The sequence below is a fragment of the Miniopterus natalensis genome, chromosome 19, assembly GCF_054644295.1.
Source record: "Miniopterus natalensis isolate mMinNat1 chromosome 19, mMinNat1.hap1, whole genome shotgun sequence".
NCBI classification, from domain to species: Eukaryota; Metazoa; Chordata; class Mammalia; order Chiroptera; family Miniopteridae; genus Miniopterus; species Miniopterus natalensis.
Window position 1 is genome coordinate 1986003 of NC_142099.1, and position 65354 is coordinate 2051356.

The following is a 65354-nucleotide window of genomic DNA, read 5'->3' on the forward strand; positions in this document are numbered from 1 at the left end:
TTTTCTTTTCTAAGATAGCAAAGAACAAAAGAAAATAACTAAATTACAATAAAAGGTAGATGTGATTATGTGCACAGCGATTCGGAAGAAGATGACTGAGTGGATCCCAGACTAAACCTAAATGAAAAGCAGCTCCATCCCCAGAAACAAAAAAACGAAGGCAGGGTAGGGGGGCTTCTGTTGTCTTATTTCCAAAGTTTTGCCATTTCCCAGTTACCGCCTTCTTACATTTGTATAGGAAAGAGATCTCTTTTAAAATAGAATTTTTCAAAAGCTCATCTTTTTTTTTCTCCCAAGAAGCATAAAATGTCATTCATTTTGAGTATTAAATTTCTGTTTTAGCAAAGCCACTTATCTTTCATTTCTCACCAAATAATTAAATCCTGGGAGATACATAATGGACATTGGAACATATTCTATAATTTTGCCGATTCCCTGAATTTTTTATTGATAAATGTGGAAAAACTACATTTGCTTAAAAAGATACAAAAGTTAAGCTCTTCAGCATCTCATCAAAATAAATATGGGCAATGTGAATTTGAATATTAGTTAAGCAGCTGTTAGCCTCTCCAGGCTCAAGCTCTTGCCCTTGTGTTTTGAACTACTCAAAGGTTGGATGTTGTCTTAAAGCTTCAGAGAAAGAAAGAAAAAGAAAAGAAAAAAAACAGGCACATTAGGCTATTGATAAGAATACAGTTTCTGTTTTCTAAGTCTCTGGTTCTAGTTTCATATTCCAGTGCCTCTAAATGAATTTTTTAAATATGTTTTTATCAATTTTAGAAAGAGACGGATGGAGAGGGAGAGAGAAACATCAATGAAAGAGAAACATCGATCGTCTGCCTCCTGCACGCCCCCTACTGGGGACTGAGCCCACAACCTGGGCAGGTGCCCTGACTGGGAATCCAACTGGTGCAGGGGCGACATCCAACCAACTGAGCCACACAGGCCAGGGCTAACTGAATTTTTCTGCCAGTTTAATATCTTTAATAGTGTTGTATCATTTGGTTTGAAAATGTTAAAGTGATGCTATCAAAACAAATGCTGCTAAATTTCTCACCCTTTGTCTGGACACAGTGTATCTTTTCCTCTCTGTTGAAGATGTTGAAAGTGTTGCTGGATGAAACACCTAACGTGGTATTGACACATGAACTATGACACCAGGCTGTATTGATATGTTAGACTGGAACCTCTTGCCCTAATGTTCTGCCACATCATTAAGGAAAAATTTCACTGTTAAAGTCATCTGCCAAATCAAAGTCATGCAAAGCTTTAGCGCCTTCGACCATTTATTTGACACTTTCTTTTATCACTGAAAAGATAATAATCAGCTCTACCCTGATACTGTGTGATTTTGCCTTTACCTTTTACCCCTGTGATACAAACAAATTAAGTAAAAATTTCATCTGCTTTCTGGATGTAACTTTTACTGAAGAGTAATTCAAATGAGAAGGTTTGGGTGTTTCGAGTAGAACATTTGCACTGATTGGTTTACAGGCCACAGCTGGAATTCATTCATTCTCTGTAGAACAAAACCTGCCGCAAGTAGGAGTGGCCACTTTAAAAGATATCTGCAGGGTGTGTTTATTTGAAATACTGAGATTTTTAAATTATAATACTCGTCAATTAATGGAGCAGAAGTGTGCAGATTATCTGGGCCTTTCAAGGAGAAAGGAAATCCAGAATTTTGATGTCACCAGAAGAAGATCGATTCTTTCTAATATGCACAGTGTTTCAATTTGCAGAATAAGTGAGCACTTTGCACTCACTCAGAATTAAATTTGCAAGTCATGGAATTGAACTGGCAGCTGAGAGGCAAGACCCAGGCGAGGTGTTTTCCTTCCCATAAATCTTATCTGATCCATCAATATCCATTGAGTACCTCCCAGAGACTCAGAGAGGCACTGTGCTGGGACAGGACATGGGACACATGGTGACCTCCCCGAACCTCACAGTTCAGTGGAAGAGATAGAACATGCGTAAGTGAGAAATTAAACAGCAATGCAAGATTTAAATTCCAATTCAATGCAGTAATAGACGTGTCACAGGGAGGTTCATGCTCATTTATTGTAGGAACAGTCCAGAAGCTGAGAGAGCCCCCACCCTGGGAAGAGGGGCATTTGTGATACATTCCCGAGAGCAGATTCCTAATACAGGTCTCTGTAGGGCAGATGTGCAATGAAGAGACAGTAAGTGGTGCCTGTGACTTCACTGTCCTCCCCCCTTTTGTTTCCCATGGGCGTTTTAGTAACCAGTAAAGGCCAACACTGTAGAAACCAATTTTTCACTGGCGGTGAATGGAGTTTACCTGCCTGATATGAAAACATCAACTTTCTCCGGGATAATCACTTGCAGTATCTGCCCCTCTGGTCAATGCCACTTGGCAAATAAGTAGCATGGCATGCTGCTGCGAACTCAAAAGAGGCAAAGTACATTCCCGATACCGAAACAGGCCCCTGGCTGCTGAAGTCCCCGGAATCTGAGGGGCTTGACGGCCGGCAGTCACCCGGGTGTATTTCTGAGTCAGACTCCTTGGAAAATCTAATGAGTACTGGGAACACTTTCTAATTACAGATGAGTTTAAGAATAAAATCTGTGTTGATATATCTAACAGTCCAGAAAGAAGGATCACAGGTTATGTTTTCTTTTATTTCTTCTCTTTATAGTATTTCTTCTCTTGATATTTCAATAAAGCAAAAAAATACGTCCCAGGTACCGTACAGAAGGCTCACGGTTGTGTGGTGTTGGTTAGTATTTTAATGATGACGTTTTTTTCAAAAGAACATGGAAACTCTAGTGGGCAGCTGGATAAGGAGTGTATTTGGTAAATTTTATAATGAAATTAAATGCTTATTTAATTATGTAATCAAATTTCACTCAGATGCTCTCCTGAGTGACTAACTTATTGCCCCGGATGAAGACCGTGTTCAACTAGTTGTAGTTATAGATATGTAGGTACGTGTCTATACGTGTGTGCACACATGTAACTTCAGACTACGATCATAATTATTATCAATGGAATTAATAATTATATCTGGGTGAAATGTTGGCTCCTATTACTTAGTCAATAGGTCAAGAAAATTTTAACGATATATTTTAATCTGACCCCCCTTAGAGGAGATATTCCTTCAGTTCTTCAACAAATACTTATTACCCCGTGATAGAGACGGAGATAAGAAAAGTGGGGGCGCCTCCCCAAGAACCCACAGTCGACTATCGAACCCACATTGGGTTTTGACAAATTAAACATGTCTGAGGGCCACCTCAGCCATCCGGCCGCTAAGTCAACACCTCTGTCTTACAGCAAAATGTGCTCCCTACTCAACAGGCAGTCCTTTCCTCGCCTTGCTCACTGCTCTCTCAGTACCTGGCAAATTCTTCTGGGGCAACAGCAGGTGTCTGGGGAGTCTGTCTGTCCTTAGAGGAAAAGCTAAGAGCTCGATAGATGATTATTGTTGAATTAAAACTGCCAAATGGCTTCTTTTTAAGGCACGAGATTCTCCGATGCATCACCTCCCCAGTCTTACCTGATGGGTTGTGTTTTGTAATGTGGAAAAGATGTTTCACGGTAACGTCAGAACCGCCTGTTTCCCTGCCTGTTGGTGGTTGCTTTGGAAACCCTCCCATCAGATGTTGGCACAGTTCTGTTTATTGACTCGGTAGGAGTGGTTCTGGGCTTAACGTCCGGTTTCCCTCTTTCTGTGCGATTACCCCAGCCCCGGTACGTTTCCTCTCTGAGTCTCCCTTTCTTCAAGCACACGTGGAGTCGATCATAGTCAACCCCCAGAGGGGGTTTGAGAAGAGTTTAGTGACATTACTCAGGAAAAATGCTGGACCTGATGCCCGTGGCTCGGTTCTAATTGAGGCTGTTATTGTAAACAGCTGGGCTGATGATAACCCCTGAAAGGAAGGTCTGTCTGTGAAGAAATGACACCAGGTGAATTAACTTAAAGGCATTTAGATCTGGGATTCATTTGCTTTTGATGCCTAGATTTAAATGAAATGTTAACAGCCCGTCAGGTGTGGCTCGGTGGATTGAGTGTCGTCCGGGGCACCAAGAGGTCACGGGTTCGATTCCCGGTCAGGGCACCTGCCTGGGTTTCTGGCTCAATCCCCAGGAGGGGGCGTGCAGGAGGCAGCTGATCGATGATTCTCTCTCTCTCCCCCTCTCCTTTCCCCTCTCTCTAAAAAATCAATAAAAAACATATTTTAAAATAAAAAAACAACAAGCAAAACAGTACAACCAGCCCCACCACAGCAACACAAGCCTTTGTTTTTTCAGGGCCCCAGACCTCACCCTCTGTCAGATGAGTCTAAGACCCTCCTTCACATTGTGATTTCGCTCACAGCCCTGGAACTGCCGATTTTCCACTTAAACCAAAAGGAAATACACGCCAGGGTTTCCAGGAGGTCTCAGCACGACACCCCCTCAGCCAGCCCGTCTGCGTCGGGTGACATTACTGACAGATGACGACACGCTCTCTTTCGGGGGAGACATGAGAAAGTCCCCTCTCCCCGGCCCTGTTCGCCGGCCGCGCCCCTTTCATGTGATCCTCTCGAGTGGAGTGGCAGAGCCAAGCCTGCGAGGAGCGTGCCAGCGGGCGGCATCGCCATGGCAACGCCCTGCATTCCCGTCAAGTTGGGTCTTGTGTGGATCTCACACGGAGCTTGTGTTTCAGCCCCGTGGAAGCCTCGGCTGCAGCCTTTGGTGTGAAAATCTCCTCGGCCCGTCGGGAAGTTAAAAATAGAAGATTAATGTGAATTATTTCACAGACAGAAGAATCTGGAATCTCAGCTCCTCCACTAATGGGATGGACTCGCAGAGCGCTGGCTCTCGGGCCTCCTGCTCTCCCCTCCGTCTCGGGGGGACTCGCCACTTGTCACTGTGACGTTATTTGGGGTGTGTTGACCACAATTCCTCAATCCTGAGCAAAAGTAAGGGCTCGGTACTCACCTCCTTCTGCACAGAGCATCGAATGTTACAGCAAGAGCTTAGTACCCAACAGGATCTGGGCAAAGTCTGCGTGTGCACGCGTGTGCGCCTGTGTGTGCATGTGCATGTGTGCATGTGTGCACACGTGTGCTTTATCTGTTCAACAGCTAGAAAATCAGTCTATCTTAGGTCCCCCCTAACCCACAAAGCATTATATTTTAAAAAGCCTCGTATTTGAGAGTTTTGCTTTCTGGTGAATGAATTCACTTTTTTTTTTTTTTTTTAATTAAAAAAAACAAAAAGGCAAGAATTCTCAGACAGGTAACACTACACATTAAATGGTTTTTAAAAATATTCTTCCAGGGTTGCAAACTAGTCTCTGTTTGGAAGCCTGCTTTTTAAATTTTCAAATGCTTAACAATAAGCAGGACTTAGGAAACATAGAAAATACAAATATTGAGAGTTGCCATTCAAAGTGTCCCCTACAGAAGCCAGCATAGAAGTCAAGTGTATTCTTAGTACAAATGAATCATATGTTCTTTTATCCCGATAAGTTGTCTGTTGTGTGAACATTTTGCCTGTTGCAGTTTAAGGTTATACACAGTTATTAGTCACAAAAAACTTAAACCTATAAATAAATAATACTGAAAATAAGCTTTGCCATTTGTTCCTAGCAACAAGATATTATAAATTTATCATCATTATCAAGGAATATAAACTTGAACTACAAATATTAATTCAAGGACTAATTACTCTATAGTCATAGAATTGTTGCCTAGAATTTACAGAATTGCGGGGTGGGGGGGAGATGAACCTGTAGAGATGCAACCTTAGGTTGGTTGACATCGTTTTTAAATTTAAAAAAGATTGAAAAACTACTTACTGCTTAGTACATAAAAATAAATGTATAAATAAAATTAATTATTTTCCAAAACAGGTGTCCACAGGATTCATTGATTGTTAGCAAGACTTTGGAGTGAGGACTTTGTTTCATTCAAGGAAACAGAGGGATTCTTATTTAATTTTCAGTGTTTCTTTTCTGGCTCTGAAACAGATGCAGTCATGCAGTCGACACATTGTCACAACCGTTGGCCACGGTACTTTAATCGTGGATATTATTTCTCTTCTTTAACCCACTGGCCCACCCCTTTCGCTCCTCTATGACTTCACCCTGGTGTTTATTTCACACGCATGGAAATGAAACTGTAGATATTCATTATTTCTGCGCTTTGCCTCCGCGCATAGCATCTTCAGTTGTGTGTAGTTACGAGGGAAAAAGTCCATCAGGGGCCCACCACCTACCACCGTGTGGCCGCGGCCTGGCGGCGATGAGGTGTCGTCAGGGTTTCGCATAAAGAGATCAAGGGGCCGGGCCGGGCCGCAGGACCCGGTGACGGGGGTGTCTGTGTGACTGACAGCTACGAAATAACCTGTGATCTTCAGGAAAAGTCAGCGCGCTACACGGCAACCCAGCCGTCACTTGGAAAACCAAGGATCCACAGTGAAAAGACCAGAAATTCAATTGTTTTCAAGTGACATATCGGGTTATAATATTTTTGTCCACAATTTGTCATAAAATCGTTCCCCCCCGCCCCCGCCCGTGGAGTTTGATGGGGTTGCTGACTTTTCCCAAAATAACCTTTAATTACAGTTTCTGATCTTGATGCTCCTGCAAACCACCCTCCTGGCTGGTCTGCCATAGGCACCACCTGCGGGTCCTGAACAGAAGCTCGCGGGTCCTGGAACCCGCCCGTCGAAAAGCGTTCACGTCGCTGTGGGAAAAGTCGGGCACGGGCCGTCCTCACGGCCTCGGAACTTGAAATGACCCCTTTCAGCTTTCAGGGGGGAGAAAAAGGACTTTCTGGCATGAATCCCGTGTTGGAATTTTCAAACAAAAATAGAGGGGAGAGATGGAATATAGAAAAAACAGGAAAAAAGATGCAGCAGAAATCTGAACATACTAGAAACCTCGTTTGTCAAGAAAATGAGAAAATTTGCAATTTTATTTTCAGTTACACCTAATTGTTTACAGCTAAAATATGATGCACGTGTGTTTCCGAAGAAGGCATCTGGGAGTGGAAATAAGGGAAATGCGTGTTGTGTCGGCGCGATGGAGGAAGCGCTGTGTCGCTTCTGTGAACCAGCAGGTCCCTTGAGCGACGGCTGAGAGGATCTCATCCTGGGGGCTCTGCGCGGACTCACTCGCGACACTAACCTGCGCAACCCAGCCCTCCCTTCACGCTCTCGGAAACGGTGGCACCCAACGCCTTTTGCCTTAATAGCGGAACATTTAAGACATTTACTTCTTTAAACAACCTCAGTAACGAACGAAGATCTTTGAGGGATGTGAGGCCTCTGTCATACGTGGTATTTGCAGGTAAACTGCCGCTTCCTTTCCCGTTAGTGTAAACCGTGGATTCCGTGAGGCGTGGAATCTGATGGGAAGGGTTCTTTAAAGGAGCAAAACTTCCCCTCTCCTTTGATAGTTTATGAAAACACATCCTCCCCCCCCCCCCCCCAAGAAGCCTGGGCTTTGATATTCGTGCCGACTCAGAGGACAACCCATATTCGTACTTCTCTGGAGGGTCAAGAATCCCTCCCTCCTCAAGGTTTCCCTGGCGTATCCTCGAGTCATCAAATTAGGACGGCCCGACCCTTGGTAAGAATCCAAGCTCCTATTTACCAGAAAACCTGAGTCAACGTTCGTAATAAAACTACTTTTAAGAGAAGTAGCTCACGGGTCACATCAGCCCCTGGTCTCAGTTTCCTCATGACACCGAGATGGTCTTTCTGGAAACGGACCCAGCGCTGCTGATAGGAGCGTTATCGCGAGTGCCGGCAAGCTTGCTAATGTGCAGATACGAGAAACGCGTCTGTGTTCGTTCATGGTCACACTCACGTTTATCTTTTTCTTTGTATGACTATATGTCGACACAAAATCCTTTGCTTAATGTTTAAATAATACTGTGCTGTGCTCATGCTGATAGTTAGGGGCTGGGGTGTGGTTAAACCTCAGAGCCTGCAACCCATCAGCTGCTGGGCTGTCCCCCCCTTTACAGACTCCCGGCCCTGGGACCTCAGCTTTTTAAAACCTGAATATGTGTCCCTCCTCCCTGTTTCGTGGGTGCCTTTTGATACACAATTAAAATATTGGACTAAAAGATCCACAGCTGCTCAGAAACTAGAAGCGCTGTATAAATACGGTAACAGTCTCTCCTGGGGGCCCCACCTAGAGCGGTTCCGCTGCAACATGGACGTGATACTTTGTACCCAGGCTACATTCAAAGACACCTGAAGCATTTTCACTCTATGGAAACGGTGTATCCATTTTGTTTAAGTAACCACAGTAACACTGGGTTCTTAAAAGAAAAAACCCTTCTCGAAAATTCATTATTTAATTTTGTTAATTTAATTTAACCGACTGTAGAGCAGAGCTGGGGATATAATTAGATAAAGCAGAACAAAATGCCATTTTGGCCTTCTCTGTTTAAAAAAAAAAAAATCAGTTGAAAATCCAATAATGCCCCTGGCCTATCTGAATTCTGTGTTGTCTCGGTGAATGTATAATCCATTAGACGTAGGAGACGTACTTCTAGAGGAAACAGTCGCATCGATTTGCTTGGCGTGGCAGCATCCTGCGCCGTCTGAGACGCCGGGACACCGGCCAGGAGACGCCGCGTGTTCTAGAAGAGACCAAGAGGTAGTCAGGGGCTATAAATAAATAAATATAAAAAATTAACACATTTTCTATTCTAAGGGTGGCTCCCACCCCACCCCCCCTTCGTCTGGCCCCCGAGGGAAACGTTGTAACTGCTGATAATGAAATTCTCACCCACGGTGCGAAGTCCTGGCGTTACTGTACCCCAGGGACTCGTTTTTATATTGCTTCGATAACTCTAAACCTTTAAACTGCCCTTTCCAGGGCAAACGCTGCCCTCCAGGCTTAATTGGGCAGCTTCCCACTTTGACTCAGAATAAAACGGGCTCCGAGTAAACCACTCAGCTGTTCACTCCTCCGAGGCGTCGGGGCATCGCCGAGTACCTGGGGCAGGTGACTGGCCACGCGGCGCTAACAGGAGCCCTGGCCGGGCCGCTGGCCCCGGGTCCCTGGAGCACCAGCCTCCTTTCCCACCAGGACGCTCGGCCTCCCGCACCCCCTCCCTGGGGGCCGCGGTCGCAGCCGGGCCGCGTTTATGAGCAGCCTGCTGGGGGAGAGCGGTGAGGCTCACAGCTTGGAAACCAGGGAGCAGGCCTATCCTTGGGCGTCGTATTCGTTCATTCTTATTTTATCCATAATGCAGCGCATTTTCTCCAGGGAGCTGGAGGCATTTCATAAACTTTCAATAACGAGCGGGCCTGAATCTCCGCCACCGTCTGCACCTTGCAGTTACTTTAATAATAATAATAATAATAATAATAATAATAAAAACAATTTGAGTGTGGAGCTGGTATTACCTATTTATAGCTCACCCGTGAGGAGGAAGAGGCCTTTCAATAGCCGTAGAAAAATGCTAACGTGAATTTCGGTTCTTGTTTTATTTTTTCCTGTGGAATGAACTAAGTGCGTGAGGTCGAGACATTCGCCGACTCCAGTATCACAGCCCGTTGCGAAGGCCAGTTAATCGATGTGGCCGGCCGACCGCTGACACTATTTGACTCGTGTAGGAGAGCAGGAGGCGTCTTTAACCTGGGGGTCCTCGGCCTGCTTATTTCTGAGTTTCCAGCGCAGGAGAACACGCTCTTCTTGACCGTTTCCGTGGACTTGCTGGGGTTGATCTCACTGGTGGGAGCCGTCCCCACGCACCGCGGACGGCACCTCGATCCCCACGGGCCTTACACCCTTGGGCCGCACCCTCTCCAACGCCTCGCTTCTAGCAAATTCTCCATTTCCACTAGGACTGACTTCTCGGGCCTAGTGAATTATTTTCACGTGGCTTTGGTTTCATCCCGCACTTCGAACAGTCCTAAACTATAGCCAAAGAGCATTCTAGATTTGTCACCCTGTCACCAAAGCTAAACACCCAGGGCGGCGCGGGCTCTCGGGTTTCCTTTGGACACGGTGTTAGGGACTTTTGTTGTTTCATTTCTAAGTTTTTCCTCGCCGGGTTTCAGAACATCTCTGAGGGGGAATGAATCGTGTCTTTGGAGATAACATATTTTGTTTAAAAAATACGGAAGGAAGTGTTCTTAGGCAGCAATAGGTTGAAACCTAGTTTAGAATCCCCATCGTACAAAGCTTATTTATTTTTCTCTCTATTTTTCAACTGAAAGTAAAAAGCACATTTCTCAAGCGATAAAATGCTTTCGTTGGGTTTCCAGGGAAGAGATGTCAGATTAGTCGGAGTCCAACGTCGTATGGCCGTAAACGTCCGTGAAGCAGATGGGTGGCGTCGGTAACCCAAGGGGAGCGCGAGAAGCTTCGGGAAGGGCTCTCGTTGGCCAACCGGCTCTTGAATAAGAAATTCACAGGCTGGCTCCCTCTTCTGCGCCTTGTGGGCCGGTGCCCGGGCGCCCGCCTCAAACACTCCCGCCCCCTCGTCTGCGCGGGGCCTCCGCTGGGGGTCTCCCCAGTGAGCGCGTCCTGACCCAGGGGAGCGGGTGTGGGCACCCCGAGCGTTCACACCGACAGGCCGTGCCCCCGCGTGAGGACTGCGCTGGTTCTAAAGCAGGCTGGCGAGCCAAGGGGGCTCCGTTCCAATGCGGTTGGCACCAAGCTTGTTTAAAAACTTTTATCAACATTTTCTGCCTGTCAATACATATCCATCCACGTGCAGATGTACAGGTAACCATTTTCATTCATTCAACAAATGCATTTCGAGTGTTTACTCTGTGCCAAGCAGTGTCCTAGGCATTAAGAACGCAACAAAGAATAAATCGGGTAAATCTGTCCAAAGAACGTGCATTGTACTTGAAGAAGACAGTCAGCGTAATAAATAAATTATAAGTGTGCTGGAGAGTGTTAAGGGCTATAGGGAAAAAAAGAAGCCAGGAGAGGAGCCCGGGGAGCCAGGGCCGGGGTTGCAGTGTGAGCCCCTCAGTGAGGAGGTCACGTCGGGCCGAGACTCAACCGAGTGGGCGGGTGATTCTCTTGGTCACCTGGCGGAAGAGCATTGCAGTCAGAGGGAGCAGCCAAGGCGAAAGCGCCCGCGCCAGACTGTTCCCAGACTTGGGGAAACAGCCGGGATAGAAAAGCAAGAAGGGTCTGAAGGAATCTGGGCTTGTCGGCCGCGGAAGGGACGTGGGCCTTGTATTCTGACCGGGGGCGTCCTTAGCAGGTTCTGAGCGGGGCAGAGCCTGGAGGCGGCTGCTTTTCCGGGTCCCCCCACCTGCTCTGCGGCTGCACAGCGACTCGGCAAGGAGCCCAGGCTCGAACCCCAGTCGGTTTGATTCCGAAAGGCCGTGCACGTGAGAATCACCAGCAGCCTGGGGAACCCGGGGACTCTGACACCCCAGAAATCTCCTGAGAACAAGGGGAGGGCGCCCACCATGGAGACCCCCGTCGGAGCCCCGAACACCCCTGCGTGGGGGGCTCCCGTCCTGTAGGGGCTCCCCCAGCTTTGAAATGCTCCACTGAACCCCGTCGTCGCTGCAGCCGGGGGCGCTCACCTGCCCTTCCCATTGCTTCTCGAAACACCCCACCTTCCTGGGCCGCTCCCCGCCCCCCCCACCGATCCCCCCCACGGATTCTCCCGCCCGTGGATTTGTTGCCAGCGCTCAGCATTCACCGAGCGTCCACCAGGCGCTCCTCTGCTACCTTCCGCTGGCCTCTCACTAAAGCCACACGCAAGCCAAGGCTGGGCGGCCTGTGGGTGATCCGCGCCAGCCGCCGAGGGGAAGCGGAGTTTAAAATCTTGCCCAGCAGATCACCACGAGGGTTTAAAATAGAAGCTTCCCTTCCGTCACTCTGCTTGGTGACCTTGGTGAAAACTCCCCTTCGCTGGTTCCGGGCCGGTTGTTCTGGGCTCTTTGCTGAGGCTGGGTATCGATCCCGCCTGCAGCGCTGGCCCACCTCCCGGCCCGGCCGTGCCCACGGGAGGGCGGCCTGTGCTGTGCGAAGTCGCTCGCTGCCCTGGAGACGCTCCTGAGTTACTCAGACATCACATAGCATCCGGTTACACGTCCGCTCTCGTCCGTCAGGAAAGTCCCTCATTCGTCCCACTATCCCACCATACTCTGCACGGTCCCCTCCTTGTGGGAAAGAAACAAAAATGTTTCCCCATTTAATCTTTCCATTAAAAAAGCGAACCTTTCATAATTTAAAACAGTGCAGGTGAAAATCAAACCCCTTGACAGCGCTGATGAAAATCCATTCTTGGCATAATGCCGGCTTCCCATCCACCCGCGGACCTACCTGGGCCGTCCAGCGTTAAGAAGACACGAGGGTTCATGTCTGCTGCCTGTTGAAAAAATGTCAAAGCCCCGCCTTTACAGCCGTGGCGGCGAAATCCCGCACTGAGAAAACCAATCTTGTCCGGAGGGATCAGGCAAGCTGGTCGGTGGTCCCAGCGGCACCCACACGCTGGGCTCTATGACTCGACGTGGGTGCGCGTCCACACGCGGGCAGAAACGATGGCACCAGCGGGAACAGCGCCGACTCCGAGGGCCCGAATTATTACGCATCTAACTTTCCCAGTCGGTAAAGCTCAGGGAGGAACGGACATCATGCTACTTTTTTCTGATCCCCATTTAAGGTGTTTCGGGGAAAATAGGGAGATGATTTTTCGTGTGTTAAGAAATCCTTTCGGAGGCGCAGAAATTAAGACAGCAGACGGCAGATATGGACCCGAGTGCTTGTCGGGCTCTCGTGTGGAGTGGGAGGCTGTCTGGCCTCTCCGGCAGATCCTAGCCCACCCGCTGTTCACCTCTCCGGTGAAAGGCAGGGCCCTCTGAAGCTCGTGACCCCAGCTCTCTATCCGAGCACCGCCGCTGTGGACACTCTCGGGCCGTGACACCTGGCGGCATAAACGCGGTCAGAGCATCCTCTCGGGCAGAAGAACTTCCAGAGGCCGCCGCACAAACGCCGACTGATAGTGACAGAGCAACAGGCCCGGCCGGGCGGCTCAGCCGGTTAGAGCGCCGGCCCCAGGCGCCGAGGCGGAAGGTTCGGTCCCGGCCAGGGTCAGGGCACACGCAGGGCGCCACCAGGAGTGACGGGTGAGCGGAACAGCAAGCAGGCCCCTCGGCTTCCCCGGCTGGACCGCCCCTCCGCGGCCGGCACCCGGAGCAAGCTGTCCTTGGAGTCACAAAGGATCGGGTAGCTTTTTAAAAAATCAATGAGTATTGGCGAGGAGCCCAGCTCTACGGGCAAAGCCATGGCAGGGGGGTGGGTGTCGAAACGGACGGAGGGGCACCTCGTCCGGGGAACTAGAGAGAACAGAGAGCGAACAGATCCCGTCCCACCCCCACCGGGCCTGAGACCAGAGTTAGGGCAAATCCAGAGAAGAGTCCCCTCGTCTGTCACCTTCCACACCATGCAGCTTAGCTTGTTGGGGAAACCCCGGTGGCTCTGCGACCAACGGTCTAGGTGACTGGAACCCTGGCCCAGTGGACCCCCGCCTCCTCACTCTCGGGATGCTTTTATTATTTTTCATAAGGATGGAATGGAAACGCTGAATAGACGGCCCCTGCAGCCTTGCAACCCCTGACTCCTGGAGAGGCTCTGCACAAAGTGGAAAAACAGCGGGACCTGTCCACCCCAATCTGGGGAGAGACCCCACCAGGCCTCATGGACATAAAGTACGTTCATTATGTAGAATAAAGCTCGAAATTCTGTTTCAAAATCCTGTGCCGTAACTTATAACAACTTATCAATTATTAACATCCAATCGCCTCTCTGCTTCCCAGCATGGAGGCCAACTTACGCTTTCCTCAGGAGAATATATAGACTCTTAAATATTACAGCATCCTCGTGGCCATTCGGAGAGGAGTCATTACTTGGAAACAAGAAGCGGCTCCTTCCACGGAGGAGCGGATGCTGGATTTCAGCGATGGGCTCCATTTGAGAAAAGTGTACCCATTAAAAAAATCAATACTTCTAGCTCTAGGGGAGTCACAGCAAATGTGTTTAGATCCTGACCAGGAAAAAAAATTAAGGACTCGATAGCATGTCACCTGGTAAACATTTTAGGCTTAAGAATTGCCAGCTGACTTTGAAACTTGAGAAGATGTAAAAAAAAAAAAATAATCATAATAATCCTCTAAGTATTGATTGACAAAGGATTTATAGAATCACAATATTATAAACATGGTAACTATAGAAACGAGCTGCCTAGTCGTAGCTCTGGTAGAATTGCCCAGGCCAGAGACGAGATGCATATATTGTTTACTAATGTGTTTTTTCTTCCTACACTGAAGACTAAGTGAGAAAATAAGTGAACTTGGTGTCCCCAACAATGCATGTGGAATGAGTTTGCGACCCTGATTGGCACTCACTTTGTGTTCGGGTGGTTTTTTTAAATATGATTTTTGTTGATTTTTAGAGAGCAAGGAAGGGAGATTAGAGAGAAACATCCATGAGCGAGACGCTGAGGCTGCCTCCTGCCTCCTACGGGGGTCGGGCCTGCGCCCTCACCGGGAACCCAACGCGGGAACACTCAGCCACTGAGCCACACCGGCCGGGCTGTTTGGGGTTTTCTTGAGGGGCTTTGGAGAAATGTTAAAGTCTCACCGTTTTTGAGGTAACACAACTGCTAGAGGTGTATGTACCGTCTCAGTGGTATCATTGATAATTCAGTTCACAATCAATGGCAGTTCCCCGCTCCCCATGGGGCTTCAATGGTTCTACCTGAAATCTATAGAAAGCTGAGCCAAGTCCAAACAGCGAATCTTCCTTTGGATCCCCAGCTAGGATAATTGTGTGGTTAGCTGAGAAATGGAAAATCCTGTTCTTCTAAGGCTTGGTCAACATGTCCCGACTGTAGAGCCAGAGACTTACCAATGGAAATAACCTGGGTGGAATCAGGTCATTGTGTCCAGTTTTCCCCTCAGCTCACTCACATCAACAGGCCTGTCCTTCAGTAAAATAGAGGGGAACCGCCTGGCCCGCGTGGCTCAGTGAGGTCGCACGGTTGGATCCCGGGTCAGGGCATGTGCCCGGGTTTCAGGCCCGATCCCCAGTCGGGGGCGTGCAGCAGGCGGCGGATCAGTGACTCTCTCACCGTTGATGCTTCCCTCTCCCCCTCTCTTCCTCTCTCTGAAATCAATAAAAACATATTTAAAAATAAAAAAGTCAAAGGGAAGCTTCCACATTCTCCCATCTCACTATGTTATGAGTTACAAGAAATAAAAACCAAACGCCGATGTGCACTGTGTTTAGAAGGTTGAGTCACAGACACAGGTCGTGAGGGAATTGCTCCGAAAGCCCCCCGGGTGCGGGACCTGATTGGACACCTGCACCGTTTATTTGTTCGTGAAACATGAAAGGAATTATTAGCAACACTAATGATAATCGTTCTCAAGGAAGTTTAAAAAAACAACAAACTGAAAGCAACTTGGATGTTTTCATTACATGGAACAACTAGACTGGCTCAGGGGAGAAGGGAAGCGCGTGGTCGGTGTGGGCGGCTGTGGCCAGATGCCCAGCGCCCCCTCGGTCTGTGCGTGTCCTCTCTGCTCTAAAACAGCCCCAGCTTTAGGGCTTTCTCTTTTTTTAATTTTTCTATATCCCTTCCTAAATGCTTATAGGCATCTCACCAGTTTATAGCCTTTCATTGCTTGCTTCTTGCAGGGGAATCTTTTTCTAACCAACTCATAAATATCAGCTCGAGTCCTAACGTCGGTTTGATTCCCGACCTGGGTCCGTTTTATAAGTCACCTTTGTATTTCTCCTTGACTTTGCTTGTCTTTCCTGGAGCTCCTCTGTCTAAATCACTCCTCTTGGATTACTTTCCAATAAACAGGACCCAGGCCCGTCCTGCTGATATAAAGGGCTGCATTTTGGAGACAGCAAATGGCAGTAAGGTATTGATTGTGGAGACGCTAGGACTGCACCGCTGTATATCCCACTAATCCCGGGCTTCTGGGCCATGATGGATTCCCGGCCTGTTAATGCTGTGGCTCTGAATCCTTCAGAGAGTAGCCCCAGTGAGAGGCGAAGAATCACAGAGGGCGAATGGACCACAAGTGGGACCTCAGAAGTCAAACGGGGGGGGGGGGGGGGGGGGACTGCGTCCAAGCTGTGTGCAGACACAGGGAGCTGTTCTGCCCCCAGCAGACACCTCACTTGTCCCCCGGACACTGCACTGTCCATCTCCTGGGTTGTGCCGCTGTTTAATTGCTGATCTAAATGCCAGCGCTTTGCCATTGCCTGTCTTCTCTAAATTCCATACCTATTAACATCTTCTTTAGATATGCTTTAAAACATCAGTTAGGTGACAGTTTGATCATGATTTGAATTTTGAGAACCTGTTTTCTCTGTTTCCTTCAACATGGACGTATTTTAAGGTTATTTTTGCATCTACATGGAATAAGTACAGTCCGTAAGGTGACATGAAATCAAATGTGACCCGGGGAACAGCGTGTGTCACTCGGAAACTCTTCCTGAAAGAGATGGGACTGCGTCAGTTCCCGAAGGGTGGCCAGGGGATGGCATTTGGGGAACGGGGACCCTAGAGCATAGGAAGGAGGCTGGACATTCCGGGGGCAGGGGGGCCACCCTGGCTGAGGACCTGGGTGGGAACCGAGACCAGCCAACGGTTAGGAGGGAGCGTTCACCAAGGCCGGTCCCCGGCCAGGGAGCGGGGAATTCTCCATCTCCCCAGTTGCCTCCCGTGGAACTTTTCATTTGCTTAAAGTTAAAAATTTTGAACCCTGGGCTGAATAGTTTCCCAGGAGGGGTCTGAGGGGCCCTCAAGTAGCCTCCTCCGGCCGCGGGCAGACTCCTCGGACCTTCCTCCAGGGCCTTGGGCGCAAAGAGCCGCCTCGGGGGCCCGGGATGAAACCCCAGGTCGCTCCTAACACTTGGTCTGCGGCCAGCCGCCCGTTTCTGCGGGATGTGGGCCTGTCGGAATCGGCGCAGCGAGCACCGGCCCCGCTCCGCGGCCGCAGAGGCCGAGGTCACTCCCGGGGGCAGCGCCCGGCGCGCCCCGCCCGCCCCCGGGCCTCGGGGACGCTTCCAGGAGCGAAACCACTGCCCAAAGCGGCTGGAAATAGTTTCTTGATCCCGCTTCCCCGTCTCGACAGTGAAATGACCACACGGTCGGGTCACTGGGTCCAAAACTCAATTGCAAAACGGAGGAGCTTTGCTGGTTGTCGCGCGTTCGCCTCCTAAGAGCCCAAAGCGCGCGGAGGGGACCGGCCCGGGACGTGCGGGAAGCCCGGCCGCGCCTGGTTCCCGGGCGGGAACCGCGGGCCGCCCCCCAGCCCCGCCGGGCTCCGCAGAGCCCCCCACCCGTGGGCGCGGAACCCTCGCGGGGCAGCCGGGGCGGGGCCGCCGCGGGGACCGAGCCAGGGCGCGCCCGCCGCCACCCCCGGGGACCAGGGTCCCGCCCCGGGCCCGCGGCCAGGTGGGCCGGGCCCGCGACAGTTCCGCGTCTGCGCGGCCGGGCCGGGGCCGGGCGACCGGGAGGCTGGGCTGCGCGCGAGCCAATGGGCGCGCGGGGCCGGCGGCGGCGGGCGCACTCCCGGGATGGACGGCGAGCTCCCGGCCGGTCCCGGCGCGGCCTCGGGCCTCCCCGCGGGGGGCGCGGGCGGGGACAGTCCCCCCGCGCTGCTGCCGGCCGAGGCGCTGGACCTGGACGGCGAGGACGGCGACCTGGAGGTGTTCAGCAAGGTGAGCGCGGCGCCCGGGCCCCCCCGCCCCCCGCGCGCGCTCCGGGGCTGGGCGGGCGGGTCCCCGCCGCTCCCTCCGCCGTCCGCGCTGGCACCGCCACGGGGCAAGGCCGCGGCTCCCCGGAGTTTGCAAAGTTGTGATCCCTGCCCCCCCACTTGGATCTCCTTCCTTCTTTCTTCCTCCCCGACGCCGACTTCTGGGGACAGTGGCCGAGCCCCGAGGCGGTGGCCCAGAGCCCCGCCTCTGGCAGCTCCTTGTGGGCAGCAGCCGGCCCGCACTCTCGGTCGCCCGAGCCCAGAGCAGTTACTCTCGATCTAGTGTCGCTGGTTGTAGATTTGAGGCCGGGGGACACCAGAGGTGCGTCTCAAGTCCACCAGGAAGGGTGCCAGCGAGGCCCCTCTTTGGGAGAAACCGGTTCCTGGGTCCAACAGGAAGCTCCTGCGGAGCCCAGGACCTGGGCCAGCCGGCTGGGGCCACCGACCCCCAGCCTCCGCTTCCCTCCCTGCGCCGGGACTTGGGGAACCCCAGGCCCCCTAACGTGTATGCGTGTAGTTAGCTGGAGAGACACTGACTGGGGTTCGAGGTGGACGTGTGTGGGGGGGGGGGCTGTGGCTGCCAGGTCTTTTTGTAAAGAAAAATGCAGGGCGGGGCCTTGGACGTCAGCCCAGTTTCTCACCTGGCCGCGGTGGGAGACTTGAGGTGGCAACATTGTATCCATGCTAAGCCTGGGCAGAGGGCGAATGTTACCTTGAGGCGTTAGGTAAAGCAACAAACTTGAACCATTGCTTTACTCTGCTGGAAGTAGAAAGCAAACAATTAATTATGCTCTGACCCCAAAGAGGAATGCCTAAGACTTTTTCCCCCCCTTAAAATGAAGTGAAACAGCAGGCAGGGTTGCAGTCCCCATGTTCACCCAGTGCGGTTTTGTGCTCCTGCTAAAGTCATTGACGTTTCGATGCGTTTAAATTGTAAAACTGGAATTATTTAGGTTCGCTTGTGAAAAGTTAACACTGCCTTTTGCCTTCCACCCAGGCTTTATTTTCACGGAGGAACGGGGCAGTGGGCCCGTCTTTGCCTGCCTGCCCAACACTGTTTGTCTGGGAATATCCCAGTAAGGCTGTGGGCCTAGGAACTTCCAGCCAGGGAGGGGCCGAGCGAGGGGAGTGGCAGCTGAGTATCAGTCATCCTGGAGCCTTTAAACTTGTCACCTGACTTCTTGTCCCAGATTCTAAGGGGCCCGGCCCTCTCTTAGGAAAACCTGTTTTTGTGAGCCCCTGTTGTTGGAGGCGGATCTAAGGCGAAGCTAGTGAGATTCAAGTTTTATGTTTACACCTTTGCTTAGGCCTCTGGAATACGGGGAGTTAGCGGAGGGTATTTTGGGTGCAGAGGGAATGACGGGTTGCAGCCAGGAGCATTTCTTTTTTATTTTTTATTGATTTTTGGGGAGAGTGACATTGGTTAATAAAACCATACAGGTCTCAAGTGAAATCTTACCTTTTGCAACAGCCTGGAGGGACCTGGAGAGTATTATACTAAGTGAAATAAGCCAGGCAGAGAAAAACAAATACCGTAAGATCTCACTTATATGTGGAACCTACTGAACAAAATAAACTAACCAACAAGATAGAAACAGACTCATAGACCCAGAGAACAGACTGACAGCTATCAGAGAGGAGGGGTGTTGGGGGGCTGGGTGAAAAAGGTGAGGGGATTCCAGGGGTGGAGAACGTCAGGTCCGCAGGCCGTACATATATGGCCCTGCTAAGGCAACTGCAGACAGGACTCGAAATTCAATAAATCTAGGAGCCTCTTTCACAGCTAATTTTTAAGTTGATAATTTTGTATGGCCCGAGAATGATGTTATAAATATCCAAATGGCACTTGGCAGAAAAAAGGTTCCCCATCCCTGGACTAAACAAACAAAAACCCTGAAGCATTTCCGAGCAAGCCTGTCTGCTGAATTGCTTACAGCTGTCTCAGAAGAAAGGCCGCGTCTGGATCTCCATGGCTCCAACCCGCGGTTGAGGTTTCTTTCTCCATTCTAAAAATCAATTTGTTTTCCTCCCTAATTTTGCGTTTGTACTTCTGCATCCTTTTAAAAGGATGGGAGCCTCCGCCCCGTGCACCTGGCTCCACCCCGCTTGTTAGCATTTGAGAGCCCCCTGTGCCCGACACTTAGAAAAAGTTAAGACCCCCCTCGGTAGAAGCTGGCCACGAGATGAAGGTGAGGGTACAGTGCTGGTTAAAGTCTGGAAAGAATACCTGGGGATCCTGCATTAGCTGCCTGCTTACGTTGCAGCAAGTGGAAATGCCCAGCCATTAGCCGCAGGCAGGCACACCTGTCTGGCCTCCCGCCGTCTGTCCTGCCGGCCAGCCCCGGGCGTCAGGAACTCCTTCTGAAGGACATAGCGTTGCCGTCGGCACGTTCACATCGACTGTCGGGCTCGGGGCACATTTACAATCTCCGACCCTTATCCCCTTGGATAATCGGTGAGTTTATACCATGCCCCTGTCCAGAAGCTTTTTGAAGAGTAGGATCTTTGACACTGACATTTCTTCTTCCCCCCAGTAAAGTACAAGTACCTGGCAAGTGCAACTTAAGTATTTTAGGTAAGGTGCCGTGCTGAGGATTATCTGGGGGGAGAGCCAGATCTTGCCGTCACAGCCTTGGAGCCCAGGTGGGAGGTGGGGCGGGGACTCTAAGCGGCAGCGTGAATCGGGGCAGTGAGAAGCTCACAGATCGTCCAGTGAGGGGAGAATGATGCCCCGTCTCTGGGGACCGCAGGGAAGGCGGGAAACACGGACTTAAAAGATCAAGTCTGGGTGTTGGAAGGTCGGAGCGCATGGTCGGTGATTCAAGAGAAGCAAAAGTTTAGAAATGACAGCAGTCGTGGGAGAATCGCGTTAGAACTGGGCCAGGGGAGAGCAGGCTTGCAAAGGATCGAGATGGACAGAAGGGCCGAATTTCTCCACGTTTACAGGGAAGAGGTCCCCTTGGGAGGGGAGATAATACGTTACAATAGGATATAAGGCGTAGAAGAAACAGTCGCTGAAGCAGAACATTGGTAAATAGGTCACAGGGAGGCGCTGCGATGCTTATCTGGGCCTCAGTAAATGACAGCCCTTATTATGGACCTTTTCAAAGGAGTTCAGGACCAGAAAATACGATAAGGCCCGCGGCGCGTGGGGCGCTCGGGAGGCCTCGGGTGTAATTACCCTCATTACCGCCGGCCCGGGGCTAAGACAGCCTGATGCTCTTTTTCAAAACTACGGGCAGAGAGGGAGTTCTGGAAGGGGCCGGGCTTCACTTCCATCTCCAGCGAAGCTCCAGGACACGGTACTGTTTTGTTTATAAACACATTGGGGAGAAAAAAGAAGTGATCGTGTTGTATAAGAATCATGGAAAGTTAAGGGTGTGTTTCTGGTAAATCAGAAATGTCACGGCAAACATGCTTGTTTGAACGCGGCTTTTGAAAGACTCACCCATGTTTTTCCGGCGGGGGGGGGGGGATCATTTTTGAAGGAAAAATAGGATATAGTGGTTGAGACATCTGGTTCCTCTACACGTTGGGTCTCTGTCAATCCGGAAATTCAACATGGCGATGGCAGGACATAATTATACTTCTCAACAGTTGTGGCAAATGCCTAGAAGAAGAAATTGGAGGTTCGGGGATTGACTTCCCACGTTTGTCCTGAGCCATCTCTGGTTCCTGTTGTGTGCCCGCATCTCAGTCACGGCCCAGGTAGGAATCAGAATTCTCTCCAGAGATTTGAAAGAAGACAGTTGAATGCAGGAACTAGTTGTGGGGTTTGGGGCAAATTTTAGGAACAAAGAAGTAATATCCTTGCATGAGTGAGTGGTTTCCTACCTCGATGATGTGCTGAAATCTATAAAACACACCCACACAATGTACACCCGTGTGTAATGCACAGGTGTATAGCGTGTACATGTGTGAGGCGTATGTATGTGCATATATGTGGCTCGGTGGTTGAGCATCGATCCAGGAGGTCGCGGTTCGATTCCCGGTCAGGGCACAGGCCCTGGTTGTGGCTCAGTCCCCAGCAGGGGGCGCACAGGAGGCAGCCGATCGACGACTCTCATCATTGATGTTTCTCTCTCTCTCTCCCTCTCCCTGTCTCTCTCTGAAATCAATAAAAATATTTTTTAAAAAGAAGGAGAGGCACTAGCAGAAGCTACGGCCAACATTATGTTTGCCAAGGGGAGCGGATGTCGAAGGGCCAAAAGGAGAAAACACACGGACACACACACCATGGTTCTTTCATGCAGACAACACTGTCACACTTGTTTATGGTCAGCGGCAATGGAAAAAATTCTTACAAATGTCTTGGAAAAAATGATGTCAAAAGACTCCAGATTTGAACTTCCTGAACTCTAAAGAAGAGGCTGCTGAGTCGCAGGGGTGCAGTTTTATTTCTGCATCCTTTCGGTTCTGACAGATGCTCTGGCATCACCGTGACTGATGGGCTCCAGGCTCCCAGGGGCTGGGGGACCAGAAGGCGGCAGTCGGGAGCTGTGCGGTCGGAGTGGTCAGCAGCGACTTACCTGCATCCCAGTTCTCTCCAAGAGGATAGAAGACTAAAACATTAAAATAAACATCCGCAGTCACTCACTTTAAGAATATACTTTAGCCTGGCCGGGGTGACCCGCAACCCGGGCATGTGTCCCGACCAGGCCTCCAATCTGCGACCTCCTGGTGCACGGGACGGTGCCCTAGTCACCTGAGCCTCGGCAGCCAGGGCTCTGCCAGTTTAGACAGTTTAGCGATTCGGGGAGAGTCAGCGTCATTCCTGTCCCGCAGGGGTATTGCCTGTGAAATAAATTCGGGGGTAACTGCGCCCGTGTCCATCAGGTTGCCGAGAGGGTTACAAGCAAGAGGTGCTGGTCGCTCAGAAAACAATCAGCACTTACTACCGTGGTTTATGAGACTTACGTTTTTAACGGGGGTACACGTCTGTTTTGCGTTTGTAGTGAGGCCCTCAGAGAGTCACAACAATATATTTGTTTCTGTTTAAGGAGCTTGTACGTATTTAAGAGAGGGTATTGTGGTAAGATATTGATAGTGTAAGTGAGGAATATATACGACCACTTAGACTAAACCTATGGAAATTGTGGAAAACACTCCATGGAGTCCAAGGAGGCGCCCTGAGGACAGAATGAAGGAGGGGGGACCCTTTGAATTAGAAATAAGGGCGGCATTGTGTTCAGTGGCTGTTGAGAGCGCCCCCAGCGTTTCAGGTTCTTTCTCAAAGGCTGTGCTCGCGAGTCACTGCGTGTGGCGAGGGGAGAAGGGGGTGGTCGGTTTGCCTGGGAGGTTACAAGTGCGTGTTAAGTCCCTTCTGAAATGCGCCTGAGTGCGGGCGCGGCTGATCTCAGGGTGCAGCCTTGCCCTGGAGAACACCCCGAGGACAGCCCCTGGCCCGGGGAGGCGCTCAGAGGACGGCGCCCGAGCCCGCCCCCCGGCCTGCGCAGGGAGCCCCCGGCCGGCCGCTCTCCGTAGCAACCGTTTTATTACATCCTGAGCGGGCCAGCGGTGTCTTCCTATAGTCACATTTTCCACCTCGTCGGGAGTTCTGCTCAGAGTAATAATGATTTTTCCTGGTTGGCTCTGCTTAGTCATCACTGAGGCCACAACAGGACACACTGCGTTTCCTGCGTGTCCCCAGGACCCCAAGCGTACTTGAAGACAGTTTCAGGAAACCCTGACCATCTGTGGATTTAACATTTGTGGCTTTCACTATCTCTAACATCAGTAACAGGACATATCTGCCTTCAAGCAGGCAATGTAGGCACCATATTTGTTCATCTCGCTCTCTTTTTTAATATCATCTTATTGATTTCAGAGAGAGAGAGGGAGAGAAACATCAACGATGAGAGTCATTGATCGGCTGCGGCTTCTCTTCTGCACATAATCAGATCTCAGCCTGAAACCATGCTGTGTGTGTGTGTTCACTGTGCTAGTTATAGGAAAGGTATTCAGTGTTATTTAAGAAGTAGAGCCCAGCCGGGCGTGGCTCAGCGGTTGAGCGTCGACCTAGGATCCAGGCGATCGGGGTTCGATTCCCGGTCAGGGCACATGCCCGGGTTGCGGGCTCGATCCCCAGTCGGGGGCTTGCAGGAGGCAGCTGATCAATGACTCTCTCATCATGGATGTTTCTCTCTCTCTCTCTCGCTCCCTCTCCTTTCCTCTCTCTGAAATCAGTAAAGATATATATATTAAAAAAAAAAAAAAAAAAGTGAACTTCAAGAGCAATCCCAACACCTAGAATAATTTTTAACCAAATTTTGTGTAACTAACTTCATCCATACTGAGGGGGCCTTGGGAACCCTCCCCCCCCCAGCTTCACCGAGTAATGAAGTTCAGAGGATCCTGGGTGCGTGCTGGGCTTCCCTGCAGGGCGGCTGCAGAGGCCAGGTGGTCACTAGGGGACCCTCAGCCAGTTCTTTCTGCCATGGCGGCTGAGGGAGGAAACCTCCAGCCAGCTTCTCGCCAGCATTCCTGTGCCAAGCAGGCAAGTGGGCTGGGCCTGTCCATCTGGGATGCAGGCTGTGGCCTTGACTGTGCTTTCCTGGGGCCTGTCTTCCTCCAGCCTGCCTGGTGCCCTTGCGTCCAGAGACCCTCCAGTTTTCTGCACAACTGAGGAGAAAGGTCCCCTGGCCACCGACTCTTTTTTTGTGGTATTAGCTTTTCCACCAGCCCCTCAATTTTGACGTATTTCATTAATCCTGTGGTGTCGGAGAAAAGGGAGATTTTAACCCTGTTTTCCTGTAATGTTACCCCTTGACCGTTTTCTTCCTCAGGATGCCTCGCTGACGGACATGAACTCTCTGAGCCCCCTGATGCCAGCGTCCCCTCTGTCAATGATCAACCAGGTCAGGTTCGAGGACGAGCCGGATTTGAAAGATCTCTTCATCACGGTCGACGAGCCCGAGAGCCACGTCACTACCATCGAAACTTTCATCACCTACAGGGTCGTCACCAAGGTAGATACGGAACGAGCACTCTCTTGGGCGCCTGGCTGTCTCTGAGCTTGGGAAGCGCGTCTTGTTCGCTGTGACTCCGACATCCCGGAATCTTTGCTGAGTTGACTTACTTTTTTTTTCCAAGCACTTTGGGTGAGATGTCGCACCTTAGCCAGGCTTCCCTTACTCCAAGTCCAGTCGGTCAAAGTCAAGACGACTTGAGAGTAACAGTCACATTTCAGGATTTGTGCTTCTTAAAATAGGAACATTTTAAGTTTTTCGTTTCAAAAATTGTAGAGAACTATCTTTGGAAAACAAGAGCCTCAGTTGGCTCATAAAGAGAACCATGAGTTAAAAACGCGCTTGGATACTTTGGGTTCACATGTCTTCTGAGGGTTGCAGGAAATCATGTCATTGGTTTTCCAAAAAAGAGCAAGTGGCCTCTTTACCTTACACACGAGATACTGTTGGTGTCCAGTCATCCCAGGGCAGAGCCAGGCCTACAGCCCCGGGCTTCCCCAGTCCTAGGACAAGCCCCCCAAAAAGACCACCTTGGACAAAATAAAACAACCCACAGTATAACCATTTTCTTTTCACTGATTGATGTTTAGAGTTTAGAGCACACATCCTTTCTGAGTTGGGGATCGGTCATCAAACCCCTGTATGCAGCTTTTCTCTGTCTCCCAATGACCCAAGTTGGCCACTTTAGGTGGGACAGCGATTCTACCCCTGCCGCAGGGGGATGAGTTATGATCTGAGCCCAGCCGATGACACTTGTTTTTCTTGTCATATTAATATGTATTTCTTACAGCCTCTCAGGGGTAAGAGAAAGCCTGACAGTAGGAGCAGGAGCCCCGCCCTCTCCTTGTTGCCGCGGTCACGTTGGAGAGCTAGATCCCTGACAGTGACAAAGCCGTCAGTGACTTAATTTTATATTTTCCTCCTGCCTTAGATTTACTTAAGGTGTTAGCAATTCTCGAGGACATATAAAGCTCAGTCTTAACCGCCTAGTTCTGAGTGTTCTCATTTTTAGTTATGCCAATTTTTTTTTCCTGGAAATCGGTAGTGACCCGCAAATATGTGCCTGGCACCCGGGGGTGTTCGGTAAATATCTTTTAATGAGTGACTCTAAACTATATTTTGTGTGTATATGTATGTTTGTGTGTGTATATTTGCCTGTATAGGTACACACACCAACTCATCTCTATTGTTAAACTGTGTCTCTTCTAGGTCGGCTTTTCCTATTTTCACCATTTCCATGACCACCCTTCTGCATAGTAGTTAAGACTGTACCCATGCGCGTGTCCTAGGTGTTGACATATTTTTATGTTCTCAATCTTTAATTGAGAACAGACATTTTAATATATTTGCTTAATTTTCAGGAGTTTAGCATATAACTCAAAATAAAATTCCTTGAGGATGACGGCACATTGTCTTTTCGCACCAAATCTCCATTAATAACATTTTTAAAGCAGTGTGGGTAAAGTCACTCCATCAAAATGTTAGAATGTTCACGTACTAAATGCAAATTTTAGCAAAGCAATTCATCCGAGCAAATTCCAGGACAACATTTTTTTTCTCAGTTACATTCGGGGTCTTTTCCAAATCTCAATATGGGACTTTCCTCAGATTCTGGATTCCGATCATCTCGAGAAAAGACATCGATTTGAAACCTAACTTGGGAGCACACTGTCTCGTTAGCGAGAAAGTTGTGCCAAAGAGAAGAGTCGCAGCATCTCGCGGGGGGCAGATGGCGGCTCTAAGACAGATTTTTCAGTGTGGAGCTTAAATTCAAGCGTGATGTTTGCTTTCCTGGTGGAAATACTGGAAAGATTGCTTTGTTTCATCGGCTCCGTGAGTTGATGACTGAAAAAAAAGACAGGCTGACAAACGCTGAATAATTAGGATTTGCTAATGTTTCTTAGAGGCCCCTTTATTTTAGACGGTCTGAAATACCAGGAGGTAAATGTCTTCTCTTACTTTGTGCTGTTATTTCCTCCTGCTTTCCGCAGACGTCTCGCGGGGAGTTTGACTCCAGCGAATTTGAAGTTAGGAGGCGTTACCAAGATTTCCTTTGGTTAAAAGGAAAGCTCGAGGAGGCCCACCCGACTCTCATTGTTCCGGTAAGTCGACATCGTGCGTGGGGGTTTTCAGGTTGGCGGGTTATTGCGATCGAAGGATTTCTTTGCTTTCACAGTGTTTCATGTGTGTGAAAAGAACAGAATGTAGGTTTTCAACCATTAAATATTTGCTACACTCTACTTTTATCCAAACTTAGATTTTCCAATTATTTCCCTCCGATCTCTATTAGGATGAAACGTCAGTTAAAATTCCATTTTAATGTACGTATGGAAAAAAGTTTGGAAGAAAACAAGAAGGAATCAGTATCCTAAATTATGAAAAGGCAGAATTTTTTAGATGAAGTCGACACTGTTTTTCACGGAACGGCTGCCACCTTGTCTCTCAAGTCGTTAAAATGCCCAAAACCAAACTCCAGACCTTGCGCGTTCAGTGTAATTCATTTTGTGTTGGAAACATTTGTTTTAAAACTTTCGATCTAAGTACAGATTTCCTTTTTTTAACTACTGTAATGTTAAAATTTTGTCATGTTTGGTTTTAATGTGAATTTTTAAAATGATGAGAAACGATCGCATGTTCAGATAGCCTCTAAAACGGAACCGTGTAGAATCTCTTCGGTCCTCCCGCCACCCGACGCTCAGGCACCCTCTGAACATTTTTGGTTTTTGCGTGTTTTTTTTCCCTCAGCCGTTGCCGGAGAAGTTTATAGTGAAGGGGATGGTGGAGCGGTTCAACGACGACTTCATCGAGACGCGCAGGAAGGCGCTGAATAAGTTTCTGAACCGCATCGCTGACCATCCAACTTTAACGTTCAACAGGGACTTCAAAGTGTTTCTCACTGCACAGGCTTCGGTAAAGACTTCCCATCGGCGCTCATGTAACCCTTCAGCGTCTGTAGGAGGTTGTACCTTCCCCAGGCAGCAGGGCCCTGGAATGAAGAATTTTTAGACACTGGAGGCGCGGCCCGCAGACGAGCCCTGTGTCAGATCTACGTGTAAATAGCAGAGACCAGTCCCTCTCTCACAGGCTGCGTGCTCCTGGTTCTCTTGGTAGATTTTTTAATGTCCCGTGTAGCCAGTACTGAGCATACACAAATATATTTCTCTTACTGACACTTGAGTAGTCGTGGATAGTTAAGTTGGGCTTTTCAAGTTAGGGTAGACGCCTTTATTAAATGGACAGATGGATGGGTTGGCACCTAGATGGGTAATACAATTTTTTACTTTTCCTTCAATTACTTATTGGGGGGGGTCTCCAATTTCTAATACAGAAACCGTCTAAGTGCCTCTCCTTTTTTCTTTCCTGTGACGACATAACTCATCAGAAAGAGCATGGATAGCACCAAGAGTCGATATTAAACAATTACAGACCAACGTTGAGTTTTCTCAGCCCCTCAGTTGTTGCCCAAGGGATAGAAGCTAGAAAGTGGCCCATCTCAGCCTTGGCAGGTCGTGCTGTGCGGGAGCCCGTGGTGACCCACATGAGATGAGTCTGTGGCCTGACCCAGGACCCTAGGAGCTCTTAGGGACATTGTCCGCAGTCAGTGGTGGCGGCGACAGCTGGCCAGGGTCGCCCGTGCCATCTCTGATGACGTTCACTCTATCAAGTGACGCCGAGGCCCCCCCGGCTCAGTGTGCTGCCGGGTCAGGCAGGGCACCTGTCCTTGTTTGCGCACAAAGTGATGGGAACTTTTTCCGTCCTGCAAGCCTGTCCCTGTCCCTCGTGCGTTAACCGTGAAGCAGCTGTCTGTAACCTCGTAAAGCTCCGTGCTCGGGGGAAACGCGCCCCCCTCTGCTCCCCTCTGCCCCCCGCCGAGGGGCTGAGACCCGGAGGAGGAGCTGCGCCCCGGGAAACGCATCCGCTCCAGACTACAGTGAAAAAAAGACGTAGATGAAACGCGTTATTATCTTGATTTAATTTTCTCATTGGGTTTCGTTGTCACTTGGATTTGAGAACGCTGTCGCTTCTCTACCACCGATATTTCATGTTTTCGTTTCCAGGAGCTGTCTTTTCACAAGAAGCAGGGCCCCGGGCTGCTCAGCAAGGTGGGCCAGACGGTCCGGGCGGCCGCCCTGTCCATGAGAGGCCTGAAGGGCCGCCCCGAGGAGTTCGTGCAGATGAGCGACTTCATCGAAACGTTTACCCAGAAAATAAATTTGATCGACAAGATATCTCAGAGGATTTACAAGGAGGAGCGGGGTATGTCGAATCACTGGGACGCGCTGCTGAAGCTCCTTGGTCCGGGCGGGTCTTCACTCCCGCGTGGGGGCCGCGTGGAGTTGGCGCCGCCCGGGTGCTTTCTCGGCACTGCGCTCGGCTCGCAGTGGCGTCTGTCCTCGCCCTTCCCCGTGAACACCTCACCCTTCAGCGCCCTCACAGTTTAGTCGCGGCTCTAAGTCCCTGCTCCGACGGATCCAGCATCCCCGCCACGTCGGAGGCCTGTTCTGTCCCTTCAGATGGCGTTTTTTGCCTTTTATGAGCCTTTTTTTGGCTTTTTTCTTGACCGCCGGGCCTGATACACCCGGTCACAGCAACTGTGTCACGGGAGGCGAGGAGGCGGGGAAGTGTCCTCAGTCCTAGGATTTCACGAGTGTTTTAGGGAGCCTGGGCCTCTGGACTGAACTGCACAGAGGTTCCCAGGTTTTTCTTCCCCCCTTATGGGGACAGAGTGGCCAGAGCGGGCTGGAGTTGAGGGTCCCCCCCCTGCAAGTGGGTGAGGCTCTGACGACACCCCTCCAGGTGAGGCTCTGTGACCAGGTCCCCTGAGGTCAGGCCTTGTTGAGAATGGAGTGTCTGGCCCTGGCTCCAGCGCTGGTCTCTGCCCTCCAGTCTCTGCCCCGGGAAGGCCGATTCCTTGCTTCTGCCCGTCTGTCATCACCGTCCTGGGGACAGTGGTTTGTCCTGCGTCCTGCCCCCCCCATTACAGTTCCAAGAAAAGATGTGGGTTTTTCAGTCCTTTCAGCATTTTAGTGGTTGTTAGGACCCAGTGGCGACTTCCAAGCTCCTCATGTGAGGAGCCGAGCAACATTAAGTTAGAGTTTCACCTTTAAAGTGTGGCTTCTGCCCAGACACACTGTGAACATTCCTGATTCCTCAGTGGTTTGGGAGTTAGTCATGGCCAGGCCCCGTTTGCTCTCATCAACCAATAGCTGTTCTTGTTCCACGTGTAAATAATAACCGTGAAGCGAGCCCTGAGCTTACGATTTGGGGATGTCGTCCTGTGAGGTTGGTCTAAGTGTTCAACAGGGACCGGAGCTTAAAATCAAAGATGTAGCTTCAGGAAGCAGGTTTCCACATTTCCCGGGGATTTTGCAAGGGGCGAGCACTGTATTAGGGCCTGGCCATGTGTGGCAGAGAGATCTGTAAATTGGAAAATAGGTCCCTTTTCTTATTTTTCTATCACTATTTCCTTTCTCTAGTTTCTTTCTGATTTGTTTGTTTACTTTTAATTGTTTTTTAGTTTATAACTTAGACTTTATTCCATCATGGTTTCTTTCTAATTCCATGATGACTTTTTGCTAATTTTCTAATTGCATTTACCTATATTAAAAATAGATGGCTAAGTCAGAAAATATATTTCCTAATATACATTGGTTTTAGAATTTAACTATTTAAAATTCCTATATTGTCTGTTCTCCCCCGAATCCCCATTAAACTGTAAGTTCAATCAGAACATAGAGGGAAAAGGTTTGTTGTATTTCTAGTATCTAGATGGTGTCACCTCACACGTAGTAGGTGCTCAATTAATGATTGAAAAAATAATGAAGGAACATAAGCTTTGGTGGTAGGAAAGTCTGCTTCATCGAGAATCAATGGGTGCCCTGGCCCGTGTGGCCCAGTTGGTTAGCGTCATCCCCTGAACTCCAAGATCACCGGTTCAGTAGCTAGACAAAAAAAAAAAGCTCACGGCTTATTCATTCTCTCCCATAAAAAACTGAAAGTTGATAGTGTGAAAGCAAAAATGTAAAAGCATCCAGATTTTAAAATGAAATCCAAGTTTTTTAATAAATGGCTTATCAAGCATTGAAGAGTCCTTTTGTTACTCATTTATTCTTTCACTGATGTGAAAATATTTATTGAACACATTATGCATCAGGCTTTGAGATTTAAAAAGATAAGACTCAGCCCCTGCTTCAGGGAGCATATGGCCCAGGAGCATGTCAGCTGGGCAGGGAATCCCACCAGACTCCGGTGGTGGGAGCGTGAGAAACAGCAGGCTTGACTGGAGCCCTGAAATCACGATGGGCTCCCTGAGGCGAAGCGTCTGCGACTCCTTTGGCGCGGTCTCAGGAGAGATTTACTTACACTGTGGTTGAAGGGATTCAAAGTAGGCTGTTGGGTGGTAGAAACGATAAGAGGACCAGGCAGAGGGGTACGTGCAATGTTTGAGTTAAGAGAGAGCGTAAGATGTTCATGAATGAGCGGCTATCTTGGCTTCCATTAAAATATCTTTGGTGGAGAATCTCAAGCGTTGGATCCAGAGAGGCAGGGTGAGGGCTGGTCACAGAGGACTTTCTAACTCCTAAAAATCTTCCGTGTTTATAGACTGTGACAAACACGGAAAGAGGGAGACTGGGCATTGCGAGCGAGAGGCGCTGATGACCGTGGAAGTGAGGATGGGTGGGTGGGTGGGTGGATGGGTAGGTAGATGGCAGACAGGTGGCAAAGGTTAAGACACGTAGGAAGCGGCGATGAGCGTGCAGACCTGAGTCCAGGGTGCAGCCCCGACGTCTTGCCTAGATCTCCGGGAGCCTTTAGCCCTCGGCAGGGCATGGAGTCAGGGGAAGGGGGAAGACAGGCTCTGTCTGTGGGTCCTGTTGCCTGTGAGACACTCAGGGGTCCTGTGTTCGGGAGGCAGAACTCCACGAAGATGAGGTGACCGTACAATTTGTCACCCAAGCAGGACACTTCCGAGAATGAAAAAGGGACGCTGTATTGGCGACCCGTGGACGGCCGTCCTTCAAGGGCGGGCCCGAGCTCATCGGGCGGCCGGGCAGGTGCGGGCCGACCTCCAGTTTCTTGCGTTCGTGCCTAAGCATCCGTGCGGGACAGTGGCAGACGTCAGCCCCTCTCTTCCCGTCCGTCAGCAGGGATTCTAAAATGTCTGTGAACCGAAGAACCTGTTTTTTCTTTCAGAATATTTCGACGAGATGAAGGAGTTCGGCCCCATCCACGGCCTGTGGTCCGAGTGGGAGGAGGGCCTGGCCGACGCGCTGGCCGGCGTGGCCGGCTGCGTGCGGCGCTGCTGCGAGGCCACCGAGCGGCGCGTGTGCGGCCTGTCGGAGGCCCTGCTCCCGGTGCTGCACGAGTACGTGCTCTACGGCGACACGCTGGCGGTAAGAGCCCGCCGTCCCCGCCTCGCCCTCGCCGGCGAGGCTCCTGAAGGCCGGTCCCGGCCCGCCCGCCGTCCTGGCCCCGCAGGAGGCCTCGCACCAGGCCGGCGACAGCCGCCCGCCGCCCCGACGAGCCGAGCCGCGCACACGGGACGGGAGGCGGACAAGCAGCGGGGAGCGGCGCGGCGAGGGGCCGGACGCGGTGCGAGGCCTCCCCGCCAGGGTGCAGACGGGGACTGGGAGCTGTTTCCGCAGCATTTTCAAGTTTTACTGTAAAAACCTGCAGCGCGCGAGACGCGTCTTTCCCCGAAAGGGCCGCGTCCCCGCTGCTGGGAGGCACGTTGGACCCGGCGACGTTCGGGCCACGTTCAGACAGAGTTTCTCCTGCCTTTGGTCACCGGAGCCAGGCCTGCTTTCTGGTTTTGTGTGCTCTTGTTTTTTCGTTAATCTTCACCGAAGGAAATTTTTTCCATTGATTTTTTTTTTTTAGAGTGGAGGGAGGGAGGGAAGGAGAGAGAGAAACATCGATGTGAGAGAGACACACGGATTGGTTGCCTCCCACGTGCTCCCCAACCAGGCCGGGGATCGAGCCTGCCACCCAGGTACTTGCCCTTGACCGGGAATCGAACCCAAGGCCCAGGCAAATGCTCTAACCACTGAGCCACGCCAGCCAGGGCTGTTCTCGTGGACCCTTGATTTGGTGGGTTTTATGTTTTTATTTTGCCTCTGTCTTGGCGAGGAAAGCTCTCTTGGCCTTTCAGAAGGAGATCCGCCTCTTCCCGGTTTCTCATAGCCAGGTTTTCCTTCAGGGCATCATTAAATATTTTGTGGCTGTTTCAGGTCCCTGCCTTTACTCGACTTCATGGGGTCCCGCTGGGGACGCTCCCTTCTCGCTTCCCAAAGTTCCCCCGTTACTGATCTCGGCTCCGTGTCACGGCTCAGAGATCTGATTTGTGTCATTTTAAGTGGCGTATTCGTTCCCCTTATCAGGGTGTTTGGCTCTTTATCAGTCAAGATGGAAATGACACAGTTTAGACCGCGCACCGCTAAAGGTGGGGAGAAACCATGACGGCGGCCGGAGGAACCGCGTGGGGGCCCCTCGCTGGCCGCGTTGCTGGGTGGGCCCTGGGTGTGAGCAGCGGCACGTCGGCTGCAGTCTGGGTCTGCTTTATCCTGGGAGGTTTTCTCCGGTGTGAGCTCAAGTAATGAAAACGATGTGCCTCGACAAAATGATTAAATCTGGGCAACCTCTTACCTAAAATGTCTACCTACACGAAGCCCAGTTCTTTACATTTTATGGAAACAGACCTTCAATAAATGGGACTAACCTGTTGTATGTGTCCCTTTCTAAATACTTGCTTTAGGCTTAGCTTTTAGAGATCGAAAAAAATTTTGAAGCCTTTACCTCCCCCAATGAATGATGGCTGTTTATATTCTGAAATGTCTATTTTTGTGATGCAAAGATTATCCAATCCTTGTGTTTTAATACAAAGGGTGTTATGAAAAGAAGAGACCAAATACAAGCAGAGCTGGAGTCCAGGGTGGAAGCTCTGACGTACAAAAAGGCCGACGCTGACCTGGTAAGTCGCCAAGGCGCCTGACGGAGCGTCGAGTGGCTTCCCTCGCGCTCCTCGCAGCCCTCGCAGCTCCAGCGCGTGCTCGCCTCCACGCCCCCGCCGACGATGCGAAGGCCTCTCCCAAAATCTCTCCCCGAATCTATGAGACACTGAGCACCCAGGGAGCCTGCAAGCTCAACGGTGGTGCTTTTCAGTCCTTCTGTCTTATATTGTTTCTTAGGATGATTAAAGTATGAAGTCTGTTTTTCTAATTGGAGGTTAGAAGGTATGAAGTCCCTAGCCCTGCTCCAGGAGGTGAGCCAGCGCTCAGTGTATAGATGCGCTTATCTAGCTGATAAGGTATTTATACAAAATACGTGGGTGCTCTTGTACGCTTTTTCCAGATAGTGCGAAAACCTTTACAAAGGTGAAGTATCTTTGTTTTCAAGTTGAATCCTTGTCTTAACATACCCCTTTATGGAAATTTTCAAACATAAAAAGAGGTCCAGTAATAGAGTGAACTCACCTACCCATCCCGGGGCTTCATTAACTTCCAACAGCCACTCAGCTTTTTTCGCCTACCTTTCTTCTCCCTTCTTTCCCCTGACGTGGTCTCGAAGGACCCTCCTTGGTTCGAGGCCTTCTGCGTATTGTAATTCCAGGCATGCTATTAGCACACGCAGCATTTTAGTATTTATAGTTTACTTGCAGATTGAAATTCATATTCTCATTTTAAAGTTGAGCAGTGGGCTCGGAAGGTGGAGTAACTTGGCCAAGTTTACACAGGTCTTGATACCCAGGGGGGATTGGGGGCGATGGCATCGCTTGCTCCCCTCGGACCATGCTGCCCATCAGAGAACAGGTTTCAAGGGGAAAGATTAGCCCTGCCCCGGGCGCCGAAAGTCCGCAGGTTCGAGTCCAGGCTGCAGGTTCCACCCCCAGCAGGGGCCGTGCAGGAGGCAGCCAGTCGGTGTTTCTCTCTCTCTTTTCTCTCTGTTCCTCTCTCTCTAAAGTCAATTGAAAAAACATTTTTAAAAGGGAACAGATTACAACTTGGTTGACTTCTGTTGAGTTCTCTGTGAAAGAGACCTTCTTAATCTTTTTTTTTCAATTCGAGGAGGTCGGTGGGTGTTGAGTGCGCTTACAGCAGGTGAGGAGGGGAGTCCTTGAAACCCCCATTTATCCGCAGTATTGTAGCCCCCCATCCAAACTGCTTTAATTTGTCCCCGGTTTTTCTAACACAGGATATGATGCCCTTACTGGTTTTCTTTATATCATCTTTCGTTCTTTCTCCCCGTGTCTATAATGGTGTTTGTTTTTCAAAGTCAAGTTCATTCTCCTGAACAGGGTGCGATGGGGTGTGGTGGGCTGCTGTGGGCAGAGGAGGTGGACTCCGTGAGAGAGAAAAACAGGAAAGTAGTGGAATAAACCCGAGATGAACCTTTTCCATTCAATAAAGGGGTGTGTGTGTGTGTGTAGCTTTTCAATTTTATTTAGAGTCCATTAGAAGGAAAAAGGGGGTGGGGGGACAGTGTACAGAGCTGTAGAATTGTTTTGTTAAATAATTTTTAAAGATATTCAAGTTAGTGACTAGATAAAATTTTGCCCTTGACTAAATACTAGAAAAAGTAAATTATTTTAAAGTTTCGGGAGAGTAGTAAAATGGCTTAAAAGCCAAGCATCTGTTCAGAATGGCTTCTATTCATATTTTAAGTGGAAAGGAAGAGTAGTTGGGATTATTCCAACCGCAAAATCACAGGAAGAAATATAGTTGGGCCCAAATATGGCTCTGCTTTCCCGACTCGAGTAAAAAATCACTTTTTTTTTTTTCATTTGACTTGCAAATATTTTGTCTTTTGCTCTATAAAAATTTCCGTGATATCTCATTATAACCTAATGATCCATCTGTATTTCCGATCCCATTTTTGTATGTGCCAGGTCCGCTATAAAGTATTTTTTTTACCCAGTGAGCTGCTATGCTGTAAGATTGGAGAAATCTGAAATTTCAGTTATCTGCATTATATTCTGTAAGATACTTTTAGTGAATTAAGACTCGAAGCGGAGACATCGCAGGTATTTTTTGTTACCCATCAAAACCGATCCTTTCTAAACTGTGGAGGGACGAATGGCATGATTTGTGAGTGGTGCCCTTTACATTTTCAAACGGTTTGTTTACAGACCTCACTTCAGTATCCCTACATGCTAGGATGGTATCTTCGAGAGAAACCTTCAAAATGAACCCGACCTGATTGGTCACAGAGCAGCCGAAGGGGAGTTGCTTAGAAAGATGCAGGATGGGGTCACCATGGAAACGCACCCTTGTGAGGTCCTTCGAAGGAGCCATCCTTTGCAGTCGCCATGGCGACCCTGGCAGAGAGCTGAATATAGCAATCTAGCCTGGTTGTTTACCATGGCAACTGGAGCAGGGCCACGGCGGAGACCACCCTGGGGCCATTTCTATGGAGACCTGTGGGGCCGCCTTCAGAGGCTCCATCAAAGGCGCCTCTGGGTGGGATGTGAAATGCGAGCCCAGCCCAGCAGCTCGCACGGAGAAGGTCATTGACACGAAGCTCTCCCAAGACAGCCAAGACAAGGGCAGTTATAATTATTGGGTAGAAATATAGCCGTGATGTCAATTCCAGAGGTCACGTTGCACGTCAGGTGATCTTTTTTTTTGTAATAATGTTTAAATATGTTTTTAATTATTTCAGAGAGAGGAAGGGAGAGGGAGAAAGAAATAGAAACATCAATGATGAGAGAGAGCCATCGATTGGCTGCCTCCTGCACGCCCCCTACTGGGGATCTGAGGATGGAGCCCGAAACCCGGGCATGTGCCCTGACCGGGAATCGAACCCCGACCTCCTGGTTCATAGGTCAACGTTCAACCACTGAGCCACACCGGCCAGGCACGTGACCTCTGTGTGGGCTTGGTGGCATCCAAATACAAGGCTCTGGTCTTTCCCTCGGCCTGCGACTGTGTGTGTGCTGTCAGATGGCCTTGGTGGCATTATTATAAGGTCTTCTCCCTCAGATACACCCACAGAAATTGATGTTTTCCTGCCAACTGAAATAACGTTTTGGAGCGAATTCCTTGATTTATTTCCTGGACAGCTGTAAAGTGGCTGCTTCTCAGGGCTTGTGGTTTGTGGTCTTATCTCACAATAATAAAATCAATGGGTTCAGAACAACCTGGACTCAGGGAAGACTTCCCCGATACTCATGTGCGGGCCAGCGTAGCTGTTCACTTAGAGTTTTGTCATTTGGGCTTTGGAATTCGACGTAGGATCAGATGCCAGCTCATCTGCTGATTAAGTCTGTGACCTAGGACACAGTTTCTTCGCTTCTTTTAGCCTCGTTTTATCACCTGTAATTTGGGGAGTACTTGGTTCCTTTCCGGGAAGCCTATTTCAAGATTAAATCATACAATGTGAGAAAACTCCTTGGGTGAGAGTAACACCCAGGAGCTGTCAGCGGCTGCCGTTTTGACATGAGAGACGGGTCCTGGGAAATGACGGAGGAGCAGGGAAGGTACTCGATGCAGAGTGGATGTGATGAGTAGGAAAAGCGCCAAAAGCGAGGTAAACTGAGGCACCAGGTTGACGTCCAGAGAGCAGGTGCAGGGAAGGCAAGGGGTGCGGTGCGAAGGTGGCCGCCGTCGGATAGGAGGGGACCCTGTCACGTGTCGGGCCCGAGGCAGTGGGGACCCAGTGAGGGCCTGAAGCGAGGGCCGTGGGGCTGCAGGGGGCAGTGGACGCTCAGGGATGCGGGTGGGCGGTCACCTCCGCAGCACCAGGGGCCGCCCGTGTTCCAAGCTGCTGGTGATCCGGACTTGTTAGAAGGGCAGACGGGGGCCCCCTAAACTGAGCTAAGCTGGAGCTGGAGATGGGACAGCTCGATACAGGAGCTTCACTCTCCTGACGCAGGAGAGACCGGGAGCTGCTCCACGGCTCCCTGAGGAAGGCGCTCAGGCCGCCGGGCTCCCCGACTGTGGGGACAGAGGGGTGACGGCGTCTGGGGTTAGGAGGGGAGCGCGGCGCTCGGAGGAACCTGTGGGTTTGCAGTTTAGACGTTTTCGGAGTCGCAGCTCCGACTGAAAATGCTTATTCACCGCACCGCCTCGCTGTGAGATAAGTAAGGTTCATCTGTGCTGCTAACTAACGCTGCCGGCCCGTTTTATTTTTATTTTTATTTTTGAATGGGTGATTTATAGTTTTCCACTCAAAGCAGCATTCAGATATAAATGAGTATGAAACACTTGACATTTAACAATATGTGCACGGAATCCGAGAGCTGGATCTGGAGACGACGCCATAGCTGTTCAGCAGGGTATTTATGTGAGCAAAAAATAAATTTGCATTTTCATAAGATCATTATGGCCTGGATTTGCACGTAGCCGCATTCAGCAGATACAAACAGATACCAAATGTATTCACGCCGGTCCTTGCTCTGTGTGACTTGCTATTTTTGAGCCAGTATTTTACCCGTATCTTCAAATAATGGTTATTAATCCTTGAATGTTCTCGATAGCATGCTAAACGCTGCAGAGAGCAACACTGCCTTCTCTCTGAGCTGCAAAGGAATGATATTGACAGTGGGGAGGGGGCAGAGGTTGCCTTTATCTTTTCTCAGATATTTTTGCCTTTCCTTTCTTGCCTGACCATTTTTACAAATTTCTTTCCTTCTCTGTGCCTCATTTCCTAATATCTGTTCTCTCTCTGCTTCTTTTTCGTCTCTTTGCATCTGTGTGTGTGAGAGAGAGACATGCAGGTCCACACACGTCCACACACACACACTCACCCAGCGGGAAGGATGTGAAGGACACGTCCCAGTGGACGGAGAAGGGGCTGTTTTCTTGTGTATCTCTTTTTAACGGTTTATCCTAGAAAGCACCCGGCAGACTCCTCCTCACATCTCGCTGGCCAGACCTGTGAAAAATCCACGGTCAAGCTAGTTACCTGGAGTGGGCCTGGGACCATCAGAATTGACTTAGACCAGCCACTACCTACCCCCATGTAAATACCTGGAAAAGTTGGGGCTCTTTCAGGTCATGAAAAGGGGAGCGGGGAATGGAATCCGGGTCAACAACTCATGAATATGTGCCGCTCATGCTTAGTGTAGGGGCATCTCCGAGTGGCACACACACCCCGGGTGGGAGCTTGGGATGGGCGACGAGTGACGCTGTAGTGGGAAGACCTCGACTGCCTCCTCCCAGAACAAAGGCCAGGCAGTGACTGGAATCTCTCTCCCTCTGTCCCTTCCCGGGAGGCCTCTCATTCAGGCGTCGTTGTTTGAGTGGTAGGAAGGGTCCCCATGTGCCCATCTTTACATGAGACTGTAGTGAAACGAGTCACCCAGGATCCCCAGACAGACTGTAAGCTCCGTGTCTTCCTCTAGCAGCACTTTCCCCGCTGTCTGAACTCTGCGGAAGAAGTAGCGGGACAAGTGAGAGGACAGCTTAACATCCCCAACCTGTCTTCTCAGGACTTAAGAACTTCTACGTTTGGCGTCCTGTGGGGGCGTGCCTTGGTTTGGGGAGTTCTGCCTACCTACTGTAGATAGTTTATTTTCTTTTAAATATGTCTTTATTGATTTCAGGGAGAGAGAGAGAAACATCAATGAGAGAGAGTCATGGGTCGGCTGCCTCCTGCACGCCCCTGGCTGGGGATCCAACCCCCAACCCCGGCATGTGCCCTGACCCGGAACCGAACCGTGATCTCCTGGACCCTAGGTCAATGCTCAACCGCTGAGCCACACCAGCCGGGCTGTAGATAGAGTAGTTTAAACAGCTGTCCCATAAAGAAACTAAAAATAGATTCCGTTTCCTTTTTTCCCCCTTTTAATTTAAGCTTTTTGTGAATAAGGAATGTGTCCTGAGGGTCTGTCGCAAGTCTCTCTCTCTCTCCCCGGGCCCAGCCTCCATAAATATCTGATTATGCTCAGAGCAGGTCAGAGGCCTGGAGAGGGCTTGGATGCCTGTTACTTAACGTGCATCCTTAATCAGACATTAATTACTCTATCCACGAACATGCAGAAATAATACTGACTTTGAAGAAAAATATTTTGAAGATGGATTCATGTGTATAAATCCAGAGCCTGTGTCAGTAAAAATTTTGGTACGTTTGGAGGAAAAAAGTACAAAAGAATAATATATTAGAGGCTGTATAATGGTCTCATAAAATATGTTATTTGAGGTATGAATCGTCTCAATAGTACTTCTGAAAACAAAAAATTCTGTTTCCGTGAAAGATTGGAAGCAGTGTTTCCCTGGCCTGGTGCCTGTCTCTAAAGTGGTGAACTTTGATTAACAGAGTTCTAGGCTCGGAGAGGAAGGTTTCTCCGGGAGCTTGGACCAGAAGTTGGACAACCTGGGTTCCAAGAAGAAATTACAAAAAAAGTCACCTCCACCTCAATAAATCTCACTTTTTCTTGTTAATAAAATGGGAAAAGTAATAGTCACCTGATAGCTGTACTGTGAGAATTTAATGAGATAATACGTGAGACGTTGTTTGATTAAGTACTGAGTAAAATAAAAATAATTTACGGCAGAAAATCGTGTAGTCTGTGAAGTTCTGTAAAATAAATCAGCTCAGATTTTGGCTCTGAAATCATTTCTAACCTCAGTACAACCTGATGATAATACAGCCTATTTCTCAGCTTGGATGATGTTCTTTAGAAACAAAGACAGGAAATTGTCATGTCCAAAAGGTTAAAAGACCTTGAATTTTTTGTTTTTATTTTTAAGGAGATACATTATTCTTTTTTAAAAATGTTTTTATTGATTTTTAGAGAGAGAGGCGATGGAGAGAGATACGTGGATGAGAGAGAAATATCGATGGGCTACGGGGACTGAGCCTGCCACCTGGGCATGTGCCCTACCCGGGAATGGAACGGTACACAGGGCGATGCCACACCAGCCAGGGCCCAATGTTCTTTTTTAAAGGGTTTCTGTTAATAGGACTCATGGAAGCACCTGGAAAGAAACGGAGAAATGGCTCCTTTTCAGTCTGATTGGTACTTTGTGTGCCTCTCGGTGCAGAGGACTTAGGGGAGAGCATTTTCTAGAACGGGGCGTTTAAATAGCCGGCTTCCTGTTGCCTCCAGGGTCGCAGGGAGTCATGACTGTCCCCTTTGTGAGGGATGTTAATGGTGCTGGAGGCGCTGGCTTGACAGGTGATGTGTGGAGGACGTTTGTGGTACCTGATGGCTCAGTGTGTCGTTTTTGCAAAGCGCGTCTCCATAGGGGCCGCTCGGGCTGGGGCTGGGGCCTGGGGCTGGGGCTGGGGCTGGGGCTGGGGCTGGGGCTGGGGCCTGGGGCTGGGGCTGGGGCTGGGGCTGGGGCTGGGGCTGGGGCTGGGGCTCAGGGCTGGGGCTGGGGCTGGGGCCTGGGGCTGGGGCTGGGGCTGGGGCTGGGGCTGGGGCTGGGGCTGGGGCTGGGGCTCAGGGCTGGGGCTGGGGCTGGGGCTGGGGCCTGGGGCTGGGGCTGGGGCTGGGGCTGGGGCTGGGGCTGGGGCTGGGGCTCGGGCTCAGGGCTGGGCCTGGGGCTGCCCCACGGAGCCTGTGCCCTGTGAAGCCGGGAGCGGGCTGCTTAGTGATCGGGCCGAGCGGCGTGTAATCAGCATCTCATTTCTCCAGACACGGCCCCGTTCGCTCACAAATCAGAAAATAACATCGTCTTCTCGCTAAGAGCTCTCCTCTCTCCCCTGCAATTTAATTAATACTTGTTAAGAAGAGGTAGCTGTCAGATCAGAGCTGAGTTTTTGAATTTGCGAGTCTCCCGATGGAGTGCCAATCGAAACCTTTTTATTTAGGTGTATTGTTTTCAAGAACGGTTCGAAATGATCATTTCCAAGCTTTCCTGATTATGAAGAGAAATTTTCAGCATTTGAATAAATAGAATGGTTGATGTTCCATAAAAGGGGATAATAGAGAAGCCTTTTAGCAAAGAAAACAAGATTTTTTTTTTCAGTAAGAATAGCTATTATGCTCAAATTGCATTGTTCTGCTCAAAAATGTTGGTGATATGTGCCTTTAGGGTTAGGTATAGGCTCATTTTAAGTTTCTGTGATATTTATTTATTCATTTATTTTTATAATTTATTGATTTTGGAAGGGGGGGGAGAGAGAGAGAGAAGCAGTAGGTAAACATGCCTAGATTTATTACTAATATTTTACTTTTCTAAAATTATTCATTCATTCCACATATATTTATCAAATTCCCACTTAGCATAGCACTGGGATATGGAGTCAAAAGATGGACACATGAGAGAAGAGCTTTCATTCCAACAGGAAAGTACATAGACCAACAAGTAAAATAATTGCTAGTTCTAATGCATGTTAGGAAAGGAACAGTGGGTTGAGACAGACAATAGCAAAGAGAACCTGTTTTGTACAGAAATGCTGTTCTCAGAAGGATTATCTGAGGAACTGGTGTTTAGCTGAAATGAAAAGGGAATTAGCCAGAGGATTTAAAACAGACGAATGTTTTTTAGAAAACTCACCAATTATTTGTCTTCTTTGATATGTCTTAATAAAGGTTAAAAATGCTTTTTCCAAAAGGGCCTTCTACATCTTTTGATAAATTTATTCCTAAGTATCTTATTCCTTTGTATTTATCATAAATTATATATTTTAAAAAATTTATTTTCTGGGTGGTTTGGGTTTTTTTTGGCCAGAGTATAGAAATGTAATTCACTTTACCATATTTATCTTATATCTAGCAATCTTCTAAATTATTTTTAATTTTAATAATTTGTTTCTAGACTCTTTGGAATTTATTATGTAGAAAATCCTATCATGGGCGCATAGTGATCGTTCTCATTTACTCGGTCAATCACTATAGTTGAATTCTTTTTTGCTTCTTACTGAGCTGGCTAAAAAATGCATTATGTTATTTGTGACGGGACATCCTTGTATTATTCCAAACTCCAAAGTCAATGATGCTGTCACGATTTTTTCCATTAGTAGTTATGTTTGCTATAGAATATAGATGTCAGTGTTTAACCAGGTCGAGGCCGTTCTTACCGACTCCCGTGTGACGAGAGGTTGAGTCGGACGCGGCCTTGGGTGTCACTGAGTGGTTTTCTGCATCTGCTGTATAATTGCATGATTTTCCTCAATATGTACTGACTGTGGTGATTCGCGCTGAGATTCTTTCATGTGAACCAGCCTTGGGTCCCTGGGTAAGGCCAGCAAGGCCCTGGCTGGATTTGGCTCTGTTTTGGGGGGACTTTCGCGTCCGTTTCTGAGTAAGAATGACCGCGGCCGTGCGGCCCCCGCCAGCCACGCAGCTTTGTCAGTTAGACCCCGATGAAGCTGCGGGGAAAGGACTGTAGTCACCGTGGCTCACACCAGAAATGTCAGCTTCTAGATCAAGGTCACGCTGGCCTCCCAAGTTTCCACGCGCTGGGCTGATCTGGGCGAGGTGGCCGTCACTTGTCACTGTAGAAATCACCCTCCCATGACCCAGGCGCGGGCCCGTTCCCGAGGTGCTGGGCTCGGTCACCCCTGAACCTGAGGTTAACTGCCGCCCACGTGGCCTCGCTGCTGTGCCTGTGGAGACAGTCGTGGGGGGAGGGGAGGGCTGCTTACCTGTCACCAATTCCAGCCAATCGTCTGAGATCAGTGAGGCTGGGGGCGGGGATAGTCCGTGGAAGGGGTTCTTTGTTAGAGGCGATGGGACCCCACCTGGGTCACGGTCTCGCAGGGGCAGATCGCAGGGACTGAGGAAGCGTGATGTGTTCTCCTGGCAGCTATTTCTGCAGCAGGAGACAGTGGGGAATCTGCTAGCTCCGTCTGTAATTTTTATAAATGATACTTTGACAGAGCTGTTGGTAATCACGGCAATTAACTCCCCTAGAATTATCATGCCAAGTGTATTAATTATTTATTCAATATATAGTTTAGCAGTTAGGCAGATTTGCTTCTAACGCATATTTTCATGGCGTGCGGAGTTCAAACATCTTTACCAAAAGCGTTTACTTTCTTTGATGTAGGGACGTTGGGACACACGCCCCAGTTGCCCCATCGATGGCCCATGTAAGCTCAAATTTTAAAGTTTTGCGTGACTATCGCTCCTCCGTAAGATATTTGTGTTTATGTTAAAAACATTTTCATATGCTGTTCCCACAGTGTCTCTATCAAAACGATGCCGTGTTTGTCCCTGACACCGGCAATCCTCTAGGCCGTCGTCGCTCAGTATGAACGCAGATCCAGGAATCCCAGGTTCAGAAACTCACTCCAGTCTCATCATGAACTGGTATCAGAAGCGAGAGGACTTCTGATAAGTTAAGATGCGCTCCTGTGAGATCAATGTGTGGAAAACGGAATGAGGAAAGTGGTCCACAGAGGGGCACCGTGCCTGGCGTGGGGCGAGGCACGTAGTAAGTGCTCAACAAATAGCTGTTGAATGAACTAAGCTATTTCCTAAAAACGGATCACTAGTCTCTGATAAATAAGAAATACTGAAGGCCTAAGAGAACGTCCGGAATATTCTGGGCCTTCGGTTGCTGGACAGGGTTTTTCAGTGACTAGGAAGACTTCCCTCGAGTTCCTCCCAAGTTGGGGGGAAATGTCCGTCGGCAGCCTTAGTATGCAGATGAAATAACTTCTGAGGAGTGTGTGACTCAATAGGGTTCATTGCTGTGGCCACTGTAGGTGCTGTTCCAGGGACGCGCCACTGGAGAGGGAGCCTGTGTCCTTTGCCTGAGCTCCCGGTATTAATGGTTTTCATTTAGCTGTGTGGCTAATTTCTCGCTGTATGTAACTGAGGCTAAAAATTGCCCATGAGCCTTGCTGTTAAATATAAATCTTTTTTTCACTAGCCTACAAGCTTTTATTGCTTACTCCGGAATTACAGCATTTTATTGGGGGGAAAGGTTGCTCGCTCGCTGCTGGCATGTTTCCGCCAACAGAGGGCCAAGTCACCTCGGGTGCCTGTGAAAGAATTACCCAGCTTTAATCCTTCCGAGCATTTCCGTGCTGTTTGCAGCGGAGAACAGGAGCCGAGTTTCCTCCTTGGAGAGTCGCTGGCACCTGCTGGGTGGCGGGAGGGGCTCCGCTGGCCTGCAGGTTTCTGAGGCACCTCACGCGCCCGCGTAGGTTCACTTGTATTGACGGTCTGCGTTCAGAGGCTGGACGGTGCCACCTGAAAGCGTCGTTCCTGTGGCAGAGAACTTGCTGGAATTGAAGTCAACCAAGGGAAAGGACAGCCAATAATAACGTGCTTTTCTAAATTGTTAGGAAAGATATAGTCCGGATCATTCTTAATTCGAATTAGGTGTTTTGTGCTTATTACCAATTAGCAGGGTAGGGAACGTCCGACCCATGGGCCGTATAAGGCCCCAGAAATCATTTGGTCTGGGCCCTGCCAAGGTGACCGCAGGCGGGACTCGAAATTCAATAAACCTAGGAGCTTTTCTCATAGCTAATTTTTTTAAAAATATATCTTTATTGATTTCAGAGAGAGGAAAGGAGAGAGAGAGAAACATCAGTGATGAGAGAGTCATTGATCAGCCGCCTCCTGCACGCCCCCGACTGGGGATCGAGCCCGCAACCCAGGCATGTGCCCCGACCGGGAACTGAACCCTGATCACCTGGATCCTAGGTCAACACTCAACCACTGAGCCATGCCCGGCTGGGCTCATAGCTAATTTTTAAGTTGATCATTTTGTGTGGCCCTCGAATGATACTATAAATATTCAAGTGGCCCTTGGCAGGAAAAAGGTTCCCCACCCCTGGATTAGAGTCTCCTAGAATTGAAATCATGGGGAGCTGATTCCATGAGGGGGAAATACCTAATACTTCTCCTTTTCCTACTAAGATAATGACACCTGGCAGGGGTCTGGGAGCCCAGACCCCGGGGGGAGTGGCTGGCTCATCTCAGAGACAGCACTGGAGGGGGTGGGGGTCGGCTTCCCTTTATCAGCTGCTGCTGATGTTCTATAAATAGTGAAACTGAAGCCCAGGGTGGCGAGACTGAGCCAGGGCCCAGTGCTCAGTGGTGGCCGGCGTCACACCTCCGCTCACCCATGGGGTGCTCTTCCGACTTCAGCTGGTCCTTGCGCTAAGTCTGGTGACTTTTCAAAACAGAATAATCCTTAAGCTGCTTTGGCATAACGTCCGCTTAGACGCGATGCCTCCTCAGCCGATCTCTCTGTGCCCGATCCAGCTGGCGGGAGAGGTCGGGAGGCTGGAGGACAGGGTGGCATGTGCCAACAACGCGCTCAAGGCCGACTGGGAGCGGTGGAAGCTGAACATGCGCAACGACCTCAAGTCGGCGTTTTCCGACACGGCCGAGCGGAACATCCACTATTACGAGCAGGTGAGGATGGCCCTTGGCGTCGCCTCGTTTCAAAGGTCCCTTTCCCGTCCACCGGCCTGTGTCGGGAGTGCGTTAAGAGCAAGCGCTGCGCCCAGAGCCTCTCCGCGGCTCGGGGCCGGGGCCCTGCCCGTTTGACCCGAAACCCACCCGCTGAGACGCGTGTGGGTGACAAGGGAGGAGGGCGGGTCCCCTTTTTCCTCTACACACACGAGCCCCCGGTGCCCCTGGGACACATGAAATTGCAGGAGTTGTTGGTTTTCTTTATTAAAACTTCAGGAGGCCCCCGGCCCCAGGTATCTGCTTTGCTGGGTGTTTCCTGAGTAACTTCTAGGTGACTGGCAGGTGGCCCAGGCTCCCTACTCAGCGCGCACCGTGCTGGGCACCTGCACCAGCCTCAGCCCGCTGGGGCCTGTTACCCTCGGAGTATCTCAGATACACAGGCAGGCGGAGTGTTCCAGAACCTTTCCGTCCCCTTTGTAAGGTTAACCACATTCTTATGGAAATGTTTATTTTCTCATCAACATTTGCAAAGATAAATCCCCAGAGGGGTTTGTTTCCAGTGTGATGGATGAAATACAGTATAAACATTTGCCTCTGGACTTACTTTTATGAAGAGAAACGGTCGCAGCTGGTTTATAAAGTAAAATTTAAATATTAAAGTGATTGAGGAAAATCAGATTACGACTATAAGGCAGAGGCCTGTACCAGAAGCCAGTTATTGTCACACTGAAATGTGCTTAGATGTGGGAATTTACCTGGAGACCGTTGGCGCCAAATACAGAATAGGCATTTTATAAAACGAGGCCATTCCCATTTTGTCCTGTAGGGTCAGTAATTAAGAATAAATTTATTGAGTCTGTTTTGAAAATGCGAATGGCAAAAAAATAAACCCCAAATCCAACTGCACATGAGTAAATCATGTCAAAGTCTCGTTGGTACCCAAATAACTCACCAAAGACAGTGATTTCCGGCTGTCCCCTGACGGGATGCTCGACCGCAGAGCCCGGCGCTGGGTGACAGGCACGAGCGCCCGACTGCTCCCAGCAGGCACGAAAGAGCATCCGCGTTTGTTGCGGACGCTGATGGCAGCGATGCTGATGACGACGGCGGTGAGAAGATTTGAAAGGACGCGATCCTTACTGTGTTTTACAAATTGAAGGGACGTGCTCTTTGAAAGCTTAATTTTGATGTCGTAGCACGGAAAGAGCACATAATGTCGATTTTTGACAAACACAGCAGTTTGTTGATAGGTGAACATAATACTTAACACTATTTATCCCTTTGCACAGCTTATTTAGTCAGCGGACGGAGGTCCTTGTTTCATAGCCTTATTTTTCTTATAAAATTAATACCTGGGCACTAAGAACAAACAGGGACAGCAACAGCAGAGCTAAGTACTCCGACAAATAAAGGAGAGAGAAAGAGTGCCCGTAACCGTCTCCTGGCGTGGTGCGGTTAAACACCGCTATAGAAAAACAACTTGCTGGGTTCAGAGCAAAATATTGCTAATTGTCTGCATGACCCTTCCTGAGTGTGTCCACATAACAGCATGGGGTTGCGCCTGGCTGCTGTGGCTCAGTGGGTGGAGCGTTGCCCCTGCGCCAGGAGGTCACTGGTCCCGTTCGGGTCAGGACACAGGCCCGAGTGTGGGCCGGATCCCCCGTAGGCGCGTGCAGGAGGCAGCCGACCGACGTTTCTATCTCCCTCTCCCTCCCCCTCTCTCTAAAATCATTAAAACATATTAAAACAAAAAACATTGGTTGCATAACCAGGTCAGAGGTCCCGTCATGCCGGATGCTATTAGTTGCCTCATGTAAAGTTACTCATTTAAACAGAGGCGTCGATAACTCCTCCTGCTACCTCACCTCCCGTCCGCACACAGTCCTCACGACTCCTTAGGAAAATAAAATTAGAAACCATGTGAAATGCTTTCAAATAAAGCACTTAACCGCCACAGCTGCGCCCCGGTAATTGTCCGGGAATACAGAGGTAAGCGTGGTCTTCGGTTCAGTTTCCTGGGTTTTGGTTAAACAAGCCCAGGAACGCTGGATGTTTCAGGTGTCCAGTCGGATGAAACTGGACACGCTTCACGTAACTGGCTTGTTATTAGCCAAAAATGATGATGGTAAGATAGAGAAAAAGTTCGTGTGGGCAAGATACGCACTCACATTTTGGCTCTTGGATTCATTCTTCCTATAAGGACTCAGTGTATTAGACCTGAAGGAGCCCCAGTTTTCCCAGGTGTGGAAATAAGTGGAATGACGGGTACCCGGGCTCCCTCTCTCTAGCAGATCTTGAGGTAGGAATCTAGACTCAGTACAAAAAAATACGGAGAGGACCACACGGTGGCGTCTGTAGCTAATGAGTCCCTGCGGGTTCTCTCCTGCAGTCGGGCATTTGCAGTATTTACAAATGCACGCTTATTACTTATATTGTTGAGAGAGAGAGAAGTAATTTTTAGGGGAAAAAATATGCAAACCCTAACGTTATTTTTAAGTTATTGATATTTCTCAAATTATAAGTTGGCAGGTGATTCTTAGAAGCCGAGTTTAGACTTCCCCAAAAACGAAATTTATGAATGATTTTGAGCTGTTGCAAAATGATAGGAGTTGCTTTCCTCTAGCACCACCATCTCTAATTTCTTTCTAGATTGATGACTCTTCATAATTTTAAAATATGCAGCTCCTGAAAGGTTCCATTACTGATTAGAATCTCAGGTTTAGGTGGTAAAAAGCAATTATTACAACGTCGCACAGCTCATTGCCCCCATTTCAGGCACGGTCTACAATTTTTATAGTGTAATTTATTTTGCAACGATATTGGCTTCATGTAGAGATGTTTACATAGTTGAGCTTCAATATTTTTTCAAATATAAGTGATGTCACCTGGGCCAACTAATTGTAATGATTTCAAAGTGGGGGGAAATCAATTCCTTGATGGCGTTTTTTCTTCCCCTTAAAAAATGTTGCTGTACTGTCCCCTCGCTTCCAGTATGTTGGATGAGAAACACTGTCCTCGTTGTCTATATAACACACAAGCTCTTAAAATTGTTGTGGCAAAACCTCACGCAGGTGCCGAGACTAGGCGAGCAGGGGGACCGGTGGGTAAAGTCATGGCGTTAATGTCGGTGCATCTCCAGCTTCTCCAGTGCCTTCTGAGCCTCCCTCGCTTCCTGTGGCACGTCAGCGGCCAACTCTCGCCACCTCATCCCAGCAGACCATCACTGCATCACAATCGCTAATTTTTTTTAAATCTTTATTGATGTCAGAGAGAGGAAGGGAGAGGGAGAGAGAGAGAGAAACATCCATGATGAGAGTCGTTGATCGGCTGCCTCCTGCAGGCCTCTGACTGGGGATCGAGCCCGCAGCCCGGGCGTGTGCCCTGACCGGGAATCGAACCGCGACCTCCTGGATCCTAGGCCGATGGTCAACCGCTGAGCCACGCCCTGCTGGGCGCAATTGCTAATTTTCTGAGCACTTGCTTTGTGCTGGGCATCCTGCCCAGAGCTGGATACAGGTTACGTAAATTGAATGTTCACAGTCGCTCTAGTGGTGAGGGAGCTCGGCCATGAACCCGATTTATAGATGAGGAAACTCACGGCGATCATGGCCTTGTGCAGACCCCTGCTGTCGTGGGACTCGGGTCTGATGAAGGCCTGGTCGGGCCCCACCCCTCCGCCCAGACGCCTCCCACCTGCCTCCCCAGGTCCGAGCAGGCCACCTTTCCCTGTGTAACTCAGCCGGGGGGTAGTGGTGGTCCTTTCCGCAAACTGATCCATGCTAATCCTTTAACTGCCCCGTGCTTTCCCCTCACTGAGCCATAGTTTCCCTCTTCGAGAGGTAAAACCTGTAGAGCGTGACGAGGGCCCGCAGGCCGGCGGGAGAGGGAGCAGGGCCCACGGCCGCCGACAGGTAGGTGAGGCCCGCGCCCTGGGCGCTGCCCCCGAGGCCTGCTCACCGGCGTTTCCCTTACTCAGTGCCTTGCGACCTGGGAGTCCTTCCTCACGTCACACACCGACCTCTGCGCCAAAGAGCCCCCCGGAGACAAGCCTTAACCCCGCGGAAGGCTTCCCCCGCGTGACCTTCGGGAACAGCATCGATGAGCCAAAGTTATTCCTTCGGGATGGGGCGTATCCTTTACAATGCGGAGGAAAGATGTTTCCCACAATCTGGAAAACCAGCAGGGTGGAACCCGGGCTTTCCAGATCGCTGTCGTAAATGGGGATATACGTGTATAGCTTAGTTCTAACTATGTTCTTAGATTCATATGCCAATAATGAGATATAGAAAAATGTTTTTCTTAAATATTTGTCTGTGCAACATGTCATTTTAAGTATATCATAAAGACTCCATTTTAATAAAAAATTTAATATGAAATGAATGGCCGTGGTGTGTTCTTTTTCTGCCAGAGCTTAAGCCTCTGAAGCAGATTCTATATGAATTCAGCACGTTAACAAGCCTACTGTGCGTTCACCTTTATTTCATCACAGCTGCCTCTCAGATACCATTCACTTCCATATCAGGGATTTGAGTAAATATTAAAAATGATTTAATATTAAACATTAATGATAACAAGCTAAGTAATTGTTTTCCACTGTTTTAAAACAGGTGCCATTGTTTGGCGATATCACATTTTGTTTACCCATCGTATTTGTTTATCTTTTCACCGCTGGACCTCTGGGTTGTCAACTTTGGCTCCTACGAATAACGCTGCTATAAAAGTTGGTGTATAAGTTTTTGTGTGAACATGTTTTTATTTCTCCTGGGCCTGAACCTAGGAAAGAAATCGTGGGGTCAAGTCACAACTATATTAAGTCATTTACGGAGCCATCGGACTGTTTCCAAGGGGGCTGCACCATTTCACGTTCCTGCCAGCTGTGCAAGAGGAACCCCCTCTCCACCCCACTAACACTGGTTATTTCCTGAGTGTTTTTTTCCTTTTATTATAACCGTCCTAGTGGATGAAGCGGTATCTCATTTTTTTCATTGATTTTATTGTAGGGAGAGAAACATCGATTCATTGCTCTGCTCATCCATGCACTCATCGGTTGATCCTTGTGTGTGCCCTGTCTGGGGCTCGAACTGGCAACCTTGGTGTATCTGGGCATCGCTCTAACCAACTGAGCTACCCAGCCAGGGCTCGTTGTTTTGATTGGCACTTCCTGTTGCATCTTTTCATGGGCTTACTGGCCAATTTGTATATTCTTCAGAGAAGTGTCAGATCCTTTGTCCATTTTTAAAGTTAGGTTATTTGTCTTTTTATTATCGAGTTGTAAGAGTTATTTATACACCCTAGATCCAAATCCCTTATCAGATTATGATTTGAAAATATTTTTCACCTTCTTAAGAATGTACTTTGCAACATAGAGGATTTTAATTGCGATGAAGCTCCATGTGTCTGTATTTATTTTCTCTCGTTTGCTTGTGCTTTCGGTGTTGTGTCTGAGAATCCACTGTGGAGTCTGAGGTCATACAGATTTACTCCTGTGCTTGCTTCTGAGGGTTCTCACTTTTAGATTTAGGACTCTGACCCACACTGAGTTAATTACTGTGTATGATGTGAAGGAAGGTGCAGTTCCACCCTTTTACATGAGGACAGCCACGTGTCCCGCCACCACTTGCTAGAGAGACTGTCTTATCATTTCACCCTATCAGTTCCCCAATGGGTCCCTGAGTTCTGGCTAAAAAAGAATTCAGAGTCAAGACTCACATACAAGCAAAAGTTTATTTAGAAAGTCACAGAGGTAGGAGAAGTGAGCCAGCTGGGCTGCTTGGGCTCAGGAAACTACAGAGGCAAAGAAGGGCCCTTGTAGCTTAGGAGAAAGAAAGGCAAAGAAAATGCACCTGGGGGGAGAAGAGGAGCACACCTGGGTCCTTCTTCTTAAGGACTTTTATCTGGAGGTTGAAGGGGAGGATCCCAATAGAATATTCGTCAGCTTTCCGGGGGCATCCTTTCAGGGATGTGGTCTCCACTGATTGGTCGATACGGGGTGGGGGGGGAGGTCAGTCATTGCAGCTGGTTCTGACTCAGCCAGAGCCTTGCTGCTTTTCTGGGCCTGGAGCTGAAACACAACTGAAGCCTAGACGTTATCCTAGTTTGACCAAAACTCTGTCTCTATGGTCGACAGACCTGAAGCTTTGTCCCTAAGATTATTTGATGTGGGCCAGAACCTCATTGCCCCCAGGGCTAAATGCCTAAGGGATTTAGAAAGTCACAGAGGATGCAAGGGAGTCTATGAGGCTATTCTCCGGCCCCCTTGTTCCTCCTCTGAGGGGATTTAAAACCACATGGCTACCGACATGCCAGGGGGAAAAGGTCAGGGGAGGGTCCAAATTGCTTGACCAGCGACCTGCTAGGGGAGGAGAGGTCACCCCGGGGCCGAGGTCCCACCTGACAACTGTCTGTTGCTAGGCACCCTTGGGGTGCCTGGCGTATCCTTCCCACTCTGCTCCTCTCTGCCTGTCCACTGTGTCACTGGAAGTTGCTGATGGGGGTTCTTGCACTGGCTGTGATGTGTGCTGGGACGGTTAGTAATATGAGATGTGATTACTGGATACCTCAGCATAAAAAGCTTTGTAACAACAGAATAGCGCACTTGACTTTTATTTAAAAGAAAGACCTACCCTAAAGTTTGTGTGTAACTTCCATTCAACACACGCCTCAATACCTGCTTCCCAGAGCACTGGTTTCCTTCTGTCCAGTTACCTTTCCCCCAGGAAAATTCCCTCATGTCCAGCTTTTCAACCACCAGCTGTAGGTGACGGCCCAGCTTCAGAGAGAAATGAACGTTGTCTGCAAACATTCTTTCTGACAACCCAGTTCTGACGTCAAGCTTATAAACACAGAAGTAGTGCTCCTGTGTGTTTAATAATGGCTTTGAATAAACTCTCAGAGTCATTAGAGGTAAAACTGAATTCTGAGTATACTGTAAAAAAAAAAAAGCATTTTAAGCATTTAAAATTCTGAGCTGGTGCGTGAAGTATCCAGGCCCCAATTTCCCATCTGTGGAAGGGGGAATCAGCGTGCCAGCTCCACAGTGCTGGACGTATGAGAATAAATTATGCACAGCTGACTTTGGCTACTTACTTTGACCAAAAATAAAGTGTTAGATCTACATCAGTTTTCCCTTATTCCCCCGACCCCCCCCCCATGCCTGAAACTTCCAGCCCATCCATGAATTTATCCTGAGATAAAGCAAGCCCACGGCCCTAGTTCCTAAGGTGTATTACATTGAGAAAGGTTCCGCCTGGGTCGCGTGTGTGCGTGAATAGACACAGATGCATAGTTGGGTTCGTATTTATGTGCACAGGTGTGTGTGCTTGTGTGTGTGGTGCAGCAATGCGTGTGGCAATTAGTGGAGAGACATATGCATTAGAGACCACCCGGCGGGAAGCCCACGGCGTGGATGCTGATGCTTAAGGCCCTGCCCTCTCCAGGTGTTACCGCTCCCCCGGGTTTGAAAATGCACTTATGTTCGTCTCCGTAAGGTTCCTGAGCAAGGAGAGCCTTTCCGATGGGCCAGCTGCGTGCGTGTGTGTGTGTGTGTTTGCCGTCCCCTCGGCAAGTGGGACCCCTTAAGGCCATAATTACCTATGTTCCAAAGGACAAAACTCACCTTCCACGGCTCCTGTTTCTATTTTTCTTAGTGTAAGTCACGGACATTGAAGAGATGACTCGTATTTTTTTCTTCCAAAACATGGCAGTCGGGGTAATTGCCTAGTAAGATCAGAAGAACAATGCTTTCTCATTTTAAGGGAAATCATCCCCGAATATGCAATTTAAATAGCTCATCAGAGCTGGTTCAATGAGGCATTTGATAATTATGCATAAAAGATTTTCTCTTCCTACTCGAAGTATTATGATTACTGATGCTAAGATTAAGTTGTCGCTTTTAGGTGGTTTACTGGAACAGTCTGAGATGGTAAAATCTTTTGAAACCCTTTGCATTGGACTGTCGCCATCCGGGCATCCGCTTGGGTGCTAACTCACTAATCCCACAAATATCCCCGTGCCCGCAGGTGCCAGGCGCCATCCCCGCGCGGCTGTACGCGGGAACGGTTAGTAAAGGAAAGCAGCCTGCCCTCGATAAGCTGGAAGTCTCCCGAGGAGGCAGACGCGGCACACGAGTAATAAATAAATCTCAGTCCGTGCGGGTACTAGTCTCTAGGGCTGCCAGAATAAAGTCCCCAAAACTAGGTGGCTTAAGACAACAGAAATTCATTGTCTCCCAGGATGGAGTCGCTCGTGGAAACTCCGTCTCAACAAACAAAATCTAGTTAAGTTTTCATGCTCGACTCTCCAGAAGGAAGCCCCGTGAACCCCCCAGGGCTCGCCTGCTCCGCATAAGGGACCCGATGGGGCCCCAGGACGTCCCCTCCTCCAAATCTGGGCTGTAACCGCTCTAAGCAACCAGCACACTCCTGCTTAGTAAGTTCCCTCGGAGACAAACGCCGCGCGAGGACCGATTGGCGACCGCGGTTTACATGCTGTGAACCCGCTAGGCCCTGAGCACTCCCGCCCCTTGTGTCTCATAGAACTTGCTCAGTTTAGGAAGAAAACATTATTTTCAAGATCCACCCGATGCTGACGGTCTCAGTTTTAGTTTCTCCCTCGACCTTGGAGGAGGCCCTGGGGCCTTTGGGCCACAGGGTCTGGATCCTCAGGTTGACTGTTTCTCGGATGCGCATGGCATCATCCGTCGGGGACGTAACGTGATTTTAAAAGCACGAGGAGCTCACGGTTAAAACTCACTTGCAGTTTGGAAAGGTGGGGTTTGTAGCTTTTAAGGGCGCGATGCGGTTGATGTACATCACGAGTCGCTTTAAAAAAATCCAACAGCCGTGTGAGTCCTTCGCCGAGCTTCGCACGGGCCTCCGGCAGAGGCGCCGGGAGAGCGGGGCGGCCTCTGCTGGGACACGGCCGCACGTCGCCAGCATTCCCGGCGCCACCTGCTTGGCACAAGTCGTCTGAGAGTGTCAGCCTGCAAACAGGACGCGATGCTGGTGGCACCCATTCCCACGCCTTCTCTCAGGGACCCTCCCTGTGCTCCTGCAGAAATAGGCACGGAGCAGGCCGCGGGGCAGGGCGGGGGGACCGGCTGCAGGCGGGTGTCCTGCCTCGAGATGCCCAGGGCCAGAGAAGGGTGCGTCCAGTCCGGGCTGGTGTGACAGACGTCCGAGGTCACGTTCTTGTAAACAGGTCTGAAAATAGCCCCGCTTCCGGGACAGTGGGCGGGTGGGCCTTCCACATTGGCCCTGGAAGGAACCAGGGTTTCAGGGTGGAGGGGCTCCCGTCTTGAGTTACTGGCTGAGTGGCTGGAGCTCTCTGCTCTTAATTGGGGGGCAGCGGTCCTTACCGGGGATGCACCGAATGAAAGGCAGTGGAGTTTCCTCGATGCTGGACGATGGTGTGTCGGCCAGATGACGCTGGTATTTATCATGATGCAACGCAAGGAGGAAACTGGAAAACGAAGCTCCACGTCTGCCGAAGCAGCCTGGAGGTAATTTTATCATTTTCATCGGCCTGCTGACCTTCCCCAATTGCTAAAGTGCCCGGTGTAGACGAGATGTCAGAGGTTTAACGGGGCCTCGGAGCTTGGGTGGGTGTGACGGCAGGTGTTCCCTGCTGTTTAACCGGGCCTCGGAGCCTGGATGGCTTTGACAGCAGGTGTTTCACGTCAAGGCCACAACGGGGGTCACCTGGGGTCATTGGTTCGCAGAACTAGAAACCTGACAGCGAATGTTCGTGGCTGCACTGGCCTCTAGGAGGGGCTGTGGCTGCTCCATCCGGTCCGCTCGCCTCACCCAGGACCGATCCCCCCGGAGAGCCAAACGCTGCAAGCCCGAGGGTCCTGAGGGTTCGTATCCGAGCTCTCACCCTGTGGAGGTCCGACCTGCACGGGGGGGGGGGGGTGTTTCCTAGAGCCTGGGATTTCAGTCCCGGCAAAGCACTGACTTTCTCTAAGTCTCGGCTGATGTCAGGAGAATAGTAAGACCTACGGCTTAGAGTTGTTGGAGGCAAGAAACGGAGTTATCCGGATAAAGCGATTCGCTTACCTGGTCCCCGGGCGCTCGCTGTGTCTTAGGAGCCCCGGTCTGTGCGCTGGGCTTCCGGCTGAGGTGGGCGATGACAGGTCACCTGTCCACGGTCATTGGTTCCCCTTCTCAGCGCGGTTTAGCCTGGTGAGTTGAAGCTCTGGATTATTTTAAGATGAATAGACTTCGGTTCAGAATGCTTGCTGTTCATTCTCTTAGTCCTGGATGCCTCATTCTTTGAGCTAAATGCGCCTGGATTTGAAGACCAGCCAGATGGGATATTTTGAGAAAGAACCTGTCCTTAGCATTGTGTCCTAATCTTTAAAATAGGAATGGAAACATCCTATTCAGGGCCTCGTGTTTTAAAAGCACCTTCTGCAGATAAGGCGCCGGGGCCGCGCGTGGCGCCCGGTAGGCTCCCGGGAACAAGCCAGGCCGCCGGGGAGGTGGGGGGACGTAGGGCAGAGGCCACCAGACAATCCGGCCGTAGCTGGGCTCCCGGATCCCGAACTTTCCTCCTCAGAGGGCAGGGTCCAAACTTTCACCAGCGTATGGCTGTCTCCCTCCCCTCCTCTGGCGTCGACCCTTTGCCCCCGTCTGTTCACATTTATGTGCTCGGCGGCGTCCTGAGCGCAGGCCGCAGGCTTCCCAGGAGCCATGGGCACCAACGCCATCTCCTCTGCCTGAGGGGCTCGGATAATGTCGCTGAGAACTTCAAGTCGGTTTCACATTTTATTTTCCGGGGTGAACGTGCGAAGAGGTACATTTCTGAGTCATTTGGGCTGAGAATTTTCTGCTTAAAAGCTGCCTTTTTGATTGAAACAGAGAAGGGTATTGGGAAAGAAAATGCTGGTTTACTCCAGAAACAGAGAAGAGAGAATTCTGACAAAATGAAGGAGCAGAATGGAACAGAAATACTCCCCCTGACCCCCCACCCCCTCTTTCCCTCCCTCTGTCCTTTGAATGTACAACTCCCCGAGGATGTTGCTGAAAAATGCACTTGGCCAAATACAGACTGAGCCTTCCATATACCCACCTTTGCCTTTTTTTAAATCGACTTTATGGGGTGACATGAGTTAATACAATGATGTAGGTTTCAGGGGTGCAGCCCATCGTCTGTATATTGTGCTGTGTGTGCACCTCCCCAAGTCGTCTCCTCCCGTCAGCATTTCTCCCGCGTCAGGATCTTCTCCCTCCCCCCGCCCTTCCCCTCTGGCAATCACCAGACTGTTCTCTGTCTGTCGTTTTGCTTAATCCCCTCACCTTTTCCACCCAGCCCCCCAGCCCCTCCCTTCTGGCAGCTGTCAGTCTGTCCTCTGGCTATGAGCCTGTTTCTCTTTTGTCTGTTAGTGTATTTCGTTCATCAGACTCCCCATATGCCACCGTTACCGTTCATGCCCCTGAACCTCCGGGCACACCTGTGATTAATTGTCGCCCACCATTAGCATCTATTTGGCCCCTGGAACCCGCCCGCCGGCCGTTCTGTACCCATCTCCCAGTGAATGATGACAGAATTAGCAAGCACGCAGAGTAAAGTAAAATGTCAGCTTTGATTACATAGCTTTCTCCCCTCTGCCGGAGCGATTTTAAATGCCAGCTTTAAAAAGAGAGGAGCCCCCCGCCAGCCTTCCGGGGGGTGCACGCGGCCGCCTGTGGCGAGGTGTCCCGCACGCCCGGCCTGGCCCGGCCCGGCCCTCCTGGGCGCTGGCCTGACGCTGGCATCGGCTGCCCATCCGGGGCCTTCTCTGCCATGAGCCGTGATGGCTCAACAGCTTGTCCTTCCGTTTCTGGAAGCCCCTTGAATGTTTGGATCCAGCCGTGGCATTGGCCAAGGCCCCTGCCCCTGCCCTTCCCCCGACCGGCGACACCACCACGCTCGGTGCTGGGAGCCACTGGGAGGGGTTGGGGGGAACGTCGGGGGGACACGGCCGCTCGTGGGACAGGCCGCGGAGACGCAGAGTTTAATCATTAACCTCCGTGGGCGAGCCAGCCTGACCCGGGACACGAGGGATACGCAGCCGGGACGGACGCGTCGATTCCGGGCACGGCCCCCTTATCTGGCTTCCATGGTCCCCCTGGGATGCGAGCTCTAAGGAGGCAGGGACTCCACGTTTCTCCCGTGCAGACAGGCTTCCAGTGTGCCTGGCACGTAGTAGGTGCTCGAGAAATACATCTTGAAGAAAAATGAGTGAACAAATGTTACCTTGTTGGGTCCATCCATCGTAAAGGTACTAAGTTAAGCACCAATAAAATGGGTAAGGAACGAAACCACCTTCCTTACAAGAGGTCACCTAGAAGGGCCGCGGCAAAAATTACAGCGATCGCCTCGGAAGCCCTGAGCCATGCCATCGCCAGTTTCTGGCAGGTAGCGCTCAAGTCAGCCTGAGCCTGAGCCTGAGCCTGGCGGGCAGAGGCCACATGGCTCATGGCCCCGGGATCAAGACAGTGGGTAGGGCTCCCGGAGGTCGCAGCGCAGGTGGGAAGGCAGAGGTGCCACGGGAGGGAGGCTGTGGGTGGGAAGGGCCAGGCTCCGAGCTCTGAGCGCCCGTGAGGTTTGTCTGCAGAGTTACAGGGGCCCCTGAGGGCTTTTCTCAGCTTGGAAGGACATGGGAGATGAGCGGTGAGCTGCGGGGTCACAGCCTCCCGAGGGGCAGCCCGTGTGTATATTCCGGCAGGAATGAGAAAGATGGTGTTGGCTTCAAGGTGGAGAGACCAGATCCCGCCTGGAACTGGGTGAACTTAGAGGCAGAAGGAGCAGTCAGTGGCTGTCACCGTCATGGAGACAGGAGCGCGTGGCGTTCAGCGGGAGGGCGGTTCCAGAGACGCTGGAGACCTAGAAGGTGCGTTTCAAGGCGGGTCCCGCCTGCCCCAGGACTCGTCTCCACTGGAGGGTCTGACTCGAACACAGGAACGGCGTCCGCCCCGGCGTTCCCCACCCACCACCGCTGCAAACAACCCAACTCCCAGGGTGTGTGGTTTTAGGTAGGAAACCGGGGTAGCTGTGTGTGTTTCCCTGGCTCGGCTAAGATGGGAGCTTCCTTGGGGGAACTGCTTTTTATACGTCATTTCATTTCTCTCTGGAGTTCTAGATAGTCTACAAATACTTTTACTAAAAAACCAGGGACGGCATAACATATAAAGTAAAAAAAAAATTGAATTCGTTGGTATAGCACACACACCCACTGTCTCCCACGATCCACCGTCTCCCACGGGATCTGCCCAGTAATTTGTTGACCGCATGTGGCTGCTGTGCAGTATGTTTCCAGTCGGATGTCTTTACCTACCAGCAGGAAGAACAATATAAAAAATGTGGGTTCAGCGGATGAGGGGCCCCAACACTGACGGCCTTGGACAGAGATTTTCATGTGATTGTGCCTTTAAGCTGCTCATCTGGCAAGAAAAAATATATTGAAAATAATTAGGTTCATCCTTTGAAGAGGGAGTAAAATATTTGAAAGCAAGTGAAGTGCATTTATTGTAGGAAACACTGTAAACAGAACAGTGTATTTTTAACCCGAGTAAGGAAAGGGAACGGAGGTGTATGGTGGTCCCCAGACCTCAAGGCGTAAGGTGCCCGCGTCGAAAGAGAAGGGAAGGTCGGTGCATATTTGGTGCAAACGTGGAGCCCCCTTGGTCGGAGCCGGCGCGTCGCTGTGAATAGACAGGTAGCAGGATCCGTGTGGAAACTGCGGAGCGTGCATGTGGCACATTAGCAAAGCAGCCTCTCTGCACACAGGCCTGCGCCCGGGAGCACTGGCCATCTGCCCGAGAGGCCAGGCCGCGGTCGCCTGGCGCCAGCTGATGGCTCTGGAAAGGCGAGCGCGTCGCGGCGGGGGCGCAACTCCCGTGAAATTAGGATCACGCAACCCCGCCGAGCACGGTAATCCATTTACATATTTACACCCCAAGCTCTTAATTTTCCAGACAGGCCTGAAGAGGAGGGACTGAGCTCTGTACAAGTAAACAAGGAAATTAAATATTTATGACAGTCTTTCCCTTTTCTCCCGCCGACATCGCATAATAAATAACTTAGCAGTGCGGGTGCTAATCTTCCTAACAGGCTTCAACTCCCGGAGTTTCACTTGGGATATTTAAGCTTCATGAGGCCATTCAGTTCCTATCTTCTTGTTGAAAAGCAAATATTCTTCATTTGTGTTATGACAGACTATTAAATCCAGACAGGTCTAATTTTTAGCAATTATAAACAAAAAAGCTACGCACTATAGACATTCAAATACGCTACAAGACTGGAAAGGGCAAAAATAATTATTGATGAAAGAGAAATAGTTACACTCAGCTGTATTAGTCCCTCCCTTCACCATATTTTTTATTTTAAATTTTTAATTGATTTTCAGAAGAGGAAGGGAGAGAGCAGAGAGAGAGACAGAGAAACATGCATCGGTTGCCTCCCACACACCCCAACCGGGAATCGAACCCGCCACCGTTTGGTTTAGGGGATGACACTCCAACCCACTGAGCCACACTGGCCAGGGCCATATTTTTTCATTTTACAACCTTACATTTTAGAATGTTATCACTCATGTTATACCTATTAACTTGTGGTGTGGAGATAATGTTTTCTGACTATAAGCCTTCACCTCACACCGTGTGGTGTTCAACGCACACCTACTGCTTTTTTTGCAACAGAGAAAAAAAACAAATAGTGGCTATATGATTTGTTTCGTGAGTGGAAGGAAACAGCTTAATCGAAATTATATTTTTCTACAGCAGCATAGACTAGTTCCCGATGGAACGTGAGTGAAAGCGTCAGGAGTCCGGGGACCTGGTCACTCTCTCCGCTTTCTCACCCGAGGCAGACCTGTAACTCTGGGCCACGTCCCGTCGTCGGTCAGAACTCGCCAGTGCCCTCGACTTTCATTCCCAAGAAAATCGGCAGGATCGCCTTTCCTCCAAAAACCAGAAAGGGCTCCCTCCATCGCACAGCAGCCGGAGAACATTGCACACGAACATTCCTACGTCAGGGATCAGATGGGCGACATTGCAACTTCGTGGTTCCACAGGGACTGTAGGGAAAAGCCCTGGAGCCTGACTGACGCCTAAACCTGGAGAAAACAGGCCCTGCAAGGAGAGCCCTCTTCCGACCACACACACACGCAGTTAGAAGGAAATGACGATGTTATTAAATATGCACAAAGCTGTCAAATCTGCTCGTGTGTACCGGGCACCAACGTAACACCCCGAGCATGAAAGATTTAGACAGAGAGAGAACCCCGGCCCGGCGCGAGCAGTGAAGAATCGGCAGCTGGAACCGGAGATCAAACAGGCCCCACGGTCTCTCCTCCGCAGGAACTGGACCCAGGCCGCTTCCTTCCGACGACAGCGTCGGCTGCGCCCGTCGGGTCCTCCCGACAGAAGCCTAATGAGCCCCGCGGAGGCCGCACTTCCTGCCGAGAAAACCGTCCCTCCTCCGGTGAAAGCGCGGAGATGCCGTCACTCAAAGACTTTCTGCAGCAGCCCTGGCCGGGAAGCTGAAGGCCGAAAAGGCAAAGGTCACAAAAGAACCATCACCCGAATTTGGCAGGAAACAAAAGCAAGTGCTGTACGTGGGAGAATTAACTCCCGCCTGTCAGAAACGGCCTCCCCCGGTCAAAGCCCTGAGGCTTCTCGGGTCTCCCCGCAGGAGGCCCATCGCCCGCAAGGCCGCGGAGCGCCCGCTTGCCGCCCCGCTAACGTGCAGCCCGCTCGGGACGGTCCAGGCGGGGACCTACCTTTAAGGCTAAACCACCCTGAGCAGGGGGCACCCTCCGACGGGAGCACTGCCAAGGGGAGGCCAACGGTCTTCTCTCGTCAAACACCCAGGACGTGTCCAGACAGACACCTCTGCAGCCGGACGGTGGATTTAAGCGACAGCCACTCTCCCCGGGCCCATTTCTAGATGCCAGGGTGGTTCTGTCCTTACGAGCAAAGTTGAAACCAGATACCCCTGGGAGGACAGTCTTTCCTGGGGGCCTCTCTTGGGGTGGCTGCCGTGCCCCTGCGCTGGCGTGAGAGGTGAGCTGGGACTCCATTGCTCCCCCGTCCCTTCTAGACCCTTCTCTTTCCTCCCTAAGCCCATCTACCAGCCCATCTCCCCACCGACACCTTGTGCTCCTTGCAGATGCTCGGTCCTGGGGTGCCGGCTCTCCCCAACACGGCCGGTCACAGCAGTGGGAGCTGCAGCACCCGCTTGGGCGGCGCCCCCAAGCCCCTAGAAGCTCAGCCTCTTGGACGGCTGTCCGCCGCCGACGTCTTCCGTCCAAACCGGCTCCGACGCCCTTCCCAGGGCGGTACCAGCGCTGGAGTCCCCCCCGAGCCCCCCGCCCCTGTGCGCCGGCCTCAGCAGCGTCCCCTCGGCCCCACTCGCCCGGCGCGTCTGCCCTGACTCCTGTCCCCCCCTCCGTTGAGAGCCGTGACCCTGCCGGCGTTTCAGCCCGTTCTCCAGCCCCCGCGCTTCCTTTACATCCGTGTCCGTTCCAGAGCCACCCCCGTGAACGCACCGCACCCTTTCCTTGGTCGTAGTCGTTGGGCAAAGTCTCCGATCGGGTTAAATCTGAATCTCCGCCCGCCTTCCTGCGCCCGCTCGGGTGACAGCATGTGGTCCCGACAACAGAGAAATTCGAGGCCGGGACGGGGGGCAGACGGCTGACCGACCGTGGCCGCTAAAGCATTTTGTCTGGAAAGTATCGGCAAGGTGGCAATGTCTTGTTGCGGTTTTCATTAGTATTCTCCAGGGAAACATGAGAAAAATGTCCGATGTCGAAAGCGATTACTCACAGGCTGTTACTAATTCTGCCTTCGTCCTCTGCGACCAGCGCGGAGAGGTTTTTCAGATACAGGTGACGATGACATTCGGATGGTCCATTCCAGCTTCTCCAGGCCCCGTCCTATTATTTAACCTCAGAGCCGTCTCGTGAGATGGGACAGAGTATTTACCTCCATTTTACAAATAAGTAAACTGGGAGAGAGATCAAGTGGCGAGCTCAGAGCCATCCTTTTAGCAGCGGAAATAAACCCCAAAACTGGGTTTCTTTCCTGCCCAAAAAAACAAAGCTGGGTTAGTTGTTCTTTTTACCAGAGTTGCTCATCCTGGGTACCACTGGCATTTGGGGCAGATAATTCTTTGCTGTGGGAACCGTCCTGTGTAGGCAGGATGTTTGGCCACCTCCCTGGCCTCTACCAACCGGGTGCCAGTCACGCACTCTCCTCCCCAAGTTGTGACAGTGTCAGACGTCCCTGGGGAACAAAATTGGGCCCCTGGTAGAGACGACTGGCCTTCGTCCACAATCTGTTTTTGAGCAATGAAGGTCCAGATCCTTTCCCCCCAAAACCTCAGCAATTAATACACTAAATATCTTAACATTTAAAATTCGTGTATCGTTGCAATGTATTAGAAATAGGTTCTGGCTCACTATGTCATTCTCTAATGTCAGGATTTATCTGTTTAAGATACAGGCCATTTCATAAAGAAAGGGTCATTTAACAAATCAGAAAAATGCTCATGTGAACCTTAGGACCGGCTAAGGTCCGGTCAGATTGGAGAGCAAAGCTATTAGGATTTCGGCCAAGCCCAAGCCCGTGGAGCGGGAGGCATCGTTCCTGGTCCCTTGAATCATAATTTGGGGTCCTTTATGCAATACCGTAGACGTTCTCGTTAAACATTTGCAAAAGGCAATGGCCTCACTGGGTTATATTTTTAATGACTACAACTGTGCGCATTCTGGGTGTCTCGTCTCCACAATCTCTCAGTCTCGTGCGTTCACACGTGAGTTTTACATCATCGCCATTTGGGTGTGATTCACACCCTTTTCAACCTGCAGTTGTAGCATAAACACCTTCCTGTTGCTACGTAATGGGCTTGGCTGTCATCTTAATGACCACAGGATAGTCTGTGGACTTGGTGAGCCGCAGCCCAGCCCCGGCGCGTGTGTTCCGCGGCGCCTGGTAATCACACCGAGCACTCTGCCCGGCCGTCTCTGGGACGATTAGATGATGTGCTGTGGGAGACGGGTGCGTAGGAAGGGAGTGACCAGGCCACGGCTCCTGTTGCCAAACCGCGTTCGAAGGGAATGGCCCCGCCAGCAGGAATATGTGCTGTGTGGGCTAGGTCCCATCCTTGCCAGATTGGGGCATTTTCATCGTTTTTCTATGTTTTATATGTTAATAGACCGTTCACTTGGACTCTTCCATTGTGAGCTCAGGTGTTGGAGGGAAGCGAAGAAACGTTTCTGGGGTGGCTCCCATCTCTCCGTCCTGGGGATGTGCGCTCGCTGCCTAAAGGGTCCGCATAGTTTTTGTAACTCTATTTTAGCTTTTTTTTTTTCATTTTTTAAAATATAGGTAGTTTCCCAGGCCCCCACAGACCCCTGAAAGGCCCCAATGTGTCCAAACCGACATGGTACCTGGGAGCCACTTAACAGGATCAGAAAGCCTGAGCTTCGGTGTTAACCGCCTCTCACCAGCTGTGTGGAACTGGGCATATTTTTTACCCTGCCTTGGCTTCATTTATCTCATTTATAAAAATAAAGCTGTGCTTTTTTTATATATTATTATTATTTATTATTATTTCAATCCTCACCTGAGGACATTTTTCATTGGATTTTAGAGAGAGAGGAGGGGAAAGAGAGAGAGAAAAATCAATGTGAGAGAGAAACATCAATCGGTTGCTTCCCACACTCACCCTGACCCAGGCCAGGGGTTAAAACTGCAGCCCAGGAATGTGCCCCGGCTGGGAATCGAGCCCGTGACCTCGGCGTCCTGGTCGGAGCTCCAGCCAGCCGAGCTACAGGGCCAGGGCTAAAGCCGCACTCTCGCTATTCACCTGGGGGACGGTGAGGATTCAGTGATATAATAAATGAAAATGTACTTTGCAGACGACAAAGCACTACACATGTGCAAAGTAAAATATGTTCACATTTCCTGCACGTATATCATATGAATTATGTTGTCAGGGTGTGATTCTTTCCTATTTAAATTATGTGGAAACTCAACTAGTAAAAAGCCTGAGAATGGAGCCTTTGACCCGTCTCCAGACACTGTTGTCAGCGGAAAATTGCTCAGTAAGTAGGGGCCACCGCTGGGTTTAGTCACCGGAACGACCCTGCACACGGCCAGCATTCAGACACTACACGTCCACAATCAAACCACAGTCGTCAGGAAGGAACCAAAGTCCAAATAAATAATTTTTAATTATGATACATTACTTATTACAGTAAAAATTGGCATTTCCCCCTTCAAAAGCAGAAGCACCAGTCTTAGAAGGTGTAGAGTGGATGGTATTGGAAGGGAAATAGAGCATAATATCGTGTGCAAACATTAGTTTAGTGTTGAACGGACGTCCTAAAGTAACGCAATCT

General features: G+C 50.1%; 1 protein-coding gene across 2 annotated transcripts; it reads left to right on the plus strand.

Moving 5' to 3' along the window:
- Positions 1-17555: 17555 nt before the first annotated feature.
- On the plus strand, positions 17556-50343 carry SNX7 (sorting nexin 7). Of its 2 annotated transcripts, none has more exons than XM_087827609.1 (9): positions 17556-17699; positions 24520-24702; positions 26694-26804; positions 27448-27612; positions 28761-28959; positions 31897-32096; positions 33587-33673; positions 45791-45967; positions 49944-50343. In XM_087827609.1, exons 1-9 carry the CDS (start codon positions 17556-17558, stop codon positions 50019-50021), a joined length of 1344 nt encoding a protein of 447 aa, XP_087683735.1. In that variant the 3' UTR covers positions 50022-50343. The 2 variants fall into 2 exon arrangements, with proteins under 2 accessions (XP_087683735.1, XP_087683736.1); XM_087827610.1 differs by having other exon boundaries at positions 45815-45967.
- Positions 50344-65354: the final 15011 nt, after the last annotated feature.

Excerpts from the sequence above, each read along its gene's own strand:
- SNX7 (XM_087827609.1), top strand. The coding sequence starts at position 17,556 with ATGGACGGCGAGCTCCCGGCCGGTCCCGGCGCGGCCTCGGGCCTCCCC. Across the intron at positions 28,960-31,896 it reads GATTTACAAGGAGGAGCGGG|AATATTTCGACGAGATGAAG; the intron begins GTATGTCGAATC and ends TTTTTCTTTCAG. Across the intron at positions 32,097-33,586 it reads TCTACGGCGACACGCTGGCG|GGTGTTATGAAAAGAAGAGA; the intron begins GTAAGAGCCCGC and ends TTTAATACAAAG.